Here is a 72,089-nt window from a genome sequence, read left to right on the forward strand (position 1 = left end):
TTGAATATTGTGGCGAATTTGCTTTTTGCATGCCGATTCAAAATGGGATATTTTTGTTTTAACCTGGAAATTGCTCAGCACACGGTTCAACTAAATGAGTTTGTGTGATCCACATCAGAAAGCATACATCAATCACAGCGGAACCGTCGGTGATACACAGCAGATCGCAAATGATTTGCAGCGCTACTACGTATGCGTAGGGTCTCCGGAACTGTTTGTGATATCGCGGTATCACACACGAGAACTTGGAGTAAACCGTGCCCAATGTAAAATACAATCCCAGTTGTAATTTTTTCAGGAAATGTGTGGGATCCCAAACGAAAAGCACATGTCACCCTTGATGCAACCGTCGGTAATACACAACAAATCACAAACGGTCTGCATCACTTGTATGTGTGCGAAGGGGCTCCTGAACCATTTTTGATAGAACATTATCGCAGATGGTAGTTGTTGGGAAATGTGTGTGATGGAGTCTTGCATGGCAGATGAGTTACACAGATAACTCGTGTGCGATGGGCCACAAATTGCACTCAGTTCTTATGTTGGCCCATGTGCTTACATACTATTCCCCAAACGGTTCATTACGACACACCATTTGGTTTCACTACATCATTAGAAACGCTTAATCACCAATCCCACACATGCAAAAGAATTTAGTGTGTGCTGCATCGCACATGATTACATTTTGGAAGACCTTTGGATCATTGCTCCATATCCCCGACGGTTTCTGGATCGTGTGGAAAGGACCCCCTATCGCCCACACTCAATAGGTGACGGTCCCAAATGCCGTCGTGGAAAGGGGTTAAAAACCGTTTGTATAGCACCGATGCGTACCAGTGTGTAGGCCGTGAATGTTCTGGGCCTTGTCGCATGTGGCTTTTTCAATTATCCTGAATATGTAAGACAATTTTTAACCGTTGCCATTGTAAATTTGCCTCAACATCGATCAGACCACCTACAGGGATGCCAAAGCGGAGTGCGCCGCAGCCGCCTCAATGGCGAGCAAAATGCATGGACGGACGCGAGCAGAGCGCGCCGCGGCCACCTCAACGGCGACCAACCACGTGGTCAACCTTCTGACATCAATAAATGTTGACCTTGTTTATCGTCACATTGCAGATTACAACGCAATAAGTAATTGCAAATCTGTTCACACCTATCAAACTAATATGTGTTCACACTTAGCATCGGGCTATAAAAACTACCCACTCAGAAATTACTTCATAGTTCCTCTCCTCATCACCCACAAAACTTGTCTTCCTGTCAAGTCATTCCACCATGACCGGTAGGAGGAGTTTCGACTGGACGTATAACCAGGCAACAAATACCAAGGCTGCGGAAGCACTAGAGAGGTCCCGCTGCGAAGTGGCTGCCGCAGCAGAGATGTTCCCGCACACCGCGGAGCCCTTGAATGAGCTCCCACGGGCACGCGAGGGCTCTCACAAGCGCACTCGCCAGGTCGGCCATCGTGATGAGCTGCCATTCCTGAAGTCCTTTGCTGGTGACGACAACATTCTCGCTCGCGTCATTAAGAAGTAGGAGCTGGTCGACAGCTTGATGAAGCTACTCGAGATCAGCGATGCCTCGGTTGACAAGGCGATCGACCTGTTCTTGCAACTGATGGGTGACAATGCGAAGCTCCTCAAGGCGCTTGCCGAGAAGGAGGAGGATGCAGCTGGCATGAAGATGCTGCATGAGCAGAGTAGTGCCGCAGGGATGACGCTGACAGCGGTCGTCGAGGAACTAATTGGTGACTTGAGGAAGATTCGGATCGAGCGCGAGCAGGAGGGGGAGGAATCCGTGACTGCTTTCAAGCAAAGACGTGAGGAATTGAAGAAGGAGCTGGAGAATGTCGTCGACTGGCGATCCATCGACGAGTATAAATTGTAGCGACCCAGATCATTGTCTGTGATTTCCATCTTCTCTTGCCTCCGTGTCTTCCGGGCTTTGCTGCATGTGGCATTTTAAATGATCCGAAATATGTAAGACAATTATTATCTGCGCCATTGTAAATTTGTCGTCGTATCATCCGTTGCCATTTTATTTGTCGTCGTATTATCCACTGCCATATGTTGCAATTTGAATTAGGCCGGAATACGAGTTGAAAACACGAACAAAGAAAATGCTGCCATGGGATCACAGGCAAACACCCTCCCTCCAGGTGCTTTAATTAGACCATTAGTGGAGAAGTTGTGAGCGAGGCGGGCGGTGGCTGGTGCATGGAGGTCAAAGAGCTCGCTTCTCGGTAAAGATGGGCGGCCTTGCTGCTCACACGTGTCCCATCGAGCCTGGGAGGTGGACAGGATGCATGCGTCCCATCGAGCCTACGCGATGGACTGCTCGCACACGTCCTGTCGAGTCTGCACAACGGACTTCTCGTGCTCATCATTTCTAATCAAACAGCTGCACGCACGCCAGCGAGTATGGTTAAATTTTGACACGGTTCATATAATACAACCATTTGGGACAATAACGTGTCAGCTATTTGTTTCAAAAAGGAGTTCGTTGGCTATTAATGTGTGCGCCTTGTCTCAAACTGGACGATTTTTTACCATGGCATATATGTGTCATGTCATGTAACCATGCCAAGTTTCATGTTTTTTGGGGATTTTTTTATTTACTTGGATTTAAAAACCGAGATTCCTAATGTTTCAGGATGACGAGAAGTTTGTTACTTATTCCCATTCCTTAAATCAGACTTAAACATGCACCCAATGAGACGTGTACAATTTCACACCCATTTTGCTTCACTGGAGCATGTGCTTGTAGTTCAAATTTGAATTATGCACTAGATTAGAAAACTTAATTAATATATACAATGGCCAAACAAACCAAGTACAATTTCAAATTTCAGCATGACACTCCTGTTATTCTATGTTGCCTGTAGAAAACAAAGTTCAAGGTAAGAAGAGGCAACGATTATCGTTTCCCCCACAAGAGGGGCATGTTTCCCTACTGGAACCATGAGGGTTGCGACAGGCTCTGGTCTGTAACAGGCTTGTAATATAGCTTCGCCCAAATTGGACAATTATATGTCCATGTAGTGACACCATGCCAAGTTTCATGATTTCCTAGTGAGTTTTGGATTTATAGAGATTTAAAACCGGGAGTCGCAATGTTTGTGGCCAAGCTAGAATGGCGAGACGGTTGAATTCATTCCCATTCATTCCATGGGACCTAAACATGCACCCCAAAGACACATGTACGTTTCTTGTAGCCATTTTTTGACTATGAACGGTAGGAAAGGATCCTACTATGTAAATATATTAAAACTACAGGCTAAGTTGTACATGTTACAAATTACATGGGGGGGGGGCTGGCCCTTTGGAGTAGCAGAGGTGGAGGGAGAGGCTAATAACGAGAAAAGGAAAGCTAGGTAAGGGAATTTACAAAGTCCAGCACGAGAGGCCTATGCGCCTCTTTAACTCTGTGCTGGAGGAGCTGAAAGTCCTTAGCAAATCTACCAACCCATAACTGGATAGATGGGTCCACAGCTCTAAAGTGCTTATTGTTCCTCTCCTTCCAAAGGCTCCATGGAGCAACAAGGAATTTTTCGATCAACATGAATATTGCTTGGTTGTCTTTTTTGTCATGTATAGCTTGAAAGCGGTTGGAGAATGGCTCCCAGTTAAGATCAAGGCGCGCCCAGCATTGTGCACTGAAAGTGCATGTGAAAATCATGTGGTCAAGCGTTTCTTCAATGTTGAGCGCACACAAGAGGCAATCATGGTCATCTCCGATGTTGTAGTGTCTCTGTTTTAACATGTTGCGGGTGTTGAGTATGTCATTAAAAAGGAGCCATCCAAAGATTTTAATTTTCATAGGTGCATTTATTTTTCCACAACCACATGAAGATAGGGTGCGGATGGACGTCTCGTAAGAGGAACTTATAGTAGTCAGTGGATTTGGAAGTAGATTTTCCCCAGACATAGTGCCAAACATCTGAAGTTGCCGTCGTGTGTTGAAAGTGCATGGTGACAACCTGGAGGTCACGAACCTATGCATACGCCTAGGGTGTCAAGGATAGGTGAAAAGCCTGCCTGACCGACGTGGTGCATAAGAAATCTTTGACAGAGACATCTTCAAGGGTGGTGAAGGAAAACACATGGGGGTGGGAGTCCGTGAGGGTCTCATGCGACCATAGATCTTTCCAAAAAAGCGTAGTGGTGCCGCAGACTATATTGACTCTTGAGACGCCTCTAAACGTGGGCGTGAGTTTGAGAATATCTCTCCACCAGAAAGATTCGACCGGATCCGTAGAATGTGGGATTGAGTCAATGTAATATGTATCCCAAGTGAGGGTTACCCAAGGCACGTCCAGCTTGTTGTAGAATTTATGAAGAAATTTCAGAAGGAGGGTTCATTTTGGATATGCAAGTTTAAAACCCCAAGCCCTCCCTTGCTTTTGGGCCTACAAACCATGTCCCAGGCAACTAGCGAATTAATTTTTTTCACCTAGATCCGTTTCTTAATCCAAAGCCAACGCTGTCTGATTTTATCCAGCATCTCAATGAGTTTGGGTGGAAATTTTAGAGTGCACATTGCGTAGATCAGCAGGGAGGTAATTGTTGAGTTCATCAAGGTCAACTTCCCTGCGTATGACATCAGGGAGAGTGTGGAAAATAGGTTGCGTTCCACAGAGCTAACCAGGGGCATGAGATCTTGAATTGTAGGGCGAGAGGTGCCGAGAGGGAGCCCGAGGTAGGTGAAGGAAGCGTGTCAATGGAGCACTCAAAAATGGCAGCCATACTGGCTGTTAGGTCGTCGTCCAAGTTTATGGGAATAAGCATGGACTTCTGGAAGTTTATCTTAAGGCCAATTGAGTCATCATAGTCCACTAGAATTCCTTTGATGACCGCAGCTTGGTGCGTACATGCAGGCATGAGGAGGAGTGTGTGATCCACGTATTGGATGATAGGATAGTCCATGTCACAAGAGCTAGGGAAAGGCAACTGGATCAAGCCACTACAGTTGTCCTTATTTATTGCGGACTGCAGTAGGTCAGCCACAAGCACGAAGATTAGTGGGGAGAGCGGATCCCCTTGCCGGACACCCCGACGGAAGTGGAATTGTCAGCCCGTCACCCCATTTAATAGAATTGAAGATCGCCCCGAGGAGAAAATGCATCTGATCCAAGAGAGCCATTTGTCATTAAATCCCATGTGCTTCATAATGTTAATCATTGGCTCATGTTCAATAGTTTCGAATGCTTTTTCAAAGTATAACTTGCGGAGGAAAATTTGCCTTTTAGAGGCCTGGCATTGGTGAATGTATTGGAACGACCAGGCCAGGCAATCTTGGATTGATCTACCTTTAATGAATCCATACTGGTTTCGGTGAACAATTTTGAGGATGACGCGTTGCAATCTATTGGCAAGGAGCTTGGTGATGAGTTTGAGGCAACAGTTAAGCAACGTGATCGGACGGTAGTCATTGATAGTTGCAGGCGATCTATTATTTCGAATGAGGGTGATGAGACCATCATTGATGCTTTGTAAATTAACTATGCCCTCATGGAATTGCTCACATAGAGAATAGAAGTCCTTTTTGATGATGGGACAAAGAGCTTTGAGGAAGAGCACACTAAATCCATTAGGACCTAGGGCTCGGTCAGCAGGCATCTCAAAAATAACCTTTTCAATTTCCTCAGTGGTAAATGGAGAGATGAGGTGATGAAGGTTCTCGGTAGGGAAGATCAAGCTGGGTAGGTCAAATTTCATGTTGGTGGGAGTGGAAGTACCCAGTCGCTCAGTATATGCCTGAAAAAGGAGGGCCTCTTTACCCGTGTGATCATCAACAAAAAGCCCATCAGCGGTCTGTAAGTTGGTGATATTGTTTTTGCGATATCTCTCTGTAGCCACGGCTTGAAAAAATTTGTTGTTCTCGTCGCCAAACTTGACCCATCAAATAGTGCACCTTTTTTTCCAATATTGCTTTTGATAGTCCAGGAGCCGCAAGAGATGTTTCTTTAATATAGTTCTGAAGTTGCCTTCAGGGATTGTCAAGGGCTTGATGTTTTCAAGTTCATCTATGTTTGCTAAGGCTTGGTTGGAGTTTTCAATGGCTATGGTGAGTCGCGAGATGGTTTTGCTCCAAGCCTTAAGGGCCTGACGAAGGGCCTTGAATTTTTTGCTTAGGACGGTGGCAGCGTTGGTGGCACGAACGGGTTTATTCCAGGCCGATGCAACCAGATCCATGAAGCCTAGGTGGAGAAGCCAGTAGGACTCGAAGAGAAAGAGTTTTTCCTGAGGTATTTTTGTCTCAATGCTAACCACACAGGGGATATGATCGGAGACCAGCTTGCAAAGTGGTTTAACCAGGGTATTGGGATACATGTGAGTCTAGTTGAGTGAGGTGAAGAACCAGTCTAGCTGCTCGAGGAGTGGGTCTTGCTACATGTTACTCCAAGTATAGGCTCTCCCTTTGAGTGGTAATTCAACAAGATTGTTTTTTCTGATGATATCATTGAAGGTGGCCATGTCATTAGGATCCCCCCAGGCTTGATACGATTTTCTGGACCCCGGGTATAATTAAAGTCTTCAAGGAGGAGGCAATCATCAGTTGCATGGAGGTCAAGGTCAAACAGCCAAGAAGTGTATTTGTCATGTTCTGGTCCAATATAGAGGCCATATATGTTATACAGAGTCCAAGAATCAGTCGAGAGGGTGCTGGTGAAATGAACAGCTAACACAAAATCTTCAGAAAGAATAACATCTCCAGAAAATATAGAACTGTTCCAAGTTGTGAGAATGCCACCAGAGGCTCCCCGAGAGGGAACAATAGCAAACTTATCAAAGCGCTTAGGGCAACAAGCTTAGTAAAAGCAAGATCGACAAACTTTTTTTGTTTCCTGAAGACAAAAGATCGAACATCCACTGGTAGCGATCGCATTCGACATAGCTAAAAGTTTTTTTATCAGAATTAAGCCCACGGACATTCCAGCACAACACGTTCCAATTACGCAGAAGGGGCATGGAGCAAGAGAGGGTCAGGCCGAGGAAGTAGGCTCCTCGCCAACCGGAACCACCGGCTCAGATGCATCTGCAGGGTGAGTGCATCGACATCTTCAGCAAGCAGTGCGGCCTCAGAGAACTCCTGAGGAGGACTGGCGCAACGCTGCACTCCAGTGGCCTACAGAGTTGGGATCGAAGTAGGAGGTGGAATCTCAAGTCCATGAGATGAGGAGCTCTATACCGCGGAGGGGATCGACCTTGGCATGACCTTGGAGACAGTGGTACGCGTCTCGGTGAGGGAGGGGACTCTGAACCCATCATACCTAGTAGATCTAGTGCCACGACGAACTTCAGTAGTAAGCATTTGAGGGTCCAGAAACAGCAGAAAGCACTTGGGCTGGGCCTAGATCAGAGGCCGGTTCATTCTCATGAACAGAAGAAGAGCTGGGCCCAGAGTTTGAATTGGTGGTTGGCACCAAAGAAAAACCCTCCCGTGCAACTGAATCAGTGTGTGGCAGCAGAGCAGCATGATCATCCAGCAAGATTGGAGCAGGGTGCCAAATAGAGATCTCTTGGGATTGAGCAACAATGTTGTCCATCTAGGAGATAGCAGAAAGCTCCAGCTAGTGGTCAGAAACAAGGCCCTCCAATAGAGGCTAACTTTTAGGCAAAATCTCACCTTTTTCAAGATCATCAACAAGCTTTGTGATGGTGAGAGTATTAGTAGTAACAGAGCCAGACTCAGCAATCTCCATGGCAGTAGGATTAGTAGATTCATTATCCAAGATAGTAATGGCAGGGCCTACTGTGGCATGGGCAGTGATGCAGGAGGAAAACTGGATGGACACTCTAGAAGATGCATTAGTGATTTCCAAGCAAATCAGTGCAGCAACAACCTTAGCTGAAACCGGGGTCAAACCATAGCCTGCAGTCCATGGGCCAAAAGAGGAAACAACATTCAAAATAGCCCTTGAGAGGTGAGCAGTGAAGACATTACGAGGGATAGTACCATCCAGAAGCACATTAGCCAAATTAGTGCCTTCCACACAAATACAAACTTGCATTGTTGAGGCAGATACAACAACATCAACTGAAATGTGGGATTGCCGAGGAGGTGGCACAAACAGAATAGTGCTATGTTCGGAATGAACAGAGAGCGACGAACCTATAGTGCTCATAGTTGGAGCCAACCCATGCAGAGTTCAGACTATCAGTAGTGTTATCTTCAGGTAGAATGCCATCCTGCACCAGTAACCCCTAGGCAGCCAGCCAAGCCTGGAAGTTGACCAGAGCAGCTGGCATTTGAGGAATAGGGGGTTCTGGCCAAGCATTCCATTGTGCATGATGATCATCATCTTGTTGTTCAGCATTCTAGGTAGCATTAGCATCCCCAACACCATTCTGAATCGGCCAGTTCTGGAGTTGTTGTTGGTAGAGCTGTTCCGCAGTCATTCCTTCACCAAACATTAGGTGAGGTACACCATAGGCAGGAGGTGGTTCTTCATCTGCATGCAACATCTCAGGGTCATGAGCTTTCCAATCTGCCCCTCTGAGGATGTACATAGCAACAGTCCAACAATCGCGGTCACCACCAAGCTGACGAACCACGATACTTTTAGGGATCAAGCGCATATGAATTACCTGGACTTTAATCAGCACCACTCTATGGTCAAGATTGGGATTGTTCCAAGAGACAAGCCTTCCATAGTCATCAAATGATCTCTAGAGATAGAACTCAGCTTGGTAATCATCGGGAAATCCTATGTACATGAGCCAAACTTGCGGGCCATAGGTGCTCTTCCGCATATTCGAAGAAGCATTATGACGGACAAAGGAAATCACTAGATCTTCATCATCTAACTAGAAAATGGTGTTGACGACAGTATGGAGCACAAAGGAGTTGTTGAAGGCAAACATACCAATGCCGTGTGGATGATTTAAAGCCTCCGTATTGTGCAGATCAGCTTCATGGAGTAGGCCTTCGATGGTTTCCTTGAGCACCTCGCGAAGATGCAGCAGTACGAAGTGACTCGCCTCGGCAATGGCGAGGAAACTGTTGTTGAGTGGCGGAATGGGATGGACGGCCATGTCCGACTGCACTTTCCGATCAGGTGGCTCCATAGACCAGCCGGTGGGGAGGAACGGGATGGGATTCATCGGATAGTTGGCCATGGTGGTGGTGGGGGTGGGAGCGGAGCTAGGGGATGGTAGAGTGGGGATGGCAGGAGCTTGGGAAAGGAGCTCTGCGTTTTGGAGAAGCGGAGGGGGCGGATGCGATGCGTCAGGCGCAATGTGGTGGGTTTTGGGTTTCCATTGCCACCGCTGGGCCCAACGGAACCTCCAGCAAGATTGCTCCACATGGCCATAGTGTCCACATGTCACATAGCGGATGGGCGGGTGTGGGAGGCCATTGGGTAGGTCAGAAGGGCTGGCTCATTCAATCAATTTGGAAGTAGTGATTTGATGCCGCTCAGTAGATGATTTGACTGGGCAATGAGATACTTTTGCCATAATGGACTTGCCCAAAGATTGGTGCCACAAACCGGAAGGGAAATTAAAGCATTTATGCATCGGGGAAGAGCAAATAAGGAAAATGATCCTAGCATGGCAATTAGTTTTATGGTGACCCCATTCTAGGGACTTGGCACAAAGATTGCTCCAATGTTTGGTAAGCGTCGAGATTTCATCAGCACTGTGCCCCGCTCTGGATAAATCCCTTTGATGGGAATCAGAAAGCACTTGAGGCTAATTAAGATGTACCGGGGCATACCGTAATGCCGAGGAAAGGAACCATTGTGGCGGTGTAGGATAATCAACATTAATGGGAAAATCAAATTGGCCAATCATAATTGAATGTTCAGGAGAACTTGCTCGAACCTGACAATTAATGTTGTGCTCACAATGCAACTCCTGAAAATCCATGATTGCACCACAGGGATCACGCTGATTATGTCCAATAATTTGAATATCCAAAGAACATGAAGCTTCTGCACTGTTCTTGTTCGTGAAATCCATGGAAGCAATAGGGGTTAAGCCAAATTTGTTGGGCTCTTTGGAAGAAGAATGATCAAAAGTAGCATTCTTGGCCAATAACGAAGTATTGAACCGGACAGCCATAGGGCTATGAGAAGCGATAATATCAGTAACTTCATCCGCATGCCAACTAGACTCAAAATGCTTGATCCCATTGAAATGGCCATTGAACAAATGAAAATGACAGATAAAATCTGGCGAAATGCGATCCTTGAGCCCATGAATATAGTGTCCCACTTTGTTGCCAGCCACAGAGAACCGGTAGGAATGATCATTAATGTGAGAAACCTTGAAACCACGTGGGTGACCACCAATGTAGCATTGCAAAGCAATACTGACCGATTCTTCCAACAGAGGGAAAGAAGCCTAAGAAAAGGAAACGACCAAGAAAAATTCCTTGGTGGAATGAGAGGGCGAAAAGTGAACTGTTTCACCAAAACGTCGACGCACCTCATCGGCCACCGCAAGGCCAGGCTTGAAATCCCAGTGGAGAAGGCCTTCCATGATCCAGAAGCTAGATCCATTGTAGCGATGGGAGGTGGGTGGAGGAGGGGAGCGGAGAGGAGAGAAGAGCCTCCATTTTTCGTCCCTCCAAAATTGTTGACGTTGGACCTCCATTTTTCGGCCTTCCATGATCCAGAAGCTAGATTCATTGTAGCAATGGGAGGTGGGTGGAGGCGGCGAGAGGAGAGGAGTGCATTTTGGTGCACTGGAGCATGTATTTGTAGTTTGGTTTTGAATTATGGATATTAAATGCCTCGAAAACTCAATTAGTGAATAAAAAAGGTCAAACGGACCCTGAATAATTGCAAAGTTTAGCGCTAATCTCCCATTTTTTCGTGTTGCACGTAGAAGAAAATACGAGGCTAGAAGAGGCACCGATTATCGTTTGGCACATAAGGGGACACGTTTTCCTATAGAAACCATGAGGGTTCTTGCGACAAGCTCCAGTTTATAAGAGGTTTGTAATAAAGCTTGGCCCAAATTGGAAATGTTTTTACCACAACATATATGTGCCGTGACGTGACACCATGCCACCTTTGATGACTTTCTCGTGAGTTTTGCATTTATGGGGATTAAAAAACCAAGATTCACAATGTTTGAGGACGAGCCAGGATGCCGGTACGGTTGTAATTCCTTCCCATTCGTTCCATGGGACCTAAACATGCACACAAGGACACATGTATAATTTTTCTAGCCATTTTGGTGAACTGGAGCATGCATTTGTAGTTCAGATTTGAATTATGGACATTAAATGCCTAGAAAGTTCAATTAGTGAATAAAAAAGGTCAAACGAACCCTGAATAATTTCAAAGTTCTGCGTGAATCTCCCATTGTTCCGTGTCACGTGTAGTAGAAAATACGAGGCTACAAGAGGGAGCGATTATCGTTTGGCCCACAAGGGGACACATTTCCCTATCGAAACCACGAGGGTTCTTGTGACACGCTCCGGTTCATAAGAGGTTTGTAATAAAGCTTGGTGCAAATTGGACAATGTTTTTACCACGACATATATGTGCCATTACGTGACACCATGCCACGTTTGATAAATTTAGGATTTATGTGGATTTAAAAACTGAGAATCCAAATGTTTGAGGACGAGCCATGACGCCAGTATGGTTGTAATTCATTCCCATTCATGGCATGGGACCTAACCATGCACCCAAGGACAGATGTATAAATTTTCCAGCCATTTTGTTGAACTGGAGCATGTATTTGAAGTTCAGATTTGAATTATGGACATTAAATGCCTAGGAAACTCAATTAGTGTATAAAAGGCCAAACGAACCCTGAATAAGTTTAAATTTCAGCATGAATATCCTGCCCATAGAAGAAAATACAAGGTGAAAAGAGTAAGTGATTACGTTTCACCCACAAGCGGGACATGTTTCCCTATCAGAAGCACGAGGCTTCTTTGGGAGAAGCTCTGGTTTGTAAGAGTCTTGTAATAAAACTTGCGCCAAAATGGACAAAAAAATTCCTCAACATATATGTGCCATGTCGTGACACCACGCCAAGTTTCACGATTTTCGGGTGAGTTTTGGATTTACGGGGATTTAAAAACCGAGATTCTTCTCACGAACACTACTAGGGAAAAGCCTAGCAGTAGCATGGGTTAATTGCTTAGCAGTAGCGTGGCTCTCGCGCTACTGATACGACGCTAGAACTAACGCTTATCAGTAGCGCGGTTTAACCCGTGCTACCGCTATCTAGGGATAGTAGTAGCGTTTGTCTCCAACACGCGCTGCTGCTAATAGTTGTAGCCCTAGTACAAAGAGCGCTACTGCTAAGACCTCACTGCTACTAAATTCATACCCCGCGCTACTATTATTAGTTTCTGCAAAAAAAATCTACTACATATTTTGTGCTGCCTAATTTTGTTTAGGGCTTTATACAATAATCTCTAGCATATCATACACATACAAATGTAATCATATCATATACATACAAATAGTACCATCAAATCATGTTATCATCATAATCATCATCAAACACAAAGTGGTCTCTCATCATCATCTCAAAAATAGCGATAAAAGTCTCGAATACTTGCAACTACATCGTCACCCATCTAAACAATGATATACGCGAGAAGAGGTATCACTATGATCGAAAGCGGAACTATGAGTACATGAGGCAGCGGTAATGAGTCCTCTCTCGTGCTAGCGTGAACCTCAAGTAACTAGCTTCTGCTTCTTATCTGCTTTTGAAGCCTTTATGGCTGGCGCCCAAGACCCCCCCAACTTGCACCTGACACTCAATCCACTCATCGTACACTCCCGGAACCTTCCCTTTATACACGACATAGCACTGCTTCTTCGCCATCAAGAATCTAGGTACCTATTCGAGATGCATCTTCATCAAGAGAGTGCACAGCCATATATGCAACAAAATATACTTGAGCAACACGAAAAAGAAACGGTTAGTAACTAGACGCAACATATAGTAAACATACAAATAATCAATGCAGTGTCATCGTACGCAAACTAATAAACTAGAGGTAAGCAGGTCATTGTAGCCAAACTAACAAAGTAGCATTGCGCAAGTTCGGCACGGACCGTGGACATCGCAAAGTTTCATCGCTACAGAAACTATACAAGTTCAACCGACACATGTTTTCATCATCGGCATCATAAATCACTAGATGTTCCATCCTTCCATATCATCAAGGATGGACCCTAGCTTCTTGAATGGTGTGAGGTCCTGAAGTTGCATGCCTTTGCGAGTTCGTACATAAGCTCGCGATATAGGACCGTGGTGTAACATCCCCTTCTCATCGATGACTTATTTCATGATGATCGTCGCAATGTCCCTCTGGATGCGAAAGAAGTCATCTATAAGTTTATAATCTGCTTCTCCATAAGATTCTACCCACTTGCGGATTTGATCATCATTTCTGCTTGTCACACGAAGCTTTTGGTGATCCGTTCTGAACTCCATAATGATATGGAGGAGGTAGAATCCATCTTTCTTGCTTTGTTTTGGGACATGGATGCAGCAGAAGTTAGTTTTATGCGAGAGACCGAACTTCTTGTTCCTTTGTTTCCTGATCTGCAGGTGGCCATCCCTAATGCTGAAGCCTTAAAGAGCACCATCTAGAATATTCATTATGTGGGTGTAGTACTTCTTCTCGTAGTTTGTGTTAACGTCAAAAAACACGACGTGGGAGACTCGCGGGAAAAGAACGATAAGGATGGCGCGCCCGTTGCTGCGGGGAAACAAACACCTCAAATTATTCTCCATATGAGAGAGAAGGAGTGATTGAAATGTACGAAAGGATTGTTTGGCACTGACATACTTTGGATGATAAGGCAGGAGGACAATTTCCTGGTCCTTATTCTATACCATGAAGTTTTGGAGGTACTCCCTAGTAGTTTCGCGCTCAAAGTCGCGAGACTCAAGAAGGAATCATGCATGTAGTATGGATCTGCTGCACAGATTTGCGAGACTTCTTCTCTCTTCATGACGGAGCTCATATGTAGCGCAAAAGGAGCATGATTGTAAAATCGAGCCGCCTTGTCACAAACATCATGAAGATATGGTCAAACTGCAGGAAGAACACCTTTGCGGGCTGTGTGCGGACATACCACTTCCCCACAGGCACACGAGCGACGTATGTCGGATATCCTGGATCCTTCGAGCCTAGTAGGCATTTCTCAGTCGACAGCACATGGTCGCGTAGTCTCCTGAGATCCCCTGATAGTGCCTCCAGCGGTTTCGGTTATAACATCGGCTCGCCTCTGACATGGAACATGGCCGCACCTTTGATGGGTACACTCTACTCAAAATCCGCCGTCTGGCTGCTATGTGCTTTGGCTTGTTTGTAGGAAGCTGAGCCTATCTTCCCCTGTCTCTTCCTCTCCTTTTTCTTGGGCTGACCTTCCATACCCTTCCTTAACCCCTACCCAGTTGAGCCTGTGTTGAGGCAGCTTCTTCAGGCGTGTCCTATGAGGACTGCATGAAGAGAGACTTCTTATAATCCCTGCTAGGACGTTCTTGCCTGGGTAGATCATCCATATCCTCATCAGCATGCTGATAGCCCGAGTAGTCATATGGCCGACTCATCATATCTAAGTCACTGTCATAGGTGCCTGTATTGAGGAAACTCATTGCATCCTCCTCCATCTCATCATCCATTCTTTGTTCTATGGGGGAAATAACATCAGCCACTATTGGACCCCCTGCACCACGTCGTCCGCCGCTCTCACCCGGCACTACAGGCGTTGGAAATTGCGTAGGCGGGGTGCTAGTGTCCATACCTGCTTGTTGACATGAGGTTATTGATGTGCTCTCGGCCGGCTCTAGACGAAGAAGATTCTTCGGCCATAGCAGCACCCAACCCTTGCAGCTTCCAATCTGCAGTGGGGTTTCATCGTCCTCTCCCCCTAGCCGTAATAAAGGAGGAAAGTCCTCGTTCCCTGATTTCACACTTGACAAGGTAACCCTGAATTTCCCACCGGGCATCGGCTGACCGTGGAACATGAGTTCCAAGGGCTTCGTTATCACCCCCTTTCCCACATCCACCTTCTAGCCTTTGATCAAGTAGAGTACGGTGCACGGGGTTTCATTGGCCTCCAAACACATGTCTGCGGCGTAAAACATCTGAAAGGCAACGAAAATGGAATATTCTAGATATATTTTGGTGCGACAAGTAATTACCATGAGGGCGTCGAGCTCAGCCAAAGACGAAGGCCCGCTGTAACACCCTGGATGTTATTTACCTTATCTGTACTCCAACTCTTGCCGTTTCCGGCCTAAGTTATTTTATTTTCCTCAGTGTCGGGTTTTTGTCTTCGTGTGTTGTTGCCTTTGTCATGCATCTCATATCATGTCATCATGTGCATTGCATTGCATACGTGTTCGTCTCATGCATCCGAGCATTTTCCACGTTGTCTGTTTTGCATTCCGGCGCTCCTATGTTCTCCGGTGGTCCTTTCTACCTCTTTTCGTGTGTGGGGGTTAAACATTTCCGGATTGGACTGAGACTTTCCATGCGGCCTTGGTTTACTACCAGTAGACCGCTTGTCAAGTTTCGTGCCATTTGGACTTCGTTTGACACTCCAACGGTTAACCAAGGGACCAAAAAGGCCTCGTTTGTGTTGCAGCCCAACACCCTTCCAATTTGGCCCAAAACCCACCTAAACCCTCTCCATCACCTAGAGCGTTCGATCACTATCGCGTGGCCGAAAACTGTGCTCAATTTGGAATCCCCTAGCTCCTCCTACCTATAAAAAGGTCTCTCCCTCAAAAATTCCGGATCCAAAACCACCCTAACCCTAAAATTTCGTCCCCTCCGCCGCCGGACGTGTCCGCTCCCGCCGGACACGCCCCACGCCGCCGCACCCGGCCAACCGGGGGCCGCGACATGGCACGCCGGCCAACTCCCGCGCCGCGGCCCGCCCGAGCCCGAGGAGGGCCCCCGCGGCCTGAAGGAGCGCCGCTGCCCGCACCCGCTTCTTCCATCCGCCCGGCGCCGCTCCATCCGCCGCGCCGCCGCCCGCCATCATCGCTGGCAACCGGCCAGCGCCCGACCCGACCAGCGTCGCCGCCCGCCACCTGCTCCGGCCGGCGAGCTCCTCGCCGCCCGCAAGCGCAGCTCCACTCTGGCGACCGCGCCCGCGTCGCCTCCTCGCCGCCTCCTCATCGCCGGCGCACCCCGGCGCACCTCGGCTTCTTCTCCGGCGACCTCTCCCAAGTCCGGCGACCTCGACGCTGCCGGTGTACAGTGCTGCTACAGTAGATCGGGCCGGATCCAGATCTGGATCTGAGAGGGTTGACTTTCATCCCCAAACCCTAATTTTTTGGCAATTTTCATCATGTCGTAACTCTTTCATTGTAGATCCGATTTGTGCGTGTAGCATATCAAAATGTTCGCCTCGACGAGTACATCATTTCATTTCATTGCATCATTTTCATTTGACCTCATCTTGATGCCTGAAATGCTGTTGGAAGAGGGCTATGTGAGGAATTTGTCAGATCTGTTTCATCAAATGGCATTTTGTCATTTTTGTCATGATTAATGTGGCCATGCTATTATCCTGAGCTCTACATGTGTTTTGTTATATGCCATGCCATCTTTACAAAGGTGCTTTCCATGTATTTTTGTGATACTTGTGGTGACTAGCACAAGCTTGCAAAGTAGCGTAATCGGAAATGCTGATTTCAGGGACTTAGAATTTCACTAAGTCCTTGTTCTGTTTTTGTTGTTATGCCATATGTTCATGTTGTTTCCTAGTGATCTGTGCCTCTTTTGGGGATGATCAGTAAGGATGTTTTGTTAACAATGTGGTGCTCTATCCATCCACTTCTTTGTTTGCATTTATGGATCACCCTAGCTTGAGTCAATCGAGCTCTACTTTTGCTATAAAGTGAATCCTGGCAGATTGTTGACATGTTTAGCGATTTTGCCGAGGATGTTGCTATCGATCTGTGCATGCTATGTTATTGTTCTTGACATGTCTAGCTTGTATGCTATGTATTATTGATGGGTGTATGCTTAGTTTGTCATGAAATGCTCTGTAGTGAGTGCATCGAGCTCGTAAACATGCCTACTCGTTAACTGATTTGCATGCTCCAGTTTTTCACTAAGTCCGAATCTGTTTATGTTTTTGCCATGTTCACATGCTTGCAATTGTATTTTCTGATCCCTTTTGGCTCAAGGTCACTAAGGGAATTTTGTTAGGTGCTTTGAGTAGCTTCATGCCATGCCTTTCTTTGCCATGTTAAGTTCTTGCAGCATGTAGTTTTCATGCTCTAAAGTGTGCTTCCTGATGTTAAATTCCAGACTTGTGTTAATTTCACTAAGTTTGAAACTTGTTGTCATTTGCACTTTTGCCATGCTTGTTTGAACCTGTTAATGGATGAATTAGCCGTAGCTCAGCGTCCATCTTTTGTCAAGCTTCATTAGTGGATCCCTGCCATGTATTTTTTTGCCATGTTTGAGTGCTATAGCATATTTATCTTGATGCATTTAGTTGGTCACTTGCTGATTATCGCAGACCGGTGCCATATTTGTTTTGCTTGCCATTTCCAAACCGTGCATCCGATTCCGGTGATCTTTATATCGATTTCAACCAAAATCACCTCACCTTTCCAGTGGAACTCTTGGATTTCCATGTTGAGGCCAGGTTCAATCATTCCTTGTCAAATCTTGCATATGCATCACATACCGCATCCCGCATAGCACCATATTTGCATCATGTTGTTTGAGCATTGCACGTGGTTGATTGTGTTCCGTTTGCTTGTTGTTCTTGTTTGGGTAGAGCCGGGAGACGAGTTCGTGAACGAGGATCCCGTTGAGTTCGCTTACGAGTATCAAGTCAACTTTGACAACTTTGCAAGCAAGATGACCATACCCTCGAAATCACTTCTATCTTTGCTTGCTAGATGCTCGCTCTTTTGCTATGCCTATGTTACGATGCCTACCACTTGCTTATCATGCCTCCCAAATTGCCATGTCAAACCTCTAACCCACCATGTCCTAGCAAACCGTTGATTGGCTATGTTACCGCTTTGCTCAGCCCCTCTTCTAGCGTTGCTAGTTGCAGGTGAAGATTGGAGATTGTTCCTTGTTGGAACATTGCTTATTGTTGGGATATCACCATATTATCTTGTTTATCTTAATGCACCTATATACTTGGTAAAGAGTGGAAGGCTCAGCCTTTTTCCTAGTGTTTTGTTCCACTCTTGCCGCCCTAGTTTCCGTCATATTGGTGTTATGTTCCCGGATTTTGCGTTCCTTACGCGGTTGGGTTATAATGGGAACCCCTTGACAGTTCGCCTTGAATAAAGATCCTCCAGCAATGCCCAACCTTGGTTTTACCATTTACCACCTAGCCTCTTTTTCCCTTGGGTTTCCGGAGCCCGAGGGTCATCTTTATTTAAACCCCCCTGGGCCAGTGCTCCTCTGAGTGTTGGTCCGACTGAGCTGCCTGCGGGGCCACCTCGGGGAAACTTGAGGGTTGGTTTTACTCGTAGCTAGTCTCATCTGAGTGTGCCCAGAGAACGAGATATGTGCAGCTCCTATCGGGATTTGTCGGCACATTCGGGCGGTGTTGCTAGACTTGTTTTACCATTGTCGAGGATGTCTTGTAACCGGGATGTCGAGTCTGATCAGAATGTCTCTGGAGAAGGAATATCCTTCGTTGACCGTGAGAGCTTGTGATGGGCTAAGTTGGGAGTCCCCTGCAGGGATTTGAACTTTCGAAAGCCGTGCCCGTGGTTATGGGCAGATGGGAAGTTTTTAATGTCCGGTTGTAGATAACATAAAACTTAACTTAATTAAAATGAATCAACCGCGTGTGTAACCGTGATGGTCGCTTCTCGGCGGAGTCCGGGAAGTGAACACGGTGTTGGAGTAATGCTTGACGTAGGTTGTTCTAGGATCACTTCTTCATCATAGTTGTTCGGCCGTGCTTTTGCCTTCTCTTCTCGCTCTCTTTTACGTATGTTAGCCACCATATATGCTAGTCGCTTGCTGCAGCTCCACATCATACCTTGCCTTACCTATACGCTTAAATAGTCTTGATCGCGAGGCTGTGAGATTGCTGAGTCCCCGTGACTCATAGTTTACTTCCAAAACCAGATGCAGGGACCGATGATACCGCTCCAGACGATGCGCTTGAGCTCAAGTGGGAGTTCGATGAAGACTCTCGACACTACTACCTGTCTTTCCCAGATGATTAGTAGTGGTGCCCAGTTGGGGCGATCGGGGACTTTGTCGCATGTGGGGGTTGATCTTTATTTTGGTACCGTAGTCGGACCATGAGTGTATTGGATGATTGTAATGTTATTCATGTATTTGTGTGACGTGGCGAGTGTAAGCCAACTATGTACCTTTTTCCCGTTTTATCTATTTACATGGGTTGTTGTGAATATTACCTTACTTGCGACATTGCTTTCAATGCGGTTATGCCTCTAAGTCGTGCTTCGACACGTAGGAGATATAGCCGCATCGAGGGCGTTACACCCGCCTAACGCGCTAGAGACCGAGCACAAACTGCTATGAGCGGTTGCGGGTGCAGGAGCAGGCCCGGTTGTGTGAGCAGGTGATGGTGCGGTGGTGTTGTTCACCGAGTTGCTCCCGACGAAATTGGGCATGGGGAAATCATCTATCGTCTTGTTTGGATTTTCTTCGTCTAGTTGATGATAACCGGGATCAAGTTAGTAGCGAAATCATTTCTGCATGCATGTACAGCTACATTGACTGCCTGCTGTAGCAACTCATTTTTCTCCTGAGCTGCTTTTTTCGCGTTCTTAGTTGCTTTTTTCTCGAACACAAGCTTCACCTTCTCGTTGATGTCCGCCTGACTAAACTTGGCCTTCGAGCCCTCATTGTAAAACACCTTCCATGTGGCGCCGTCTCCAGCACCATGCACACGTCCATATTGCGGCCCCTGGCCGAAAGGGAGTCCCTTAAGTTCGTTCAAGGCTCGGTTGAGAGGGGTGTCCCACTTGGGCCTCATCGGCGTAGTAGGGCTTTTGGCTGCAAGTTGGTGTTGCTTCTCCTGCAGAAGGAACGTGAACCGTTTATGAATGTGTAGTCGACTTGATCAGGAGCTAAATGTAAGGTGGTAAAAGAATAGTTACCAGTATCCTAATCAATTGCCTCGTGATCTGGACCGTGTAAAAAATATTCTTTTCCTTGTCCCACTGGTAGCGGGCCCTGAGGAAGTCACACTCCACGGGGTTGGTGAACTTCACGAAGGTGTCTGGGAGACCCGCGGCTTCACGTTCCGTGTCCTCCATATCCCATATGGGCCTTTTGCCAAGGTAGACACAACTTTCGAGGCGATGCTTCCCCATGTTCCTTTGCTGAAGGCTCTTGAATTTTGCAGCCTTAGACTTGGCTGCCTCGGTAGCGCAAATGTCCTTGAAGTTTTCAAACTCCTCTTTTGTAAGTGTCAGATTTTCCTCCAGAATCTTGGAGAGGGGTTCCTCAGCCTCAAAATCTCGTTTGACCCTCCCTTTCCAGGAGACCAAATCATTGCTGAAAATGCCCATGGCATGATTGTTAATCTTTTTCATCTTTGGATCATCCCACGGTTGTTCTATGCTATCATCTCGGTCGGGGAACTGGAATCTCTTGTGCACTTCGTCAGGAGCAACTACCTCAAATGTTCTTTACTCCATAAGTCATGGTCGTTGATGCTCGCTCATTCCCGTAGGATGCATCCTACTTGGTTCCCATAGCACTTGCGAGGTTCTTCCGGCTCTAATGGCACAAACTTGCCAGGGGCCATCTCTGTGATCACTAGTCGTCCGATGCCGATTTTGTTAGGTTTTCGTATCCTCTGCTTCTTCTTTCTGGTACAGGCATCAACGTCGGTACCTTCCCCGACGGTGTCTTCCCTATTGGTACCTTCCCCGCCTGTCTCGGCGCCACCATCGGTGCCGGCGCCGTCGGTGTCGATGTCGGCGTCAGTACCATCATCGAGGCCAACCTACAAACCTTGACTGTCCTTAGCAGACAAAAAGTTGAGGTACTTTTGTTCACCCTCATAATCAATCTCGTCTGCATCTTGGTCAGAAGGCCCTGTTTCTTTGTTGTTCGACATGTTTCCTATGATTAAGTCTCCTCATTTAATTCCAAAACTATAAAAAAATGAGAAATGACATAAAAAATATCTATGTTTGGCGGAATGTCATTTCCCAGCAAATCCCGGCACTCGATATGCCTACTTTCTAGCACAAGTCATGCCAAAATTCACGGAAATGTTTTGTCATGACCTTCGCTAAAAAAGTGGACATATCGAGTGCCTCAAATTCACCAGCATGGAAATGTATCAATATTTCGGAGAAACATAGGCCACTCGGATCATTTACCCTGCACATAATCATTATTTTCCATATATGACATGTCTAAAACATCACATGCCCAAATATGACATGTCCAAATTCCAAATATCACATGTCCAAATCACATGTCCACATATCACATGTCCAAATATCACATGTCCACATAGCACAAGACATTTTTCTTCACAATATTTGAAACTAAATTCAGCTTACCTAGATTTGAAACTAATTTTTTTTGCTTTAACTTGGGTTCATACTAATTTTGTTTTTTTAAATAGCAACAATTTCTTAAACTAAAAAATTTAAATAGCAACGGTTTCTTTAACTAATCCGTCCTAGGTTTCATACTAATTCTAATTAACTAACTAGCACTATAAAATTTAAATAACAACAATTTCTTAAACTAACTAGCACTATAATCGATTCTATTTTTTCTTTTAACTACAGTTAGAACACCTAACCCTAAATTTCTGTCCTAATTTGAAACCTAGGGTTCATACTAACTAGGGTTAATCTTGACTAGCAGATAGAGGAGCAGCGCTAGGGGGCATACAGAGGGTGCAGGGGCGAGGAGGCAGGCCTGATGAGGGCCGAGGTTGGGAGGTCGGGGGCGAGGGCGAGGTCACCGGGGTCAGGGGATCAGGGTCGAGCGTCGGGCCCGGGGCCAGGGTCGGGGCGAGGTCGCTTGGGTCGAAGGGTCGAGGGAGAGCGCCGGGACGGGGGTGAGTGCCGGGGTCGGGGGCGAGCACAGGGGCGTGGCGAGGGCAGGGCTCCGGCGGCAATGAGGTGGGAAGAGAGAGTGGGGATTTTGGGGAAGAAGAGGTGGGAAGAAGCAGAGAGTGGGGATTTGGGGGAAGAAGAGGTGGGAAAAAGCAGAGAGTGGGGATTTGGGGGGGGGTTAAGTCAAACATAGTAGCAGCGCGTTTCAGCAAAACGCGCTATAGCTAAGTTAGCTATAGCACGTTTAACCAAAAGCGCTACTGATATAATAGGTAGCTATAGCGTGTTTCTCCAGAAGGTGCCACTCTTAGTTTGACTAGCTATAGCTCTTTTTCAGAAAAGCGCTACTACTATAACCAGTATCTATAACAGTTTTCCTGTTTGTTTCTTCTACTTTCTTTTCCTTTATTTTCTCTCCCTTTTCTTTTCTTTTCTTTTCTTTTCTTTTCTCTTCTTTTCTTTTCCTTTTTTCCGAGAGCAGGAATGAAGGGAAGGTGATAGAATGTATATAACTAAGGCGATATATATTACATCATTTGACGGTTAAGTATGTATACAAAATAGGAACATATATATTACATCATTTGACCCATGCATAACAGTTATGTGTGTACACAAAATAGGAACATATATATTACATCATTTGATCCATAACGGTTCCTCGGCGTCGACGTTTTCGTTTTTGAGTAAGCTTCTTTCCCTTCTTGTTCGTTGAAGAATAATTGAGCCCCTCATTGTGACTTTTCCTTTTCCATGGAGTACGATCTTTCTTAGGTAATGTAGTTTTGATTCTTCTTTTGACGTATACTTCATTTTAATCATCATCTTCCCTGATTGGATTGCCATACTGGTCATAGTCTTCCTCGTTAGCGACTCCATCCATTCCAATGATGTTCCTTTTGCCTCTCCTCACGATAACACGGTTGGGATTGCACGGGTCGGTTATGAAGAAGCATTTGTGTAATGTGCTTAGCGTGTACTCATCGCTCATTTTTTGGATAGCGTTCACGGTAGCGCTCTTGGCGTCAGGTATAGTCATGGTAGTGAAATACCTGTTTTCTCTTTTGACATTATTACCCCATCTGACATGGAACATCATCGTGTTGTCCAGTCCATAGTAGTCAAGCTCCCAGATCTCCTCGACCCTTCCGTAAAATCTCTCAGTTGCGCCGCTATCGCTCCCGGTCATGCATTCCATCATCACCCATGAGTTCTGATCATCACTGTCCATATCTTTGGCCTCCGTGTAGAACGTGTATCCATTGATATCGTATGCCTGATAGGTGACGAGGTTGGGTGAGGGGCCATGTGCTAAGGCATATACGAGCAATCCGTCCGTACAGCCCTCTTACAGGGGATTAGTAATAATATGCTCTTTGAAGCAATGCAGGAAAGTGGAGTTGTGATCTCTAGTAACTTCGGCATCCGTCCTGCATACCCCCGGTGATGATACTTCGGTGTGATAGTTTCTTTGTGTAGTGACAGAAAAGGATCTACCTGGTCTAGGTGTTGTAGCACTACCAAGTTTTCTCTGTCAAAGTCATTGCGTCGATCTGAGTAGGCCACATGGAGTTCCCTGCAATTGTTCCTTGGTCTTATTCAGCATGTTCATTAGTGACGCAAGTGTCGATGTCAAATCCGGCAGATCTCGGGTAGGCGGTCCCGAACTGTGCGTGTAAGGTCGATGGTAACAGGAGACATGGGACATGATGCTTACCTAGGTTCGGGCCCTCTCTATGGAGGTAATACCCTACGTCCTGCTTGATTGATATTGATGAATATGAGTATTACAAGAGTTGATCTACCTCGAGATCGTAATGGCTAAACCCTAGAGGTCTAGCTTGTATGGCTATGGTAATGAGTATGACTCCTATCCGGACTAAGTCCTCTGGTTTATATAGACACCCGGAGGATCTAGGGTTACATAAGGTCGGTTACAAAGAAAGGAATCTACAAATTTGATCGCCAAGCTTGCCCTCCACAACAAGGAGAGTCCCATCCGGACATGGGTGCAGTCTTCGGTCTTCGTATCTTCACAGCCCATCAGTCTAGCCCATGGCTAACCGGCCGGACACCCGAGGACCCCTTAGTCCAGGACTCCCTTAGTAAGCAAGCTCTCAAGGACATTCTTACAGATATGCATTTGATCAAGTCAATGAGGCATGTCGAGTTTGTGCCAGTACTCCAAGTCCTAGAAAACAGACCTCGTCTTCAATACCTTCAACATCGGCTCCCATGCCTTTTTCATCGTCATTCCCGACGCGGGGCAATGTTCCCAGTTTTTCTACAACTTATTGATTTCGGCGTCACTCCTCTTACCTGGAGGTCCTCGATGCTCAGCCTCACCATTGAATAGATCTCCACGGTTTCTCCATGGGTCGTCCTTCTCAATCCATCTTCGATGCCCCATGTACACGATTTTCCCGGACCCGCCATCTTTCCTTGATGTTAGCTGCTGAGACGTCGTATCATCCATGCATCGTGATACTTCTCCAACATATCTATAATTTTTTATTGTTCCATGCTATTATATTATCAGTTTTGGATGTTTAATGGGCTTTAATATACTCTTTTATATTATTTTTGGGACTAACCTATTAACCGAAGGCCCAGTGCAAATTGTTGTTTTTTTTGCCCATTTCAATGTTTTGTAGAAAAGGAATATCAAACGGAATCCAAATGGAACGAAACCTTCGCGGGGATATTTCTTGGAACAAACGCAATCCAGGAGACTTGGAGTGGAAGTCAGAGACGCAATGAGGTGGCCACGAGGTAGTAGGCCGCACCTTCCGCCCTTGTGGGCCCCTCGTAGCTCCACTAACCTACTTCTTTCACCTATATATACTCTTATACCCTGAAAACATCCAGGGGAGGCACGAAACCACTTTTCCACCGCTGCAAGCTTCTGTACCCATGCGATCCCATCTTGGGGCCTTTTTTCGGCGATCTGCCGGACGGTGATTCGATCACGGAGGGCTTCTACATCAACACCATAGCCTCTCCGATGATGTTTGAGTAGTTTACCACAAACCTTCGGGTCCATAGTTCTTAGCTAGATGGCTTCTTCTCTCTCTTTCTTTCTCAATACAAAGTTCTCCTCGATGTTCTTGGAGATCTATTCAATGTAATACTTTTTCCGGTGTGTTTGCCGAGATCCGAAGAATTTTTGGTTTATGATCAAGATTATCTATGAAGAATATTTGATTCTTCTCTGAATTCTTATATGCATGATTTGATATCTTTTCAAGTCTCTTCGAATTATCAGTTTAGTTTGGCCCAGTAGATTGATCTTTCTTGCCATGGGAGAAGTGCTTAGCTTTCAGTTCAATCTTGTGGTGCTCGATCCTAGTGACAGAAAGGGAACCGACACATATTGTATTGTTGCCATCGAGGATAAAAAGATGGGGTTTATATCATATTGCTTGAGTTTATCCCTCTACATCATGTCATCTTTCCTAATGCGTTACTCTGTTCTTATGAACTTAATACTCTAGATGCATGCTGGATAGTGGTCGATGTGTGGAATAATAGTAGTAGATGCAGAACCGTTTCGGTCTACTTGACACGAACGTGATGCCTATGTTCATGATCGTGCCTAGATATTCTCATAACTATGCGCTTTTCTATCAATTGCTCGACAGTAATTTGTTCACCCACCGTAATATATACTATCTTGAGAGAAGCCACTAGTGAAACCTATGGTCCCCGGGTCTACTTTACATCATATAAGTATCCAATCTATAATTCTACTTTACTATTCATTTTCCAATCTTTACTTTTCAATCTATACAACAAAAATACCAAAAATATTTATTTGTTATCTTTATCAGATCTCACTTTTGCAAGTGGCTGTGAAGGGATTGACAACCCCTTTACCGCGTTGGTTGCAAGGTTCTTGATTGTTTGTGTAGGTACTAGGCGATTTGCGTGTAGTCTGCTACTGAATTGATACCTTGGTTCTCAAAAACTGAGGGAAATACTTACGCTACTTTGTTGTATCACCCTTTCCTCTTCAAGGGAAAACCATCGCATGTTCAAGAGGTAGCATGAAGGATTTCCGGCGCTGTTGCCGGGGAGATCTACGCTCAAGTCAAGACATACCAAGTACCCATCAGAAACTCTTATCCCTCGCATTACATTATTTGCCATTTGCCTCTCGTTTTCCTCTCCCCCACTTCACCTTTGTCATTTTATTCGCCCTTTTCCATTCGTCGCTTTCCGCTTGCTTCTTATGTCTCCATGTGTTAGATCGTTTGTTTTTCCATCATGGCCAGTCCTTCTGTCATTGTTAGTACTCCCGATAATGAAGTTCTTAATTTTAAATAAAGGGAGGGAGAAAATCTAAAAGATGCTTGGTATAGAATTTGCAATGCTCAGAATAGATCCATTAGGAAGCAATCTACTTCCATTCTTCTTCGCAATTTTTATGTAGGCATCACTCCTCGGAACAGATATATTCTTGATACCATTACCGGAGGGAATTTCTTCGGTAGCCATACTTTTTATTCTTATAATGCTATGATAGATTTGCTTGGCCCACCACCTCTTTTGGTTAATGGAACTATTTTAACTTTGGACATGTGATGCAAAGGCTTGAAATTATCAAAAATAAAGTTGCCACTATAGAGTTGATCAAGAATTTGGATAAAAAGATACACAACCAAATTACCCAATATGGATCTAAGGTAGGAGTTACTCTGAAAAATTTGAGAGAAAAAGAACTCATAGTTAATGAAAAGATAGATCAAGATTCCACTAGAATTGATAAACTTGAGGATATTATTACCAACTTAGGGTCTGCCTTTTATGCCATGAGAAACACTTCAAACCCTCATCCTACCAAAGTTGCCAAGTTTATGGATGTTCCTAAAAATAACGATGAATCTTCTAGTAAGGAGAATGCGGATCTCACATCAATAAGTGTTCACCCCAAGTTTTTCGCTATCATTAAGGAACCTTTTTCTACAAATGAATTTCTTGATTTCTTGCCAAGGAGTTTCATCATCTATAAAAAGAAGGAAACTCCTAAGGGCTATAAGTGTTCAATTGAAAAATTCCCTACTAAGGATGACAATACCTAGATCTATTCTTGTTTTTATGCCTAGCTAGGGCGCTAAATGATAGCGCTTGCTGGGAGGCAACCTTACTTTTATTTTTGTTCCTTACTTTTTGTTCCTATTTAGTAATAAATAAATCATCTAACCTCTATTATGATTGTGTTTTTATGTTTTAATTGTTTGTGCCAAGTAAAGCCTTTAGGATCTTCTTGGGTGATTGTTATTTGATCTTGCCATAAAAATTAGAAAGTATGTGCTTACGATAATAATTTTCAATTTTTACTAGAGAGCGATAAAAGACCAATTACAACTGTAGTAGATTAATATACAAATTATATAGGTCTTCCTAATTTTTCATAATTTTTGGAGTTACAGAAGTATTCGAAACCTCCAGATTGCTACAGACTGTTCTGTTTTTGACATATTCTGTTCTTCGTGGGTTGCTTGCTTACTTTGATGAATCTATGGCTAGTATCGGGGGTATGAACCATAGAGAAGTTAGAATACAGTAAGTTTAACACCAATATAAATAAAGAATGAGTTCATTATAGTACCTTAAAGTGGTGGTATGTTTTCTTATACTAACGGAGCTCATGAGATTTTCTGTTGAGTTTTGTGTTGTGAAGTTTTCAAGTTTTTGGGTAAAGATTTGATGGATTTTGGCACAAGGATTGGCAAGAGCCTAAGCTTGGGTATGCCCAAGGCACCCAAAGGTAAAATTCAAGGACAACCAAAAGCCTAAGCTTGGGGATGCCCGAGAAGGCATCTCCTCTTTCGTCTTCGTCTATTGGTAACTTTACTTGAGGCTATATTTTTCTTCACCACATGAAATGTGCTTTTCTTGGAGCGTCTTGTATGATTTGAGTCTTTGCTTTTTAGTTTACCACAATCATCCTAGCTGTACACACCTTTTGCAGAGCCACACATGAATCAGAATTTATTTGAATACTCTATGTGCTTCACTTATATCTTTTGAGCTTGATAATTTTGCTCTAGTGCTTCCCTTATACCTTTTTAGAGCACGGCAGTGGTTTTATTTTATAGAAATTATTGATCTCTCATGATTCACTTATATTAGTTTGAGTCTTTTAGAACAGCATGGTATTTTATTTGGCTATAAAATTAGTCTTAATATGATAGGCATCTAGGATGGTATAATGAAAACTTTCATATAGAGTGCATTAAATATTATGAGAAGTTTGATACTTGATAGTTGTTTTGAGATATAAAGATGGTAATATTAGAGTTGTGCTAGTTGAGTAATTGTGGAATTGATAAATACTTGTGTTGAAGTTTGCAAGTCCCGTAGCATGCACGTATGGTAAACATTGTGTGACAAATTTGAAGCATGAGGTGTTCTTTGATTGCTTTCCTTATGAGTGGAGGTCGGGGACGAGCGATAATCTTTTCCTACCAATCTATCCCCTTAGGAGCACGCGCGTAGTGCTTGGTTTTGATGACTTGTATATTTTTGCAATAAGTATGTGAGTTCTTTATGACTAATGTTGAGGTCATGGATTATACACACTCTCACCCTTCCATCATTGCTAGCCTCTTCGGTATCGTGCATTGCCCTTTCTAACCTCAAGAGTTGGTGCAAACTTCGCTGGTGCATCCAAACCCCGTGATATGATATGCTCTATCACACATAAGCCTCCTTATATCTTCCTCAAAACAGCCACCATACCTACCTATTATGGCATTTCCATAGCCATTCCGAGATATATTGCCATGCAACTTCCCACCGTTCCGTTTATTATGACACGCTCCATCATTGTCATATTGCTTTGCATAATCATGAAGTTGACATCGTATTTGGGGCAAAGACACCTTCATAATTCTTTCATACATGTCACTCTTGATTCATTGCACATCCCGGTACACCGTCGGAGGTATTCACATAGAGTCATATTTTTTTCTAAGTATCGAGTTGTAAATTAATAAAAGTGCGATGATTTTCATTATTAGAGCATTGTACCATATTTTTGCCTCTCTTTCGCTTCAAAGTAGCACCATGATCTTCATGATAGAGAGTCTCTTATTTTTTCACTTTCATATACCAGTGGGAATTTTTCATTATAGAACTTGGCTTGTATATTCCAATGATGGGCTTCCTGAAAGTGCCCTAGGTATTCGTGAGCTAGCAAGTTGGATGCACACCCACTTACTTTCTTTTCTTGAGCTTTCATATATTTATAGCTCTAGTGCGTCCGTTGCCTGGCAGTCCCTACACCTTGCATTGACATCAATTGAAGGGCATCTCCATAGCCCGTGGATTAGCCGCGTCAATGTGAGACTTTCTCCTTTGTTGTCTTCTCACACAACCTGCATCATCATATTCTATTCCACCCATAGTGCTATGTCCATGGCTCGCGCTCATATATTGCATGAAAGTTGAAACAATTGCTTGGCTTGTCATCGTGGTTGTGCATGATGGGAGCATTTTGCGTGACAAAAATGAAGCATGGCCAAACTATATGATTTTGTAGGGATAAGCTTTCTTTGGCTATGTTATTTTGATAAGACATAATTGCTTGGTTAGCATGCTTGAAGTATTATTATTTTTATATCAATATTGAAAAAAATTCTAGAATCTTTTGGATCTAAACAGTCATGCCGCAATAAACAGAACTACATTGAAAATTATGTTAGGTAGCATTCCACATCAAAAATTCTATTTTTATCATTTTCCTACTCGAGGATGAGCAGTAATTAAGCTTGGGGATGCTGATACGTCTTCAATGTATTTATAATTTTTGATTGTTCCATGCTATTATATTATCTGTTTTGGATGTTTAATGGGCTTTAATATACTCTTTTATATTATTTTTGGGACTAACCTATTAACCAAAGGCCCAATGCAAATTGCTATTTTTTTGGGATTAACACAATCCATTAGACTTGGAGTGGAAGTCAGAGACGCAACGTGGCGTCCACGAGGCAGGAGGGCGTGCCCCCACCCTCGTGGTCCCCTCGTAGCTCCACCGACCTACTTCTTTCGCCTATATATACTCTTATACCCTGAAAACATCCGGGGGGCCACGAAACCACTTTTCTACCACCGCAACCTTTTTTACCCGTGATATCCCATCTTGGGGCCTTTTCTGGTGATCTGCCAGAGGGGGATTCGATCACGGAGGGCTTCTAGATGATGTGTGAGTAGTTTACCACAGATCTTCGGGTCCATAGTTATTAGCTAGATGGCTTCTCTCTCTCTCTTTGGTTCTCAATACAAAGTTCTCCTCGATGTTCTTGGAGATCTATTCGCTGTAATACTTTTTGTGGTGTGTTTTCCGAGAACCGAGGAATTGTGGGTTTATGATCAAGATTATCTATGAACAATATTTGATTCTTCTCTAAATTCTTATATGCATGATTTGATATCTTTGCAAATATCTTCGAATTATTGGTCTAGTTTGGCCCACTAGATTGATCTTTATTGCCATGGGAGAAGTGTTTAGTTTTGGGTTCAATCTTGCGGTGCTCATTGGCAGTGACAGAAAGAGAACCTACACATATTGTATTGTTTTCATCGGGGATAAAAAGATGGGGTTTATATCATATTGCTTGAGTTTATCCCTCTACATCATGTCATCTTGCCTAATGCATTACTCTATTCTTATGAACTTAATACTCTAGATGCATGCTGGATAGCGGTCGATGTGTGGAGTAATAGTAGTAGATGCAGAATCATTTCGGTCTACTTGACACGGACATGATGCCCATGTTCATGATCATGCCTAGATATTCTCATAACTATGCGATTTCCTATCAATTGCTCGACAGTAATTTCTCCACCCACCGTAATAGATACTATCTTGAGAGTAGCCACTGGTGAAACCTATGGTCCCCGGGTCTACTTTACATCATATAAGTTTGCGATCTATAATTCTAGTTTACTATTTATTTTGCAATCTGTACTTTTCAATCTATACAACAAAAATACCAAAAATATTTATCTTATTATCTTTATCAGATCTCACTTTTGCAAGTGGCCGTGAAGGGATTGACAACCCCTTTATCATGTTGGTTGCAAGGTTCTTGATTGTTTGTGCAGGTACTAGGAGATTTGCGTGTAGTCTCCTACTAGATTGATACCTTGGTTCTCAAAAACTGAGGGAAATACTTACTCTACTTTGCTGCATCACCCTTTCCACTTAAAGGGAAAACGAACACATGCTCAAGAGGTAGCACACCGCGTGCATCCGCAATATCCATGGCACACCTGGCCTGCGACATATCCATAACAAAGATAGTCGTGCACTGTCGCGATCAGCGCGAGTCTCATATAGAAATACTCACCTTTGCTGGCGTCCCATGTCTTGGCCGGTGTTTTCCATAACATGTGTAACTCCTCTTGAAGTAGCCCTAGACACAGATTAGTGTTATTTCCCAATTGTTTTGGCCCTTGAATCAACATGCTCATGTGTATGTACTTCGACTTCATGCACAACTAGGGCGAGGTTGTACATCCCTACAAACACAGGCCATGTGCTATGGTTTCTGTTCTGGTTGCCAAACGGATTCATGCCATCGGTACGCGCGCCAAGCACGATGTTCCTTGCATCACATTCGGAATACCGTTATTCGCCGTTGAACGCTCTCCACTGGCTTCCATCCTGGACGTGTCTCAGCTTGGGATCATCTCCATCGTCGGGCTTCTTCCTCTCCACGTGCCAGCGCATGAGGTTTGCTTCCTTGGGATCTACAAAATATCGCATGAGACGGGGAGTGATAGGTAAGTACCATACACCTTTCTGGTGAGATTTCGTCCTGACCTTCTTATATCCAGAAGCATTGCACACCGGACAGCTTGTTTTTTCTGCATGCTCCTTCCGATAAATTATGCAATCATTGATGCATGCATGGTATCTAATGTGCGGCAGATCAAGAGGGCACACGATCTTCTTGGCCTCATCCAAACTAGTAGGACATATATTCCCCGTGGGAAGAACATCCTTTAGGTACTTGAGAAGCTCATCGAGGCTAGTGCCGTAACATTTGTTTTTACCCTTCATCTTCAGGAGTTGGAGCGTGAAACTCAAGCGGGTCACCTCAGGATTGCAACCATGATACAACGGAGTGTTCGAGTATACCACCAATTGCTACAGCTTGGCCTCCTCTCTATAAGAAGCCCTCTTAGTACTCGTCTCCTTGCGAAGCAGTGCCTGAACATGAGGGTCTCGTATGATTGAACTGAGTACCGACGAACTCTGCAGTGTGGAGTCCATGTTTTCTCCGCTGCCATGTTGGGCCCCTTCTCCGCCGCCATGTCTGCCCTCTTACCCGCCGCCATTATCGATCATCCCTTCATCTCACCCCGTGTCGTCTTTGCCTTCCCCGTTGGCGTCCTCAACATCATCATCGTCATCTTCAATTATCCACCGAGTATGGCCATCCATGAAACCAGTCATGAGCAGGTGCGCTTCAACACGACCCTCGTCATGGGTTGAGCCAAACTCGTCCTTTGCATCTTCGACACGGACATAAAACCTCTATCAGGTTATTTTCTTTCATGTCCTGCACCGCCAACCGCAACCACCTGTCCACCATCGTTCCACTGACCATCATGAATGCCTCCACGGTAATAATAAGCAAATTGATTATGAAAATGCATGCATGCATCAAATTCATACAAAAATTCGGCATGACCTTCCCTAAAAATAGGACATGTAGAGTTTGCCAGGAATTCGCTGAAACGGAAATAAATGGACATTTCGGCAAAACATAGGCAACTCACAAGCACAATTCGGCGTCAACTCATGCCACACACACAATTTCCATAATATCTCCCAATTATGTCGTATCGCACACACATACAAATATTTCCATTCTTGCAAAAGCATAATTTTTTAATCGCCTATCTCGAGATCGAGCACGGTGAGATGATGATGTAGCTAGGGAGATCAAAAGTGAACAAAGCTCTTCTTGACAAGGCTAGATCTAGTTAGGGGATACATAGATCACTTCACTAAATGCTACATCTACCTAGCTAGCTAGTTTGGGAGGAGACAACTTCAGCTATTGGAGGGGGAAGGAAAAAGAGTAAGGAGATGCATTAATGGAGGTGGTGTAGTTAGCTAGGAGTAATAAAGAGAGAGAATGGTAGGGAGAAGAAGGACAGTAATGGCGGGAGAAGTAGTGAGGAAGAAGCAAAGTGAGGGTGAGAGGAGGTGGGAGCTAGGGGAAAGTGCGGAAGGGGGAGGAAAATGGTGGTATGGTGCGGCTTAGCAGTAGCGCTGGGCGTAAAACGCGCTACAGCTAATAAGATAGCAGTAGCATGCTTCTAGCACATGCACTCTACTAAGCGGGGCCCGCCACATGTCCTGCAAAAAAAACCATGCTACTACTATTACTTTAGCAGTAGCGTGGTTATCGCGGGCGCGCTACTAATAAACCTAGGGTGGTGGGAACAGTCTGTTAATTTTAGTAGCAGCGTGGTTCTACCGAGCCGCGCTACTGCAAGGTCGTTAGTACTAGCGCCTGTTTGGGGCCCGTGCTACTGCTAATTAGCAGTAGCGCCTCTTCCTGACCTGCACCGCTGCTATGATTCTGTGCATAAGGTTTTCCCTAGTAGTGGAAATGTTTTCGAATAGCACACAGTTCACTCACGAAAGACGTGTTCCTGCCAAACTGTTGCCTATGCACCCCTCCCCTGCTACGCGTGCGATCTGAGTCGTGCGTTTATATTGACCAGAAATCAAACCCCACGGGTCGTACGTTTGCACCGTTGGATGCTCCTAGATCGAACGACAACCCTCAGCCCTTTCCACAGCACATGCAATACATGGATAAGCACTATGCGCATGTGTCGTGCTAGCTCACACTTCCTTATATACTACATTTTCTAAACAAGCTATTGTTTCCCGCCACTTCTCTCATCGGTTTCCCGCCTCTTATCCCATCATTTTCACGCTACTAGTGTCAGTTCTCATTGCAGGCTAGCGGCGACACACTAGCCAGGTAAATATCGCACACAGTTTCTAAAAGCACAAATGTGTGTGATAGGAGGGATTAGGTCCCACAAGGTGACCAGCAAGAAACGCCTTAATGGTTCAATCAAGGAGGTGTGATATTGTGGCCACAAGGGAGACATGACCTAAGGACCCACAAGGTGGCCACAAGGTGACCAACATGAAACTCCTTAGGTCCCACAAGGTGGCCACAAGGTGACCAGCAATTCCTATAAGCAAGGGGTGGCTTCCCATCCCCTAGCCTAGTCGAATAGAACGCAAAATTTAAGCGTGCTCGGGCTGGAGTAGTTCAAGGATGGGTGATCCGGTGGGAAGTTGCATATCTCAAGCTTCATTTAAATGCCATGACAAGGTCATTATAGGGATAAATATCTCTATAGTGACCTATCATGGCAATTATATAAACCTTGGGATCCTTGTTTTGCTAATTTGTAGACTAAGTTTTTATTTGTTATTTTTTCCTCTAAAAATTTAAAGAATGATTGACTTGACCTATCATGGCGATTATATAAACCTTTTTCAGGTCGCGTGCAGGGTATAGGTGGCAAGGTGTTCTTATTGAGCATGTCTCCCTTGTGCGGCTTATAGACGCTGCACATATCTATGGGCTCCCCGAGGTATATATTATCCTTTACCGACAATGAGGGGGGCCCATAGAATCTATCCCTTTGACCCAACAATGAGAAGGGACTGACCATGATGGTTTCCTATTGATACTATTAAGGTACACGTGCATTGAACGCATGAGATTTGGTAACCAAATTATGAAATACCACACTATAGCATGTAAGCTTTGAGTCATGTGCATGATGTAGATGTTTGTTTAATTCTTATAGTTCATCTCATTCAAAATCGATTAGTTTTATAAAAAATCTATTTTAAGATTCATGGAATTGTGCATTGTAAAACATAAAGTAAAAACTAGTGACAATTCATTTAGAAAAAGTTTGGGCAATTAAGATATGTAAGATTCTAGAACAAAAGGAGAAGTGTTTGTGTTTTGAGGTTTGTGCATTATTCTTAAGTTCAACCATGGAGTCTTCTAGATTGTACATGTGGCAGAATCTGGTGGAATGTAGATGATATCCAACGGCTAGTAGTGCTCGGATTTGCCATCTCTATACCGTCGGATTGGCTTCATCCAACGACCAACTTTGAAAATTATTTGCACACTATATAGGGGTATAGATGTGTGCCATGCTAGACCAAATAAAGTTTGAGCGCATGCGTGGGACGACCCCCCCACCCGCCCCCTGCCGCCTCCAAGTTGGGATACCGACATCATACGTATTGAACGAGGCTTGGAGTTGGATACGGTATTCGGTTTGAAATGTAGTTCGTCCTCCATCGAAGTTGTGCATTCGGGATTTAAACACATCACACACCATCGTACTGATACATATTTTCGGGTTGCATGCAGTGTATATGGGGTCTTCTGATCGACTACGTCTCCCTTGTGCAGTTTTTTGTGAAGACGCGCATATGTGTGGGCTCCCCGAGTGTATATATATCATCCCTTTGACCGACAGCGAGGGGTATGTGTTGGCCATGAATGGATTCCTCCTATTTCATGTTAGGGCTGGTCACTGTCACATGTCAGTCAACCAAAGCTCGAGCTTATGCATTGTCAGGATTCCCTTCCACATGCTCAGATTGCTGGGTTCGACCTACATTGTACCCTGCATGTATCTCGTCCTTAACTACCTTGCCTTCATGGTTGTTGTCTATATTGAGAGGTAGGCACAACATCTAAATTATACATTATTCTATATTGAAAACACACATCACTCTTCCCATCATACATCATTTTGGGCTGCATGCAAGAGGTGCCGGTTTTGTGGTCCCTCTCGTGTGATTTTTATGATTGCTCATTTATTAGCCTAAGCGGTTTATCGAGAACACAACAGTTGTCATTTGACAAAATGATAGACTCATTGGTCCTCTTATGGTAGGAATGGCGACATACATGTATGACCAAAGTATTATTATATGAATCTGCCCCGCTGACATGAAGTGGGAGGTGGTGGGCTAAGAATCCTAGCTAGCTACGACATTATGTCATTATAGATATATCCAATGGTGCTTTCGGGTTTGCGAAGCAGGTGCCACCAAAGTTATGCATTGTGTATTTAAAGTTTTAAACATCACACCAAATATTCCTACATATATTTGGATACTTCCAGGTGGTTGTTGACTTTTGGCATCTCTCATGGATCTTCGATGATGCACCCAACCGTGGGCCCGCACGGTCAAAGTTGTAGATTGGAATTTTGAACATCACATACCAACCTTTTCACACATATATATTTGGGCCACATGCTGGTGTGGTTGTTTTCTGACCCTCTAACGCTTTTTTGCTGCAAAGACTCTGATGACACTCAACGGACATGTAACATCCCAAATTTTCAATTTGGAATGTTATACATTAGATCATCATGCATAGCATATTTTCTTGCATTTTGGTCGATCCTAGAAATTTCACGCAACTCAAGGACCTTCGGAGAGAGTTGGAGATTTCGTTATTTTCATATTTGAGAGTTTTCTCAAATTTTGAAAAAAGAGGATCATTTGATTTATTTATTTCATCTTCAATTATTTTTTTCCCAATATCAAAATATGAGAGAGGGAATAATATGACTTTCCCAAATTTAGGAAAAATGAAGATTTAATGAATAAGTCAAATTTTGGTTTTGTCGGAGTTTATTCGCATTTTATTTGGATAGGGAAAAATGCATGTTTTCAAAAATTGCATTCTAGGTCCGGAGTAAAGTTCATTTTGTTCGAATCATTTTTAGGAGTCGGGGAAAATTTACTTTAGTAATTTTGGAGTTCGTTTAGTTTTCTTTTCTTTTGTTTTTCTACGCACGAATCAAGTTAAAAAAAAAGGACCAAGTCCAGCCGGGCCAAAGGCCCAGCCAGCCGGCTGCCTCCCCAGCCAGCGCGCGCGCCAGGCGCAGCGCCAGGCCGCCGCCTCCCTCGCTCTAGGCCGAGTCCCAGAGGGACTCTAGGCCGGTTAGCCCCCTCCTTTCCTTGTTTTGTTTTCCCTCTTTTGCTTGCCCCCTACCCCAAGTAATCCCCCCCCACCTATATAAATACACCCCAAACCCCCCCCTCTCCTCACATCAATCCCAAGCCCCTATCCTCCTTAGCCACGCCCCACCCCGCGCCCCTCACCCGGCGCCGCCGCCCTATAGCCGCCGTCGCCGCCGTTCGCCGGAGCCTCGCCGAGGTTGTCCCGCGCCGCGTCTCTTTTCTCCCCTCGGTTTAGTTTTTCTTCTAAACCGTTCCGGTTCTTTCTTAACCGTTCCGGTTTTCTTTCGTTCTTTGTTTCGGTTTTCTTTTCTGAAAACCCTAGATCGGTTTTCGTTCTTCTTTCGGACCGTTCGTCTCAACGAACGTGATCACCGATTATTCGCCGGTTAACGACGCCCGTTCGTTTAACCGTTCGTCTCTTTCTTTTTGTCGGATTTATTCCGCGCCTTTTCCGCGATCGCGATCTCAGATCCGATCTTCGTTCTAGTCTTTCTTCTCGCTCGTTTATCGGAAGGTGATTCAAGCGCCTGGAGTTTCGTTTCGAAACCGCCGTTCCGACTAATCAACTTGAACAAGCCTTTGCTATAGTAAAATTTGACCTAGTTTCAACTTGCTAGAACCGAGTTGTTTTCTTCCGCCGTTTGTTTTCCGTTTCTTTGTTCGGTTCGTTCTTTCTTTGCAACCGGAGTTCTTAAGTTGAACTTTCTGGTTCATTCTCTTGTTTGAGTTTTACCTGTGCATTAGATGAGTACTTATTGTGTGCTTGTTTTTTGTCTGCGATAGATCAGCCGGATTGCGCCGCCTGTTACTTCGAAACCCTAGGTCCCGCGGATCATCAGCAAGGCAAGTAACACTTTGATCATACCTTTTCTACAACCCATGTTTTATTGCATTAGATCAATCCTCTCACATTGCATGATTAGGATCTAATTAAACTGTGGGATGGGAAGTAGATGAGGTAGTACCTATTACCTGTTTATTATGAAACCTTTGGGAGTTACTTCTACGTTTGCTTATTATGCCATGCTATGCTAGTAGACGTGGATTGGGTGACTGATATCCATGACAGATGTGAGTTGATAATTTTAATGGTTTATCTAAGGTGGCAACTTAAACACACATCTGGGTGGATTGAGGCACCTGATGTCTATCAGGACTTGCCTGTTTTATTTTGGACCACCACCCAGGCTCAAAGGGATCATAAGATCATTCATGCTAGAAACTTTCGTGTGCAGCCACATGCTACTATGGGCTCTGGCATAGTTGACTAAGTTGTGCAAACTCTTACGGGGTGGACTAGCAGATGTAGGGGTTGTAGGTGGTATGGTCCACCCCACATGTAAGGTGCTAGCGCTTCTGAAAGACTATGTCTCGGTCATCCGTTTCTCAAACACCATGTAGTGCGAGAAAACAAACGGAGGCGATCGAGTCATGTGGGGAAAAGTGCGCAAACCTCTGCAGAGTGTACAAACTAATCATGATTAGCCGTGTCCCCGGTTATGGACAACTTGAGTATCTAGTACTTGAATATCATGTGAATCTCAACATGTTACTCTAATTAATATTAATGGGTTTTAATTACTTAATTGGGATCGGAATGATGTCAACCATTCTCGATGTTTAACAACTACCATGATAGTTAAATAAATTTATTCCTTTGCAGTAGGGAAAAACTGGCTTTACGCAAAACTATAACCATAGAGCTTTCCACCCGCCATATATGCATGTAGAATAGCTGTTACATTCCATTACTCTCTATGTGTTACATTGCCAGCATATTCCATGTGCTGACCCGTTTTCGGGCTGCAACTTCTCATGTTGCAGACTTTTCAGACGACGAGTAAGATGTTTTGAGGTCATGGTTCTATACTCAGTGATGCCGTTGGAGTTGATGGACCCATTTATCTTCCAAGCCTTCCGCTGTTATCGTTATTAGATGGCCTTAAGCCATATTTATTGTAACAAGTTCTCTTTGAGACAACGATGTAATAAGTGTGTGATTGCCACTCTGCTATAAATCCTTCGATGTACTGTGTGGTGTCAGCATTACTGATCCAGGGATGACTCCGGAGCACAGAGCACTTGATCCATTCGGGTCGGGTCGCTACAGAGATGGTATCAGAGCACACGCTGACTGTAGGACACGACCACTAAGTTAAAGCCATAGATCACCATTCTCTTCTCATTTTCTAACTCCTCATCTTTTCTACCCTTTTAGGATGACGAACGCGAAGATTAAGTACGCCCAACCGGATGAAGGCACACCTTTTGGATTTCACTTGAAGGAAGTCACCAAGTACCTGAACATTGGACTACCAAGCTTCACGGGAACCATCAACGCCACTCTGCCTGAAGAGGAGCGCTGGAAGATTCATGCTCACGTTCCGGGAAGGACATTCGCGCCAATCACGAAGCCTATAGATAGTATTTTCAATGCACCAACCTGGAGTCTGGGAAGGAGCATGGCAGCTCATATCACCATAGGACGCATTGGAGAAGTTTACCAAGAAGACCTCAAGGACACTATCTACCAGATTTGCGGACGCCGAGATGAACAATGGGAGTTAGTCAGCACCAAGAAGGATAGATCCATTGCATCTTTCATCCAGGAGTTAAACCAGCACATTCGACGCCACGAGAACCAGATGTGCAATGACATGATAGAGTTGAAGAATGCGAAGGCAAGGATCATCGAGCTAGAAGGAGAACTGAAGTCTACACGCAAGGACTACATGGACGAGATCGTAGCTCTAGCGAGACACAATGGCGATCTTAAGCAGGAGATTGAAGAACTCAAGAGGAAGTTAGCATCCAGGAAGGAAGACATGTACGTCGCATGTCCGGACAACTACATCATCATCGACGACACCGATTCGGATCCAAGTGAACCCGACTTTGAAGACGAAGCTGGAGCAGATATCATGGAGTCTTCCACCGGTTCAAATTTCTAGATGACCACCAGATAGTAGTAGTATTCCCCCATGTAAACACAATAGTTCGAGCACTTTTGCGATAGTTTTAGACCGATTGTAAGCCCTTGTTTGATTGAATGAAGTGATTTTGTGTGCATTTGCTCATGTGCATTGGGGTAGTGTTTTCCCTTTAGACCTCACTCTATTCTTATTTCTCGTCTTTTCTAAACCCTCAGATGCCTCCGAGACGTGACAATGAATTCCCACCGGAGCTCACTCAATTGATCCAGCAGCAGAATCAATTGATGCAGATGTTAGTCCAGAACCAGCAGAACAACAACAACAACCCACCACCACCACCACCTGTTGACCACTTAGCCCGTTTCCTTAGGCTGAATCCGCCGGTGTTTTCTAGTAGCACCGAGCCAATAGTAGCAGACGATTGGCTCCGCAAGATAGGAAGGGAGTTGAGCACTGCAGGATGCACAGATGGTGAGAAAGTGAAGTTTGCCGCTCACCAGCTTGACGGACCCGCGGCAGCATGGTGGGAGAATTTCACAGCCACTTACCCAGTTGACACTGTCACATGGGATCTGTTTCAGCAAGCTTTCCACACTTCCCATGTTTCAGCACGAGCTATGGCCATGAAGAAGCGTGAGTTTCGCAACTTACGCCAAGGAGGAAGGACAGTTGGCCAATACGTTGACGATTTCAGCAAGTTAGCACGTTATGCCCCAGATGACGTTGCTACGGATGCAGCTAAGCAGGAGAAGTTTCTGGAAGGACTGAATGATGAACTAAGCATGCAGTTGATGGTAGTGAGTTTCAAAAACTACCAGGAGTTGGTAGATCGCGCCATCATGATTGAAGGGAAGCAACAGCAGATTGAGAACTACAAGAGGAAATATGGACAGGGGAAGTATAACTCTGAAGCCCAGCAGAAGCCCCGTTTTGCCCCTAAACCGGGATTTCAGTTTCAGCACACCCATGGAGGAGGTAGCTCACACAACCATAATGGCCACAAGAATGGTAATGGGAATGGAGGAAGCAACGGCCAGAACCGGACCACCCCATCGACCCCATCCAAGAGAAACCTGAGTCAAGTCACCTGTTTCAAGTGTTCCAAGACCGCACATTATGCCAATGAATGTCCTGAAGGCCAGAATGGAAATGGAAATGGAAGCTCTGGGAAAAGCCGAACCCTTTCAATAGGGGACAAGTAAACCACGTTAATGTGGAGGAGGTTGAAGATCAGCCCGATGCAGTAATCGGTAAGTTTTTGGTTAAGTCATTTACTGCACTCGTTCTTTTTGATACTGGAGCATCGCATTCATACATATCAAGGGGATTTGTGGATAAGTATAACCTACCAACCCAAGCCCTTAGGACACCCATGTTAGTAACCTCGCCAGGAGCAGAGTACGTGGCAAGTTTATGGTGTGATCGGTTACCATTAAGGATTGGTAACTATGTTTTTCCCTGAGACCTAATAGTATTGGAATCTCAAGGATTGGATGTGATATTAGGCATGGATTGGTTATCAAAGTATAAAGGGAATATTGAGTGTGCTAGTAAGTCAATTTTGCTTACCACACCAGGAGGGAGAAGGATCAAGTATGTATCCCGGCATGTACCAAACAGGACACAAGTAAACTGCCTAACAGGAGTTGTGCAAGAAGAAGTACCAGTGGTAAAGGATTTTCCTGATGTATTTCCTGAGGAATTACCAGGCATGCCACCGGATAGAGACATTGAGTTTTTGATTGAGTTATTGCCAGGTACAGGCCCAATATTGAAGCAACCGTACCGGATGCCAGCAAAGGATTTGGTGGAAATTAAGAATCAGATTAAGGAGTTATTGGATAAAGGTTACATTCGCCCAAGTTCTTCGCCCTGGGGATCACCAGTACTTCTAGTGGAAAAGAAGGATGGATCATTAAGGATGGTTGTAGATTATCGGGGATTGAATGAAGTAACCATCAAGAATAAGTACCCACTGCCAATGATTAATGATCTGTTTGATCGTTTGCAAGGAGCTAAAGTGTTTTCCAAGATCGATTTGCGATCAGGGTACCATCAATTGAAGATTCGGGAGCAGGACATACCTAAGACAGCATTCACCACGAGATATGGACTGTATGAGTATACCGTTATGTCATTTGGATTGACTAACGCACCTGCCTATTTTATGAACCTGATGAACAAAGTGTTTATGGAGTTTTTGGATAAGTTTGTCGTAGTGTTCATTGATGACATCCTGGTTTATTCAAAGAATGAAGAGGAGCATAAGGAACATTTGCGTTTGGTTTTGGAGAAACTAAGGGAACATCAGTTATACGCCAAATTCAGCAAATGTGAGTTTTGGTTGAAGGAAGTTGGATTCCTCGGACACGTTATATCCAGAGAAGGTATAGCAGTTGACCCCACAAAGGTTGAGACCATAACCGAATGGGAAGCACCAACGACAGTTGGAGAGATCCGGAGTTTTCTTGGACTCGCAGGATACTACCGGAGGTTCATTGAGAACTTTTCAAAGATTGCAAAGCCTATGACTGAATTGTTGAAGAAGGAAACTAAGTTAAATTGGACTGAGGAGTGTGAGGCTAGTTTCCAGGAGTTGAAGAAACGCTTGGTTACCGATTGATTTTACTAGATCAGACCAAGGATTATGAGGTGTATTGCGACGCTTCACGTCGAGGACTTGGAGTAGTGCTTATGCAGGAAGGAAGAGTTGTTTCGTATGCTTCACGGCAACTGAAGCCTCATGAGTTGAATTATGCCACGCATGATTTGGAGTTAGCAGCCGTAGTGCATGCATTGAAAACGTGGAGACATTTCCTCATTGGAAATCATTGTGAGGTGTACACGGATCACAAGAGTTTGAAGTACATTTTCACGCAGAAGGAGTTGAACCTCAGACAAAGGAGATGGTTGGAGCTCATCAAGGATTATGACATGAGATTGCATTACCATCCCGGAAAAGCTAATGTAGTAGCTGACGCATTGAGCCGTAAGAGCCATGTCAACACCCTAGTGACGGGAGAAGTACCAAAGGAGTTAGCAGAAAACCTTCGTGAGCTATGTTTGGAAATAGTTTTGAGAGGCTATGTAGCAGCATTGGAGATTCAGTCAACATTGATGGATAAGATCAGAGAAGCTCAGAAATCTGACAAGGAGATTGCTGCAATAAAAGAGAAATTGAGCGAAGGAAAAGCAAAGGGATTTCGTGAGGATGAGCACGATACCTTATGGTTCGAAGACCGTGTTTATGTACCAAATGACCCAGAGATCAGGAAGTTGATTTTGCAAGAGGCACATGATTCACCGTATTCGATTCATCCAGGGAATACCAAGATGTATTTGGATTTGAAGGAAACATTCTAGTGGACCGGAATGAAGAAGGATATTGCAGCATATGTAGCAGTTTGTGACGTATGTCAGAGAGTAAAGGCAGAGCATCAGAAGCCAGCAGGATTGTTACAACCATTGCCGAAACCCAAATGGAAGTGGGATAATATAGGCATGGATTTTATCACAGGACTGCCCAGGACAAAATCAGGCTATGACTCGATATGGGTAGTAGTTGATCATTTGATGAAGGTAGCACATTTCATTCCAGTTAAGACCACTTACACCAGTGCTAAGTTGGCAAAGATATACATGGCTAGGATCATTTGTTTGCATGGAGTTCTGAGGAGTATCGTATCAGATAGAGGAACCCAATTTTCCTCAAAATTTTGGAATTAGTTGCATGAAACTTTAGGAACCAGACTAGAGTTCAGCACAGCTTTTCATCTGCAGACAGATGGACAGACCGAGAGAGTCAATCAGATTTTGGAAGATATGCTGAGAGCTTGTGCACTAGATTAGGGATCTAGCTGGGACGATAACTTGCCGTATGCGGAGTTTTCTTATAACAACAGTTACCAAACCAGTTTGAAGATGGCACCTTTCGAAGCTTTATACGGAAGGAGGTGCAGGACACCGTTGTCATGGGACGAAGTTGGAGACCGTCAATTCTTTGGACCAGATTTAATTAAGGAGTCTGAACGGAAAGTTAAGTTGATTCGCGATAGGCTCAAGGTAGCCCAGTCCAGGAAGAAGAGCTACGCAGATTCAAAACGCAAGGAGACAGTCTACGAAACCGGAGACAGAGTTTATCTCCGAGTATCCCCACTTCGACGAGTTAAGTGCTTTGGAGTTAAGGGAAAGTTAGCACCACGTTTCGTTGGACCGTACAAGATCTTGCAACGTATGGGAGAAGTCGCTTATAAGTTGGAATTACCAGAGGGACTGTCAGGAGTTCATGATGTATTCCATGTTTCTCAGCTGAAGAAATGTCATGCCGAGATGGCAGAGGTACCGCTAAGAGATACAGTACCGCTTGAAGCGATTCAGTTGGAGGACGACTTAACATATGAGGAGAAGCCAGTCAAGATTCTCGATTATGCCAGCAGAGTTACCCGCAGCAAGGTTATCAAGTTTTGCAAAGTTCAGTGGAACCACCACTCAGAGGATGAAGCCACCTGGGAAAGAGAAGAAGATTTGCTCAAGGACCACCCTCACCTATTTTCTAGCCAACCCGAGTCTCGAGGGCGAGATTCATATTAAGGGGGGTAGGTTTGTAACATCCCAAATTTTCAATTTGGAATGTTATACATTAGATCATCATGCATAGCATATTTTCTTGCATTTTGGTCGATCCTAGAAATTTCACGCAACTCAAGGACCTTCGGAGAGTGTTGGAGATTTCGTTATTTTCATATTTGAGAGTTTTCTCAAATTTTGAAAAAAGAGGATCATTTGATTTATTTATTTCATCTTCAATTATTTTTCCCAATATCAAAATATGAGAGAGGGATTAATATGACTTTCCCAAATTTAGGAAAAATGAAGATTTAATGAATAAGTCAAATTTTGTTTTTGCCGGAGTTTATTCGCATTTTATTTGGATAGGGAAAAATGCGTGTTTTCAAAAATTGCATTCTAGGTCTGGAGTAAAGTTCATTTTGTTCGACTCATTTTTAGGAGTCAGGGAAAATTTACTTTAGTAATTTTGGAGTTCGTTTAGTTTAGTTTTCTTTTGTTTTTCTGCGCGCGAATCCAGTTAAAAAAAAGGACCAAGGCCAGCCGGGCCAAAGGCCAAGCCAGTCGGCCGCCTCCCCAGCCAGCGCGCGCGCCAAGCGTAGCGCCAGGCCGCCGCCTCCCTCGCTCTAGGCCGAGTCCCAGAGGGACTCTAGGCCGGTTAGCCCCCCTTTCCTTGTTTTGTTTTCCCTCTTTTGCTTGCCCCCTACCCCAAGTAATCCCCCCCACCTATATAAATACACCCCAAACCCCCCCCCCTCTCCTCACATCAATCCCAAGCCCCTCTCCTCCTTAACCGCGCCCCACCCCGCGCCCCTCACCCGCCGCCGCCGCCCTATAGCCGCCGTCGCCGCCGTTCGCCGGAGCCTCACCGAGGTTGTCCCGCGCCGCGTCTCTTTTCTCCCCTCGGTTCAGTTTTTCTTCTAAACTGTTCCGGTTCTTTCTTAACCGTTCCGGTTTTCTTTCGTTCTTTGTTTCGGTTTTCTTTTCCGAAAACCCTAGATCGGTTTTCGTTCTTCTTTCGGACCGTTCGTCTCAATGAACGTGATCACCGATTATTCCCCGGTTAACGACGCCCGTTCGTTTAACCGTTCGTCTCTTTCTTTTCGTCGGATTTATTCCGCGCCTTTTCCGTGATCGCGATCTCAGATCCGATCTTCGTTCTAGTCTTTCTTCTCACTCGTTTATCGGAATCAGGTGATTCAAGCGCCCGGAGTTTTGTTTCGAAACCGCCGTTCCGACTAATCAACTTGAACAAGCCTTTGCTAAAGTAAAATTTGACCTAGTTTCAACTTGCTAGAACCGAGTTGTTTTCTTCTGCCGTTTGTTTTCCCTTTCTTTGTTCGGTTCGTTCTTTCTTTGCAACCGGAGTTCTTAAGTTGAACTTTCTAGTTCGTTCTCTTGTTCGAGTTTTACCTGTGCATTAGATGAGTACTTATTGTGTGCTTGTTGTTTGTCTGCGATAGATCACCCGGATTGCGCCGCCTGTTACTTCGAAACCCTAGGTCTCGCGGATCATCAGCAAGGCAAGTAACACTTTGATCATACCTTTTCTACAACCCATGTTTTATTGCATTAGATCAATCCTCTCACATTGCATGATTAGGATCTAATTAAACTGTGGGATGGGAAGTAGATGAGGTAGTACCTATTACCTGTTTATTATGAAACCTTTGGGAGTTACTTCTACGTTTGCTTATTATGCCATGTTATGCTAGTAGACGTGGATTGGGTGAGTGATATCCATGACAGATGTGAGTTGATAATTTTAATGGTTTATCTAAGGTGGCAACTTAAACACACATCTGGGTGGATTGAGGCACCTGATGTCTATCAGGACTTGCCTGTTTTATTTTGGACCGCCACCCAGGCTCAAAGGGATCATAAGATCATTCATGCTAGAAACTTCCATGTGCAACCACATGCTACTATGGGCTGTGGCATAGTTGAGTAAGTTGTGCGAACTCTTACGGGGTGGACTAGCAGATGTAGGGGTTGTAGGTGGTACGGTCTACCCCACATGTAAGGTGCTAGCGCTTCTGAAATACTATGTCTCGGTCATCCGTTTCTCAAACACCATGTAGTGCGAGAAATAAACGGAGGCGATCGAGTCATGTGGGGAAAAGTGCGCAAACCTCTGCAGAGTGTACAAACTAATCATGATTAGGCGTGTCCCCAGTTATGGACAACTTGAGTATCTAGTACTTGAATATCATGTGAATCTCAACATGTTACTCTAATTAATATTAATGGGTTTTAATTACTTAATTGGGATCGGAATGCTGTCAACCATTCTCGATGTTTAACAACTACCATGATAGTTAAATAAATTTATTCCTTTGCAGTAGGGAAAAACTGGCTTTACGCAAAACTGTAACCATAGAGCTTTCCACCAGCCATATATGCATGTAGAATAGCTGTTACATTCCATTACTCTCTATGTGTTACATTGCCAGCATATTCCATGTGCTGACCGTTTTCGGGCTGCAACTTCTCATGTTGCAGACTTTTCAGACGACAAGTAAGGTGTTTTTAGGTCGTGGTTCTATACTCAGTGATGCTGTTGGAGTTGATGGACCCATTTATCTTCCAAGCCTTCCGCTGTTATCGTTATTAGATGGCCTTAAGCCATATTTATTGTAACAAGTTCTCTTTGAGACAACGATGTAATAAGTGTGTGATTGCCACTCTGCTATAAATCCTTCGATGTACTGTGTGGTGTCAGCACTACTGATCCAGGGATGACACCGGAGCACAGAGCACTTGATCCATTTGGGTCGGGTCGCTACAGGACACGGGTATAATGTCTTAACTGTGAGTGATGTAAGTGCACTTTGAATCACGACGACTGCGCAAGCGCGAGCAAAGGGTGGTGGTACTAGCTTTACCATGTGCGATGCAAGTGCACTGTAAAATCACCACCTGCGCAAGCTAAAGGCAGGTAAGTTTATTTAGAAATTAGGACGAGTCGTGTGTGATAGACCAGCTAGCTAGAAATATAAAAACAAACTACTCGCCTTGAGCGTTGCAAAAATCGGCGGTTCCGCCACTTTTCCTTATTATCAAACAAGCATATTATTATTGGACCGTGCGAGATTTTGGGAACTCCTGCCCTGCATCAATTCCTTTACCCACATTTTAGTAGCTGCCATACTTCAACCGTCGGCCACACTCCTCCAGCACTGACCTCATAGTAAAATTGCAGTAGCCGGGGCATTTGAACCATCGCCTTCCTCGTCCATCACAATCTCCACCCACCATTACTAAAATTTTCAGTAGCCAAAGCGTATCCTCAAACACACCACCCCCTCCGCAGTCCCCCCACCCGACCCCCTCCCACCCTCCTCGAACCCTAGCTCGCGGCCGCTGCCGCCAACCCCTGCCTCTTTGCCCGTTCCTCCTACCTTAGATAATAAAGCTCAGGTTACCAAGCGATTCCCATACCATCTCCCCACTCCCCTGAGTTTTTAGATGCGGCCTGTGGAGTCCCTCCCCACCAGATCCACATCCCCTGCTCCAGAATGTCGCAGCCTAAGCTCGACCACATATCCCGGGGAACCCGGCGAGCGTTCGACCAAGAAGAGGTTCATCATGGCCTCTCCTGTTGACATTGGCGAGGTGGCCGCCATTTTCCCCGACCTGTCGATCTCAGAGCAACACATTGCCGTGGAAGCCGGCGAAGACGTTGACTACGTTGCCATGAGGAAGGCTTCATGTCAGCGAGCTAGCGTATTACTGCATCTCGATAAAGCTGGCTACGACATCAAGCTCGTCAATAGCAACGGATTTACGCGGTCCATGTCATAGGTTAAGTGGTGCATCCCCAACCCCTCTGGTTCAACCACCGTGGATATCTTTGATGGCCCTGCCACTGATCTCCTCCACCAAGCGGTCATGGATTTGCGATCCTTATACGACATTGAGCCCATTTTGTCATTTCTGAAGGACACGTTCTACGGTGGCGAAAGATCAAGACTCTACATGCTAAGGACACATATTGGCAAAATATCAAGACTCTACATTTTCATTTTACTGATCCAAGATCACATTGAGTCCATAGGAAAAGGGTATTAGTTGTTGCCTAATGGCTTGCTTGCTCAAATGCTTGGTGATATGCTCCAAAAGCCCTCAACCACTTTCTCATTTCCACATATGTCCTAAAGCTAAACTCATACTCGGCCCCACCGATTTGATCTATCCGGCGCCACGGAGTTCACTTGACATAGCCATTGCCAGTAACCCGAATCAGTTCGGTCTCACCGATAGGGATCTCGGTCCCACCAAGACGGGATTGCAAACTCTATGTTTCCCTTCGTAACGTTTAGGTCCAACTGGGATGGGCGATCGGTCCCACCGAGTTCGCAATGCAAACTCCTTGTTTCCCTTTCGTAACGTTTTGATCTCACCTAGATGAGCAATTCGTCCCACTGAGTTTGCCTAACCAACTCTCTGTTTGCTTATTACTGAAATCGGTCTCACCGAGTTGAAGTAATCGATCAAACCGAGATCAAGATATGCCCTAACCCTAACGCACTGGTCTGATGTCGCTTGAAGCTACGTCGGTATTTCCCCAAAGAGGAAGGGATGATGCAAAACAGCGGCGGTAGGTATTTCCCTCAGATATGAAACAAAGGTTATCGAACCAGTAGGAGAACCAAGCAACACAACGTAAATAGCCCCTGCACACAGATAACAAATCCTCTCAACCCGACGTGTTAAAGGGGTTGTCAATCCCTTTCGGGTAACGGTGCCAGAAATTGGATAAATAGATCGCAAATAAAATAAAGTGCAGCAAAGTATTTTTGGGTTTTTGGATTAATAGATCTAAAAATAAAAGCAAATAAAAGTAGATTGCAAAGGTAAGTAATATGAGAAAGAGATCCGGGGGCCGTAGATTTCACTAGTGGCTTCTCTCAAGAAAAATAGCAAACGGCGGGTGAAGAAATTACTGTTAGGCAATTGATAGAACTTCAAATACTCATGACGATAGCCAGGCAACTATAATTACATAGGCATCACGTCCAAGATTAGTAGGCCGACTCCTGCCTACATCTACTACTATTACTCCACACATCAACACCTATCCAGGATGCATCTAGTGTATTAAGTTCATGGAGAAACGGGGTAATGCAATAAGAACGATGACATGATGTAGACAAGATCCATCTATGTAGAGAGAGACCCCATCGTTTTATCCTTAGTAGCAACAATACATACATGTCGTTTCCCCTTTTGTCACCGGGATCAAGCACCGTAAGATCGAACCCACTACAAAGCACCTCTTCCCATTGCAAGATAAATAGATCAAGTTGGCCAAACAAAACCCAAATATCGGAGAAGAAATTCGAGGCTATAAGCAATCATGCATAAAAGAGATAAAAGAAACTCAAATACTTTCATGGATATAAAAAATTAGATCTGATCATAAACTCAAAGTTCATCGATGCCAACAAACACACTGCAAAAGAGTTACATCATATGGATCTCCAAGAGACCATTGTATTGAGAATCAAGAGAGAGAGAGAGATGAAGCCATCTAGATACTAACTACGGACCCGAAGGTCTACAAAGAAATACTCATGCATCATTGGAAAGGCACCAATGGAGGTGGTGAACCCCATCCGATATGGTGTCTAGATTTGATCTGGTAGTTCTAGACTCTGTAGCGGCTAGATGAACATTTCGTTGACTCCCCTAGGGTTTTTGGGAATATTTTTGTATTTATAGATCAAAGAAGCGGTCCGGGGGGCACCCGAGGTGGGAATAACCCACCAGGGCACGCCTGGGCCTCCTGGCGCGCCCTGGTGGGTTGTGCCCCCCTCGGGGCACCCCCGGGCACAGCTAGGGCCCGTTGTGTTCCTTTTGGCCCTTAAAAATTCTCTGTAAAGTTTCGTGGCATTTGGAGTCCATTTGATATTGATTTTCTGCGATGTAAAAAACATGGAAAAAATAGTAACTAGCACTTGGCACTATGTCAATAGGTTAGTACCAAAAATGGTATAAAATGACTATAAAATGATTATAAAACATCCAATTTTGATAATATAACAACATGGAATAGTCAAAAATTATAGATACGTTGGAGGCATATCAGCATCCCCAAGCTTAACTCCAACTCGTCCTCGAGTAGGGAAGTGATAAAAACATAATTTTTATGTGGAAACCTGCCTAACATGTCATATCATATTTTTTTCATTATAGCATGTACATTTGGACTCTTATATTGTTCAAAGCAATAGTCTAGTTTTGACATGATAATTTAAATACTCAAGCATATCAATAAGCAACCATGTCTTTCAAAATATCAACGGTAAAATAAGCTATCCCTAGCCCATCATGCTCAACTGTTGATCCATTCATGAAACACAATCGCATATTAGCTACATCCAATACTCAAGTACGATCATATTGCCTCCTAGTTGGTGCTTTTATAAGAGAATATGGAGACTCAAATTCAAAATAAAAATTGCATAAAGTAAAAGAAAGGCCCTTCGCAGAGGGAAGTGGGGATTTGTAGAGGTGCCAGAGCTCAAAGTGAAAAACTTAGAGATAAAAACATTTTTGGAGGTGTATCCATCCCACCAACGAAAATGACTTAGAGTTCCCTATACTTTCCATGCTTAGATATATCATAGGCGGTTCCCAAATAGAAAATAAAGTTCATTCCTTTTTCCACAATACTTTCACTTTTCATGGATAACTGTATCCACGGGTGCCTTCCATACCAACACTTTCCAAGGAATTTATTATTTGACAACATAAAGTAAATTCTTTTTTTTCATTTCGGGACTAGGCATCTCTAATACCTTTGCCTTACTCTCGTGCAATGACAAGTGAATAATAAATTAGAGATGGCACATGCAAATTTGCTTACAATGGCAAAAGAATACCGCATATAGGTAGATATAGTGGACTCATGTGGCAAAACTGGTTTAAAGGTTTTTGGATGCACAAGTAGTGATCATACTTAGTGCAAAATGAAGACCAGCAAAAGATTGAGTATGACCAACCAAGAAAAGAATTATCTCATAAGCGAGCGTTAAGCATAACTAAGACCGCATAATGCCCCATAAGTAGGATATAATTTCATTGCATAACTATTGACTTTCGTGCTTGCAAAGGGAATCACTAACCTTAACACCAATATTCTTACTAAAGCATAATTACTGATCAAGATGACTCACATATCACATCATCATATCTCAAAACTATTACTAAGAATCAAGTTTATTTTGTCCAATGATCTTCATGAAAGTTTTTATTATATCTTTCTTGAATATGTATCACTTTGGGACTAATTTTCATTTGTTGCTTTTGAGAAGCTCAAACAAATATAAGTGAAGATCATGAAGCATAATATTTATTTCTCTCAAATTAATTTAAGTGAAGCAATATAGAACTTCTTGAAAATTTTACTAACTCTCAAATAAATCTAAGTGAAGGAGAGAGCATATCTTCAAAATTACTAAGCACACCATGCTCAAAAAGATATAAGTGAGGCACTAGAGCAAGTCCATAGCTCATAAAAAATTTAAGTGAAGTATAGAGAGCAATTCAAAAAGTCATGACATAATTTTGGATCTCTCAAATAGGTTTGTGCAGCAAGGAATCAAGACTTAAAACACAAAACTAAACGAGCAAAGATTCATATCATACAGGACACTCCAAGAAAAACACATAGTATGTGATGAATAAAAATATAGCTTCGAGTAAAATACCGATGGTCGCTAGAAGAAAGAAAAACTTCATATTTTGCCACTTAGTATGCCACTTAGGGGCATCCCCAAGCTTAGTTGGTTGCTCATTTTTGCATAATAGCTTGGGATGCCAGGGAATCCCCAAGCATAGGCTCTTCTACTCCTTATTCATTCATCCATCGTAAGATAACCCAAAACTTGGAAACTTCAATCACACAAAACTCTACAAAACCTTCATGAGATCCGTTAGTATAAGAATAATAAATCACTACTATAAGTGTTGTATCAAACCAATTCATATTTTTTTCTTGCATTATATCTACTGTATTTCTACTTTTCTATGGAAAAAACTCATCAATGAAAACCATAGAGCCATCAAAATAAGCACGCAACACAAAGAAAACATAATCTGTCAAAACAGAACAGTCTGTAGCAATCTGACTACTTCGAATACTTCCATAACTCAAAAAATTCTGAAAAATTAGGACGACCTGAGCAATTTCTATATTGATCTACGGCAACTAGAATGGGTATTTTATCGCTCTCTGGTAAAAATTGATAACTATTTTCGTGAGCGCAAACATTTCTGTTTTTTCAGCAAGATCAAACAACTACCACACATGAAGATCCTAAAGGCTTTACTTGGCACAAAAATTAATTAAAACATAAAAACACAATCATAACAGTAGCATAATTTTGCTAACACTAAAAAACATGAAGAAAAAATGAAAAATAAATTTTATTCATTTGGTTGCCTCCCAACAAGTGTATAGTTTTACGCCCTGATCTCAGTTTTGTCATCTTTGGTTCGAGATCCATAAGATGCCCTCATGATTGATTCATATGTTTGCCTAATTCTTGTTCCAGGAAAGTGTTCCATACCCTTCCTCAAAGGAAATTAGAACTTAATATTACCTTCTTTCATATGAATCACGGCACCAATAGTGCGTAAAAATGGTCTACCGAGAATAATTGGACAAGACAGATTGCAATCAATATCAAGAACAATAAAATCTACGGGCACATAATTCCTATTTGCAAGAATAAGAGCACCATTAATTCTTCCCGTAGGCTTTTTAATAGTAGAATCCGCCAACTACAATTTCAAAGAACACGATTCAAGATCGATAAGACCAAGCACATCACATAAAGATATCGGAATAGTGGAAACACTAGCAGCCAAGTCACACAAAGAAAAACACTCATAATTTTTTATTTTGACTTTTATAGTAGGTTCCCATTCATCATGCAGTTTTCTAGGAACTAAAACTTCTAGTTCCTGTTTTTCTTCAAAATCTTTCATCATAGCATCAAAAATATGTTTAGTAAAAGCTTTATTTTGTTCATAAGCATGGGGTGAATTTATCATGGATTGCAACAAAGAAATACAATCAATCAAAGAGAAACTATCATTATTAAAGTCGTAATCCAAAAGAGTGGGCACATCAATAGTTAAAGTTTTGACCTCTTCAAACCCACTTTTATCAATTTTCTCAACAAGATTTTGTAACACCCCAGATGTAACTTTCCATATTTGTAACTCCGACTCTTGCCATTTTCGGCTATGTGATATGATATTCCCTTCGTGTTTGGGTTTTTGTCTTTTGTGTTGCATTTTGTTCATATCATGCATTTGATATCATGTCATCATGTGCATCACGTTTGCATTCATGTTCGTCTCATGCATCCGATCATTTTCCCCGATGTTCGTTTCGCATTCCGACACTCCCACATGCACCCGACGCACCCCTCTTGTCCCTTTACGTGAGCGGGAGACAAACATTCTCGGAATGGGCCGAGATTTGCCAAGTGGCCTTGGTACATCACCGGTAGACCGCCTGTCAAATTTCGTTCCATTTGGAGGTCGTTTGATGCCCCAACGGTTAACAGGGTAACCGTAAAAGCCTCTTTAGTGTTGCAGCCCAACACCCCTCCTAACAGCCCAATAACCCATCTAAACCCCCTCCATGTTCTCCGTTGTTGGATCACGATCGTGTAGGCAAAAACCGCACCTCATTTGGACTCTCCTAGCTCCCTCTACCTATAAATACACCCTCTCCCCCAAAATTCGCGGTCTAATCGCGCCGCCGGACATGTCCATCCGCGCCAAACATGTCCTCCCTCCACGTCCCTTCGGCCAATAACGAGGCGCCACGTCGCCCAGCCGTCGCTCTCATCCACTCACGTCGCCGCCTCCAGCGCCCCACTTCACCGCGCCACCCGGGGCCAAATCTCGCCGGCATTGCGTGCCACCTTGCCAGACTTCGCCGGGATCCCACTGCGCCACCACCTCAGCTACCCTCCACCACCCACGCGCGTCCTCCGCTGCCCGTTCGTCACCACGCGTCGCCCGATGGTAGCTGCGCCTCCGCCGCCGTCTCTCCACCGCCACCTCGTGCGCCCGCCGCTTGCTGCCTACCGCGCGCTGCCACCCCGCTCCCCTGAGCGCGCCGCCGCCCGCCGCTCCGGCCAGCAGGGCCTCGCCGAAGCCCCAAACCCGAACCACCGGAGCTCACTGCCCTTAATGCCGGCCCCGTCTGCCAAGCACCTCCTCTGTCGGATCCGGTAGCCGCCGCCCAGATCCGCCATCTCCAGCGACCTCCACCCTCCTTCGCTCCTGCGCCGCCCGCCGACGACCTCGTCCTCCGCCGCCATGGCCTCGCCGGTAGCCGTTGCCGTCGTCCTCGCCGCGGGATCTGTACGTCCCAGTCGCCGTCGTCCGACGAACCAAACGCGCGGGTGCACCGCGTCATCCCGGCACCTCGCTGTCCAAGCCCAACCCAGGACCTGCCGATCAATCCATCCAAATGTCGCCCCTCCGTCTCGGATCAACTCTGTCCTTGTTCGACCGCGTCCAGTCTTCGGAGGGTATATTTCTTCTGTCCCTGGATCCTCATATTTTTATGCCCCCTTCATCATGCTATATCTCCATGACCGTAGCTCCGTTTCATGCATATCATATGTCTAAATGTTTGCCTCATTAAGCTCTTCATGTTAGTGGCATTTGCATGTATGTTCATGTACATATTGATGCCATTATCATCATTGCAAGAGTTCTATAAAATGTTAACTTCTGGTACATATTGATGTCTACATGTTTTATCATCTCCATCATGCCATCTTTACAGGGGTGCAAGCCTTGTATTTTTGTGACCTATGTGGTAACTAGCACAAGCATGCAAAATAGTCTCCATGATGTTACTGTTTTCAGGGACTTGGGATTTTGCTAAGTCCTTTTCCTGCTGTTATCTTGATGCCATGTAAACTTGTTGCTACCATGAGATCCGTGCTTATTTTGAGATACTTCACTAAGGATGTTTTGAACATGTAGTTGTGCTCTATCCATTCATGCCTCTTGTTGCAATTATGGAGTGATCTAGCGTGTCATTTTCTTGCTCTACTTTTGCTAAATATATTTTCTCGATAGATTGTTAACATGTTAATCAATATTGACATGTGTGTTGCTAGTGATCCATGCATCCTATGAACTTGCTCTTGCATTTTTTAGCTTCACAAAAATGTATTCTTACTGGTGGTATGCCTGTGTTGTTATGTAATGCTTTGTGGTGAGTGGCATGAGCTTCCAAACTTGCTATCATGAATCTGTTAGGCCATGCTCCATTTTTCTTCCAACTCTGAATCTATTTATTGAACTTGCTATGTTTACATGGGTTCCATCATATATTATATGCCTTTTTGGCTCATGTTCAGTAAGGGAGTTTTGTTAAGTGTATTTAGTAGAAGCATGCCATGCCTTTGTTTACCATGGTATGTTCATGTAGCATGTTGTTTGCATGCTCTAAACTTTGCTTCCTCATGTTGTTTTTGACATGTTAGTATTTTCACAGTCTGTGAAGCTGATATCTTTTGCACTTTTGCCATGCTTGTTTGAACCTATTCTAGTATGATTTACCCATAGCTCAGTGTTCATGTTTTGTCTAGCATCTCTTGTACATCACTTTCATATGCTATGTTGCTATGTTGCTATGTTGGAGTGAAGCAGCTTAGATTCTTGTTGCATTCTAAGTCCTATCATGTTGTTAATAGCCGATTTGCACCATTCTTGTGTTGCTTGTCATTTGCAAACCGTGCATCCGTTTCCGGTGATCCTTATATCGATTTCGACCGAAATCACCTCATCTTTCAAGCAGCATACTTGGTTTGCCAAGTTGATTCCTTGATCATTCTTTTCCTTCTAGAGCATGTATATGCATTGCATAGCATATCTTGCATATCATGCCATGTATTGCATCATGTTGCTTGTGCATTGCACCGTGATTGATTGTTGTTACATTGCTTGTGTTCTTGCCTTGGGTAGAGCCGGGAGACAAGTACGTGAAAGAGGAACCTATTGAGTACGCTAACAAGGATCAAGCTTTCAACAACTCTGAGAACATTGTAGGCAACATGACCATACCCTCGATATCACTTCTATCTTTGCTTGCTAGTTGTTTGTTCTATCGCTATGTCGCGCTACCTACCACTTTTATATAATTCCTCCCATATTGCCATGTCAACCCTCTAACCCAATTTCCTAGCAAATCGTTGTTTGGCTATGGTACCGCTTTTGCTCAGCCCCTCTTATAGAGTTGCTAGTTGTAGGTGAAGTTGTAGTTTGTTCCATGTTGGAACATGGATATGTAGGGATATCACATTATCTCTTATTTAATTAATGCATCTATATAGTTGGTAAAGGGTGGAAGGCTCGACCTTTTGCCTGGTGTTTTGTTCCACGCTTGCCGCCTGTGTTTCCGTCATACCGGTGTTATGTTCCTTGATTTTGTGTTCCTTAAGCGGTTGGGGTTATGGGACCCCCTTGACAGTTCACTTTGAATAAAACTCCTCCAGCAAGGCCCAACCTTGGTTTTACCATTTGCCTACCTACCACCTATACCTTTCCCTTGGGTTCTGCAGACTCAAGGGTCATCTTTATTTTAAACCCCCCAGGCCAGTGCTCCTCCGAGTGTTGGTCCGAACTAGAGTCCTTTGCGGAGCCACCTCGGGGAAACTTGACGGATGGTTTTAGTTGTATGGAGTGCTCATCCGGTGTGCCCTGAGAACGAGAGACGTGCGACTACTATCGGGATTTGTCGGCACATCGGGCGGCTTTGCTGGTCCTGTTTTACCATTGTCGAAATGTCTTGTAACCGGGATTCCGAGGTTGATCGGGTCTTTCCGGGAAAAGGAATATCCTTTGTTGACCGTGAGAGCTTGTGATGGGCTAAGTTAGGACACCGCTGCAGAGTATAAACTTTCGAGAGCCGTGCCCGTGGTTATGTGGCAGATGGGAATTTGTAAATATCCGGTTGTAGATAACATGACACTTGATTTAATTAAAATGAATCAACCGCGTGTGTAGCCGTGATGGTCTCTTTTCGGCGGAGTCCGGGAAGTGAACACGGTCTTGTGTTATGCTTGAACATAAGTAGTTTCAGGATCACTTCTTGGTCACTTATAGCTTCTCGACCGTTGCGTAGCATCTCATCTTACTCTTATTTGCATATATTAGCCACCATACTTGCTTAGTGCTTGTTGCAGCTCCACCTCATTACCTTAGCCTACCAATAAGCTTAAATAATCTTGATCTCGCGGGCGTGAGATTGCTAAGTCCTCGAGACTCACAGATACTTCCAAACAATTGCAGGTGCCGATGATACCAGTGCAGGTGATGCTACCGAAATCAAGTGGGAGTTCGACGAGGATCTAGGTCCTTACTATGTTTCGTTTCCTGATGATCAGTAGTGGAGCCCAGTTCGGACGATCGGGGATCTAGCATTTGGGCTTGTCTTGCTTTATTTTGGTTCCATAGTCGGACCTTTGTTTGTACCCTGGATGATGTATATTTATCTTGTTATTTTTGTGAAGTGGCGATTGTATGCCAACTCTTTATCCCTTTCTTATTCAGTACATGGGATTGTGTGAAGATTACCCCTCTTGCGACTAGACCACCATGCGGTTATGCCTCTAAGTCGTGCCTCGACACGTGGGAGATATAGCCGCATCGTGGGCGCTACAAGTTGGTAATCAGAGCGATCCCTGACATAGGAGCCCCCTGCTTGATCGAGTCGCTGACTTTGTTGAGTCTAGAACAAAATGTTTTGAGTCTTAGGATTATATATATCGGAGAGTAAGATTCTTTTTACTCCTCGGTCCCTTCGTCGCTGTGGTGAGGCCTCCTAATGTAGATGTTTTGACTTTCCTCTCCTCAAATTTCACGAATTTTTTTAGGATCACGTGGGTATCTTGGGATCGTTCCGATATTCTTGTGACGAGAACATTGTTCTTGGTGCCTCCTGACATTTAGGGGTTGTGGCAGTGTCCCGGGGAGTTGAGCTCCGAGGTGTTGTCATCATAATTTTATCGTTGCAGTTCTGGAATACCTGAGTTTGCCGACATCGAAAATATATTTTATGCAGTTGTTGGTGAGATAACCTTGACGCCACCCAGTACTGGGGCAGGAGTTCGGGAGTATTGCCATAACTCATATAACGGATGCTTTTCGAAGGTTGAGGTACATGATTTCCACATGTTTCTTTGTTATGTGTTGACGGATGGATACAGTTGGATGTAGGGATTGTTAATTTGGGTGAGATATTATGCTTCCCCTGTATCCCCAACACCAGATTGCATAACCAGAAAGTTTCGGAAGTTCATATGTGGGAATTCAAGTAGCTCCTAGAATATCTTTCCAACAGACACATGATACGATGTGGGAATTCAAGTAGCTCATATTTTTTCTGGCTTATTCTGTAAGCCAGTCCTTTGTTTTGTTTTGAGTTGTGGTATTCGAGTTGCTTCAAAGTCAAATGTTGATTCCATGCCTCTTTCTAAGTGGTGTTATCATATTTCTATGTGGATGCTAATCCTTCGTGATCATCGAGATTGTCATGTCAATTCTTTCCAACCGGTGCGATTCTCTTCATGATGATCCATCCCAAGTTGTCTTTGTTTTTGCCGCCCTCCCACCCTTTTCCTTCAAGGACTCAGATTTCTTAATCAAGTATCATGTTATTGATGGGAAGTCTCTCCATTCTTTTCCGTCAAGGTTCTTACCCGATGATTCTCAGGAAGATAATAACGGAGCTTCAAGTTTATCATTCTTCGTTCTCTTTTCTTCTCCGATGGATTCAATTCAAGATTTCAGTGTTGATCGTATTCGTTTCCTTGTTTCACATGTTTTCTCATGTCGGTGCACCTCTTAATAGTCCACCTCTCGCTATTCATTTGTTCTCGAGTGCTGAGGATATCTCAGGAGATTCGTGTTTTCATTCCTAATCTGTTCAAGATATCTCGAAGTTGTTATCCCTTTGATCCATTTAATTCAACCGGCGCAATCTCTCTTTTAATACATTTCAATGGTGTATATTCTAAGTGGGCCCTAACCCACAGGTCTTTTTCCAGGATCTTACCTGACTCTTCTAATTTTCCCGGAGCTATTCTCGAATTCTTTTCAGAGTGTGATGAATGAATTGTTGAATTGTCATCAGTCATATATCTTTCTCTATGACATTTCAAATTCTTTGCGTCGTTGGTTCAACCTTTCTATTATTTATTCTAGAGTGCCTCAACAATTCATGGTGGTGCTTCCCATCGTCAATCTTTGCATTTGAAGACTGAAGAAGAGTTTCTCTTAAATCTTGCTCCATTCTCTTGAAGATGTGTAGTTCAAGCTTGGTGCCATCCTCTCATAATTGTTTTCGATTATGAGAATTCTTTTCACCCATCAGGAGCAATCTCCGAAAGCCATCATTTGGGGTGTATTCATTCTCAGCTTTCAACTATCATTCTCCAAATCTTACCGGTGAATCATTAAAGTATTCTCTAATCAGCTCGTGATCTATTCGTTCTCATGTATCTAAATTCTCTCAAGTATATTCGTTCTTTTTATAATTCTTCCCTGTGTTTCTTTATCTTTTCTTTGTTCATTTCCAATTCTTATGGTGGTTTGTTCAAGATTTCTCTTCCTTCGTTATCATATCAATTCTTTCATCATTTCCAAAATCCCACCGGTGGTTCCATAAAGACCTTATCAAGTTTGCGTCATATCGCTTTTAATACTTTCTACGAGAATAAGTAGTATGCCAAATCCGTTGCATGTCATCAATTTAAATTGGTGAAGGATAAGCATAATGTAATTCTTATTCTTGTTTCATAGAGTGAATTCAATTCCTTATTCCGGAGGTTCATCAAATTCTCGGTTTCAATTGTTTCATCTTTTCTTTTCTCGGAGTTTCAAGATCTCTCAATTATATTATCACGAAGATCCATCTAAATCATTACAAGGCTTCACATTGTGTTTTCAACATCTCTTTCATTTATCGTCATTTTATTTCCGGAGTTCTTCATGGAGTCTCTACGTCATGGTTCATCTGGATTCCTTTCATTCTTCATCCGTCCTTAAGATTTCTCTCAAAGTTATGATCCGCCAAGCTATACTATGAAATAAACATGTTTTTCAACACATGTCTTGTTTTGAGGAGTTCAAGTATTCTTCATCTTGCATTCCAAAGTGCATTTATCTCTATCTTATCTTTTGAGGTTGTGTCATGTCATTCTTGACAATTCTCATTCATGTTTCGCGATTCACATGTTGTCAAGAATGAGATATTTAATCCCATCATTTTTCATTCGTTGATGTTAGCTTGGTATAGATTTCACCTAAAGCCTTCCCTAAGGAATGATGTTATTGTGGTGCTTATCTATGATCCAAGTTTTCTCCTATCCTCTCGGCAGAAGAAGTTTTTCATCAGCTCGTCGATCTAAAGCAAGCAATTGTTTCTGTGTGTGGTAGGATTTCACCTCAAGTTTTGAGATGTTTTCCATAAGCCCTCAACAAGCTTGTTCTTCTCGTTGTTGATTCTTCAACAGCTCCATTCAATCCTTCTTTCTAAGGATGCTTTCTAATTCATTGGTGGTAGAGGTTATTATTTTCTTCTATTTTCTTTCTTCCCTGACGATCTAGCATCTATTATTTCTTCTGGAGGCATTGTGATGTTGCTCTCTTCACTCATCATCTCGAATTTTGAGGATCGTGTTCTTTTTGTGCTTATCCATTTAACCGGAGTGTCATGTCCTCTTTTCAAGTTCTTTTCATCTTATCAAGTTTTCCTTCTCTTTTATACCGTAGTGCTTCAATTGTGTTCAACTCCGTTGGGTTCTTCCTTTCAACTTTTCAACCTATCATGGTTCTTTGGTTTCACTCGTTTGTCAAAGAAGCAACATTGGTTTACCTCTTCATCTTCCTTTTCCCCTCCGGTGCCATCCAAGATCTCAGGACAAGATCCTCTTCTAGTGGAGGAATGTTGTAACACCCCGGGTGTTACTTTCCCTATTTGTAACTCCGACTCTTGCCATTTTTGGCTATGTGATATGATATTCCCTCCGTGTTTGGTTTTTTTTATCTTTTGTGTTGCATTTTGTTCATGTCATGCATTTCATATCATGTCATCATGTGCATCGCATTTGCATTCATGTTCGTCTGATGCATCCGATCATTTTCCCCGTTGTCCGTTTCGCATTCCGACACTCCCACATGCACTTGGCGCACCCCTCCTATCTCTTTTCATGAGCGGGAGAAAAACGTTCTCGGAATGGGCCGAGATTTGTCGAGTGGCCTTGGTTTATAAACGGTAGACCGCCTGTCAAATTTCATTCCATTTGGAGGTCGTTTGATGCCCCAATGGTTAACCGGGTAACCGCAAAAGCCTCTTTGGTGTTGCAGCCCAACACCCCTCCTAACAGCCCAATAACCCATCTAAACCCCCTCCACGTTCTCCGTCGTTGGATCACGATCGTGTGGTCGAAAACCGCACCTCATTTGGAATCTCCTAGCTCCCTCTACCTATAAATACATCCTCTCCCCCGAAATCCGCGGTCTAACCCTAGTCATCTTTCTCCATGCGCCGCCGGACATGTCCGGCCTCCACGTCACTTCAGCCAATCACGAGGCGCCATGTCGCCTAGCCGCCGCTCCCCTCCACTCACGTCGCGCCGCATCGTCGCCACCAGTGCCCCACTTCGCCGCGCCACCCGGGGCCCAGATCCAGCGCGCCCCGGGCCGAACCAGGCCGCACCGGGCCGCGCCCGCCCGCTCACCGGCGTTGCGGGCCACCTTGCCGGACTTCACCGGGATCCCGCTGCGCCGCAGCCTTAGCTACCCGCCGCCACCCACGCGCGTCCCCCGCCGCCTATTCGTCACTACGCGCCGCCCCGACGCCGGCTTCGCCTCAGTCGTTGTCCCTCCACCGCCGCCTCGCGCGCCCGCCGCTTGCCGCCTACCGCGTGCTGTCGCCCTGCTCCTCTGAGCACGCCGCCGCCCGTCGCTCCCGCCAGCAGGGCCTTGCCGGAGCTCCGAACTCGAACTGCTAGAGCTCGCCACCCTCAACGCCGACCCCATCCGCCAAGCGCCTCCTCCACAAGATCCGGTAGCCGCCGCCCAGATCCGCTGTCTTGGGCGACCTCTGCCGTCCTCCGCGCCTGCGCCGCTCGCCGGCGACCTCGTCCTCCGCCGCCATGGCCTCGCCTGCAGCCGCTGCCATCGTCCGCACTGTGGGATCCGTACGTCCCAATCGCCGTCGTCCGGCGAACCAAACGTGCCAGTGCACCACGTCATCCCGGCACCTCGTCGTCCAAGCCCAACTCGGGACTTTCCGATCCATCCATCCAAACGTCGCCCCTCCGTCTCGGATCCACTCCGCCCCGGTTCGACCCTGTCCAGTTTTGGGAGGGTATATTTCATCTGTCCCTGGATCCCAATATTTTTTATGCCCCCTTCATCATGCTATATCTCCAAGATTGTAGCTCCGTTTCATGCATATCATATGTCTAAATATTTGTCTTGTTAAGATCTTCATGTTAGTGGCATTTGAATGCATGTTACTATCCATATTGATGCCATTATCATCGTTGCAAGAGTGCTATAAAATGTTAACTACTGGTTCTTACCAGAACATGGAGTTTTGTCATTTCGTTGCATTTTGTGTATGCATCCTATGAGCATGATGTCTACATGTTTTATGATCTCCATCATGCCGTCTTTATAGGGGTGCAAGCCTTGTATTTTTGTGATCTATGTGGTGACTAGCACAAGCATGCAAAGTAAGCTCCATGATGTTACTGTTTTCAGGGACTTTGGATTTTGCTAAGTCCTTTTCCTGATGTTATCTTGATGCCATGTAAACTTGTAGCTACCATGAGATCCATGCTTATTTTGAGATACTCCATAAAGGATGTTTTGAACATGTGGTTGTGCCCTATCCATTAATAACTGTGGTTGCAATTATGGAGTGATCTAGCATGTCATTTTCTTTCTCTACGTTTGCTAAATATTGTTCCTGGCAGATTGTTAACATGTTAGTCAATATTGCCATGTGTGTTGCTAGTGATCCTGCATCCTATGAACATGCTCTTGCCATGTTTAGCTTCATGAACATGTCTTCTTATTGGTGGTATGCTTGTGTTGTCATGTAATGCTTCGTGGTGAGTCGCATGAGCTTGCAAAGTTGCTATCATGAATCTGTTTATGCCATGCTCTGTTTTTCTTGTCTGAATCTGTTTATTAAACTTGTTATGTTTACATGGGTGCCCTCATATCTTCTGTGCCTTTTTAGCTCATGTTCAGTAAGGCAGTTTTGTTAAGTGCATTTAGTAGAAGCATGCCATGTCTTGTTTTATCATGTTATGTTCCTGTAGCATGTTGTTTGCTTGAACTAAACTTTGCTTCCTGATATTGTTTTTGACATGTTGGTATTTTCACTAAGTCTGTGAAGTTGATATCTTTTGCACTTTTGCCATGCTTGTTTGAACCTGCTCTATTGTGATTTAGCCATAGCTCAGTGTTCATGTTTTGTCAAGCATCTCTTGTACATCACTTCCATATGCTTTGTTACTATGTTGGAGCGCATTAGCTTAGTTTCTTGTTGCATTCTAACTTCTATCATGCTGTTAATCGCATATTTCCACCATTCTTGTGTTGCTTGTCATTTGCAAACCGTGCATCCATTTCCGGTGATCCTTATATCGATTTCGACCGAAATCACCTCATCTTTCCAGCGGCACACTTTGTTTGCCAAGTTGATGCCTTGATCAGTCTTTCCCTTCCGAAGCACGCATATGCATTGCATATCATCTCTTGCATATCATGCCATGTATTGCATCATGTTGCTTGTGCAGTGCACCGTGATTGATTCCATTTCTTGTGTTCTTGCCTTGGGTAGAGACGGGAGACGAGTACGTGAGCGAGGAACCTGTTGAGTAAGCGAACGAGGATCAAGCTTTCAACAACTCTGAGAACATTGCAGGCAAGATGACCATACCCTCGATATCACTTCTATCTTTGCTTGATAGTTGTTCATTCTATCGCTATGTCGCACTACCTACCACTTGTTATATCATGCCTCCCATATTGCCATGTCAAGCCTCTAACCCACTTTCCTAGCAAACCGTTGTTTGGCTATGTTACCGCTTTTGCTCGGCCCCTCTTATAGCATTACTAGTTGCAGGTGAAGTTGAAGTTTGTTCCATGTTGGAACATGGATATGTTGGGATATCACATTATCTCTTATTTAATTAATGCATCTATATACTTGGTAAAGGGTGGAAGGCTCCTTTTTACTAGTGTTTTGTTCCGCTCTTGCCGCCTTAGTTTCCGTCATACCAGTGTTATGTTCCTTTATTTAGCGTTCCTTACACGGTTGGGGTTATTGGACCCCCTTGACAGTTCACTTTGAATAAAACTCCTCCAGCAAGTCCCAACCTTGGGTTTACCATTTGCCTACCTACCACCTATACCTTTCCCTTGGGTTCTACAAACTCAAGGGTCTTCTTTATTTTAAACCCCCCGAGCCAGTTCTCCTCTGAGTGTTGGTATGAACTAGAGTCCTTTGCAGCGCCACCTAGGGGAAACTTGAGGGCTGGTTTAAGTTGTACGGAGTGCTCATCCGGTGTGCCCTGAGTACGAGACACGTGCGACTCCTATCGGGATTTGTCGGCACATCGGGCAGCTCTACAGGTCTTGTTTTACCATTGTCAAAATGTCTTGTAATCGGGATTCCGAGGCTGATCGGGTCTTTTCGGGAGATGGAATATCCTTCGTTGACCGTGAGAGCTTGTGATGGGCTAAGTTGGGACACCCCGCCAGGGTATAGACTTTCGAGAGTCATGCCCGCGGTTATGTGGCATATGGGAATTTGTTAATATCCGGTTGTCGATAACTCGACACTTGACTTAATAAAAATGAATCAACCGCGTGTGTAGCCTTGATGGTCTGTTTTCGGTGGAGTCCGGGAAGTGAACACGGTCTTGTGTTATGCTTGAACGTAAGTAGTTTCAGGATCACTTCTTGGTCACTTATAGCTTCCGGACCATTATGTAGCTTCTCATCTTACTCTTATTTGCATATGTTAGCCACCATACTTGCTTAGTGCTTGCTGCAACTCCACCTCATTACCTTACCCTACCCATAAGCTTAAATAGTCTTGATCTCATGGGTGTGAGATTGCTGAGTCCTCGTGACTCACGGATACTTCCAAACATTTATAGGTGCCGATGATACCAGTGCAGGTGATGCTACCGAACTCAAGTTGGAGTTCGACGAGGATCTGGGTCGTTACTATGTTTTGTTTCCTAATGATCAGTGGTGGAGCCCAGTTGGGACGATCGGGGATCTCGCATTTGGGGCTGTCTTCCTTTATTTTGGTTCCGTAGTCGGACCTTTGTTTTTACTCTGGATGATGTATGTTTATCTTGTTATTTGTGTGAAGTGGCGATTGTAAGACAACTCTTTATCCCTTTCTTATTCAGTACATGGGATTGTGTGAATATTACCCCTCTTGTGACTAGACCACCATGCGGTTATGCCTCCAAGTCATGCCTCGACACGTGGGAGATATAGCCACATCGTGAGCCTTACAGATTTTCACCCTCCGAAATATTGGGACGCCTTATACCTAAAGTTGACTCTTCTCCAGTCCCTTTTTCATCAATATTAACTTTACTAAACAAGGAATCAATATAAGAAACACCAATGTTTTTAAGATCTTCATCACTTTTGCGAAAGAAATCACTAGAAAACACTTTTTCTAAAAAAATCTCTTTTAGTTGTAAGTATAGCGGATCTTTTCTTGCTTTCATCCATAGAAACAGAAAGATCTTTAATTTATTCATCAACCTTAGGCACTAAAATTTTCATCTTGAGATTTTCCACATCACGAGCAATTCTATCAACACTTCTAGACAAATCATCAATCCTACTCAAGTTTTCTTCTATGGAAGTGTTGAAAACCTTTTGTGTATTGATAAATTTTTTAATATTGTTCTCAAGATCAAAGGTGTTCCTATTATTATTATAAGATTGATTCCACAGGAATTACCATAATTATTAGAGTAATTACTAGGAAAAGGCCTAGGATGAAAATTACCTCTATAAGCATTGTTGTTGGAATTATTTCGAGAGATAAAATTCACATCTATGGAATCACTATTTTTCTCAATCAAAGTAGACAAAGGCATATCATTTAGATCAATAGGAGCACTTCTACTAGCAACCAATTTCACAAGAACATCAACTTCTTCAATCAAATAAGCAATTTCTTAAACCGAATTAACCTTTTTACTAGTAGTTGCTCTTTCGGTATGCCATTGCGCATAATTTGCCATAATATTATCAAGCAATTTGGTGGCTTCACCCAAAGTAATTTCCATAAAAGTACCACTCGCGGTGAAATCTAAAAGATTACAAGAAACAAAATTCAACCCCGCATAATTTTTTTTATGATCATCCAAAGATTTAACCCATGAGTTGGGCAATTCCTTAGCATCATTTTCATCTTTCCGAAGATTGTGCAACATGCTCATGTTCAAGTTGCTTGAAATTCATGATCTGGGTTCTAAGGGAAATAATTTTTGCGGGCAGAAAATACTTAGTGATAGAAGCATCTTTGCAATTATTCCAAGAATTGATACTATTGCATGGCAAAGAGAACCAAAATTTTGTAGAATCACGCAAAGAAAACGAGAATAATATCATCTTGACCACATCATTGTCCACATATTTTTTCTTTTGCATATCGCATAATTCCACGAAGGTATTAATATGGGACGTGGCATCCTCATTAGAAGTACCGGCAAATTGGTCTTTCGTAACAAGATTCAACAAAGCAGTAAAATATCACAAGTCTCAGCACTAGCGGCGGTAGGAGCAAGTGGAGTGCCGATAAAATCATTGTTGTTGTTATTTGAGAAATCACATAACTTGGTGTTCTCTTGAGTCATGATGACCACACAACAAGATTGCACTCAAAAACAGATCCGACAAGAAAAATGGCGAACGGAAAAAAGAGGCAAATAAAATGGCAAATTTTTGTGAAGTGGAGGAGAGGAAAACGAGAGGCAAATGGCAAATAATGTAAATTGTGAGGAGATGAGATTTGAGATTAGGAACCTGGTATATGTTGAAGATCCTCCCTGGCAACGGCGCTAGAAATTCCTTTTTTTGTCGCTTGAAGCTACGTCGGTATTTCCCAGAGAGGAAGGGATGACGACACAACCAAGGTTATCGAACTAGTAGGTGAACCAAGCAACACAACGTCAACAACCCCTGCAAACAGATAATAAATCCTCGCAACCCGATGTGTTAAAGGGTTTGTCAATCCCTTTCGGGTAACGGTGCCATAAATTGGTGGTGACGAGACAAAGTTGTAATAGATTGAATAAATAGATCACAAATAAAATAAAGTGTAGCAAAGTATTTTTGGGTTTTTGGATTAATAGATATGAAAATAAAAGCAAATAAAACTAGATCACGAAGACAAATAATATGAGAAAGAGACGCGGGGGCCGTAGATTTCACTAGTGGCTTCTCTCGAGAAAAATAGCAAACGGTGGGTGAACAAATTACTGTTGGTCAATTGATAGAACTTCAAATACTCATGACGATATCTAGGCAATGTCATTACATAGGCATCATGTCCAAGATTAGTAGATCGACTCCTGCCTACATCTACTACTATTACTCCACACATCAACTTCTATCCAGCATGCATCTAGTGTATTAAGTTCATGGAGAAACGGAGTAATGCAATATGAATGATGACATGATTTAGACAAGATCTATCTATGTAGAGATAGACCCCTTAGTTTTATCCTTAGTAGCAATGATACATACGTGTGGGTTCCCCTTCTCTCACTAGGATCAAGCACCGTAAGATCGAACCAACTACAAAGCACCTCTTCCCATTGCAAGATAAATAGATCAAGTTGTCCAAACAAAACCCAAATATTGGAGAAGAAATACGAGGCTATAACCAATCATGCATAAAAGAGATCAAAGAAACTCAAATACTTTCATGGATATAAAAAGATAGATCTGGTCATAAACTCAAAGTTCATCGATCCCAACAAACACACCACAAAAGAGTTACATCATATGGATCTCCAAGAGACCATTGTATTGAGAATCAAGACAGAGAGATGAAGCCATCTAGCTACTAACTACGGACCTAAAGGTCTACAAAGAACTACTCACGCATCATCAGAGAGGCACCAATGCAGGTGGTGAATCCCATCTGAGATGGTGTCTAGATTGGATCTGGTGGTTCTAAACTCTGCGGCGGCTGAATGAACATTTCATCGACTCCCCTAGGGTTTTGGGAATATTTGGGTATTTATAGATCAAAGAGGCGGTCTGGGGGGCACCCTAGGTGGGCACAACCCACCAGGGCGCGCCTGGGCCTCCTGGCGCACCCTGGTGGGTTGTGCCACCTCGGGGCACCCCCAGGCACACCCAAGGCCCGTTGTGTTCCTTTTGGCCCATAAAAATTCTTTGTAATGTTTTGTGGCATTTGGACTCTGTTTGATATTGATTTTCTGCGATGTAAAAACATGGAAAAAAACCACAACTGGGACTTGACACTATGTCAGTAGGTTAGTACCAAAAAATGATATAAAATGACTATAAAATGATTATAGAACATCCAAGATTGATAATATAACAACATGGATGTGAGGACCCCAATTCCAAGTCACATCGATCTAGCCGGTAACACTTCATATCACTTTGCGGCCTCGCGCATGGTATTCACACAGGTGTCGCCTTACCATGGCCGGGACCGTTTGCACCTTTTGGCTCACGTATATGATAGTGTCTCTAGCATCCATATGCCAGAGAACCCGAGCCGACATGACTAGTCGTGAACCCAAAGTGGCACTAACTTACGGGGACAGGCATACATGAATCAACATCGAGCATGTCGGTCAGCAGCGTGTGAATCCGGGCTGTAGCACTGGCTAACAGGACTCCAGGAACCCGGGCTGTAGCAGGCTAGGCAGGACCCCGGATGTCACCGCGTGACATTTCCCCGAAGGGACAGACATAGGAACGAAGTGAGTCACATGCCGGCCAGTCAAGTGTTACGGAGCAGTAGTGCTGGGCTAGCAAGACTCCGGTGAACCGGGCTGTAGCGGACTACTATGGCTCATGGAAGCACAAGACTACATTTCCCCATAAGAGAGGCTACCAAGGATAAACAACTAGGTTGTCATATCCCACACATACCAAGCATTTCAATCATACACACAATATGCTCGATATGTGTAAATACAACATGTCATCACAACAAGACTCTATGACTCAAAGTATTTATTCATTAGGCTGCGAGGAGCGAGATATTACAAACATGGGTCTCATGACCCAACATTCAGAGCATACAAGTCAAAGCACATGCGGAAGCTTAACATGTCTGAGTACAGACATCTACAAATGAAAAGGGCTGAGAAGCCTGACTATCTACAAGACCCTCCCAAGGGTACAAGATCGTAGCTGAGGTAACGAGCTAAACGTCGAAGTCCACGTGGAACTACTAGCGAGACTGAAGTCTCTCTGCAAAACATAAAATAAGCAAACGTGAGTACAAATGTACCCATCAAGACTTACATCAGAACTATCTACATATGCATCGGTATCAACAAAGGGGTGGTGGAGTTTAACTACAGCAAGCCAGCTTTGACTCAGTGGTTATCCTAAACTATGACTGCAAGTAACTCTTTGAGGTGGCACACACGAGTCCACATATTCACCATATCAATACACCATCGTGGATCCTCTCCCGTCTTCCTACGAGAACGCCATCCATAGCACTCATGCTTATCTTGCGCATTTTAGAGTATCCACTTTCACTTGTCTATGATCTATGCAAGGGGTCCAAGTTTCCATATCCGAGGAATCCGGCTATTCGAATAGATAATGTTAACCCTGCAGGGGTGTACTTCTTCACACACGCTCTCGCCACTTACCACCATCTACATGTCGTGTATCTTGGCAACCTTGAAGCAGAAGCCTGGTGAGGGAGTCGGCCACGACCTGACTAATCACACAAGTCTCTCGTCCAGGTTTATCGCCTATTCGGGTTCCATCCACAAGGAGATCCGGCCGGGGTGTCGCTCACGGCTCCAAATGATGTGAGCAGGGTTCCCAGGCCCACCATCCGGGTGCCACTTGGTACACTGTGCCACTGTGCCTAGTCTATCCCAAGCCCACCTGTACCGGGTGCCACTTGGTAGACTACTAACACTACCTACAAACACCAGAAACTAGTTGCAACTCCTGGACAGAGATCGAGTTGATTAATAAGTCGAGAGGGGTCGAGTTACCGGAACCCAATGTGTGGTAGTAACTGTTCATGGATCACAAACACAGAACTCAGTTCCTGAGGACGGCTGCAATGAGAAAACCCACAATGTACTCCTACATGGCCTCTCACCACTACCTTTACCAAATCGTGTTCACACACTTAGCTCTCAAGAGTAGGACATGTTCACCACATTCCAATTCATCCCCGATGAATCGGACCTGACTCAACTCTAAGCAGTAGCAGGCATGACAAACAAGCATGAATGACTAGGACATCCGGGCTCAAACAACTCCTACTCATGCTAGTGGATTTCATCTATTTACTGTGGCAATGACAGGTCATGCAGAGGAAAGGGGTTCAACTACCGCAGCATGTAAAAGTTGAATCGTTGTTGTCCTAATGCAGTAAAAGAGAGCAGGAGCGAGAGAGTGGGATTGTATCGGAATGAACAAGGGGTTTTTTCTTGCCTGGCATTTCTGAAGATATTATAGCTCTTCATCGGTGTCATCGAACTCATCGTCGGGATACGCCTACCGAGAGGGGACAAGCACCGGCAATAGAGAAGAACGCAATCAATGCAAATGCGACAATTTGATGCATGATCATGAATGGAAATATGCTATGATTTCAGCTAATGCAACTAGCAACAGGTTAAATGGAGTTGGTTTGAACCCTAGGTTCAAATTCAAACTCCATGTAAGGCATTTCAAATGCCATTTATTGATTTGTCTAATTCAGCAGCTATAAGTTGTTCTAACATGCATGAAAATGCCACAGATGGATAGATTGGATTTTTCTGATCATTTTTCATATATAATTTATTTTATTTGGAGCTACGGTTGAATTACTATGAATTTTTGAAGTTTTGGATATTTTCTGGAATTTTCTAATTATTTTAAATCCAGACAATGATTTACTATGTCAGCATGACATAGGTGTGACGTCAGCAGGTCAACTGCGTCCCCGGTCAAACCTGACCTGTGGGACCCATACGTCAGTGTCTCAGGCTGGTTTGGGTGGATGACAGGTGGGATCGATCAACATTGACTTGACCAAAGTCAAAGCTGACACGTGGGGTCCACACGTATTACTACTAATCTTAACAAAAAATTAGACTAACGTAATTATGCTCGGGGACCCACATGTCATTGACACAGGCAATAACTAAACACGATTAGCACCTAAACTAATGGTGCCACGTCATC

This window comes from Triticum urartu, chromosome 4A, assembly GCF_056163025.1.
Source record: "Triticum urartu cultivar PI428250 chromosome 4A, HENAU_Tu73, whole genome shotgun sequence".
Lineage (NCBI taxonomy): Eukaryota > Viridiplantae > Streptophyta > Magnoliopsida > Poales > Poaceae > Triticum > Triticum urartu.